Source organism: Drosophila simulans, chromosome 3R, assembly GCF_016746395.2.
Source record: "Drosophila simulans strain w501 chromosome 3R, Prin_Dsim_3.1, whole genome shotgun sequence".
NCBI classification, from domain to species: domain Eukaryota; kingdom Metazoa; phylum Arthropoda; class Insecta; order Diptera; family Drosophilidae; genus Drosophila; species Drosophila simulans.
The window spans coordinates 11,297,122-11,360,042 of record NC_052523.2 but is presented as its reverse complement, the minus strand read 5'-3'; the positions used below and the strand labels follow the sequence as shown (position 1 = coordinate 11,360,042).

Below are 62,921 nucleotides of genomic sequence, written 5' to 3'. Positions count from 1 at the left end.
AAAGTTGAAATGTAAAAAAGATATGTTGGCCATTTTCGGAAAATTTATTATGCTTGAATAGGTTAATAGCCGCTAGACTAAAAAAATAAAGCCAAAACTGCTCCAAAAACATCTTTCAATCTAGTTAAAAAAATAAAAGCTTCTAAAGACATTGTTAAACGATGGGGAAAGTAGAATTTTGGCCACGTATCAATATTTCATCATTCCGATTTTGTCACTTCCCATTATTAAGTCGGTTTCTATCAGCTCCTGTCCAGGATCACGAACCATCCGGTGGTGACCCAGTTTTTCACCGTGCTGCATAAGCCATAAATACACGAGATGATTAATTGAATATTGAACACATCGGCGAGTCGCACACACACACCAATACCCGCACACTTCTGCGGGAAATCCCCTCCGTAAACCATACAAATGTCGATATGCTCGTTTACGTAAGTACATATATGTGGATTTGTGGTGGTATGGTGGTAACAAACGCAGAAATATACGCTTTGAGTGTAGATTTTAGATACAAGTACAACTTGCAGGTAAGGGTGAACGTGTGTGTACACACGATTTGTATTTGATAAGGTGGCAATGTTTGTGTAACCATTAAAATCGAATTACTTTGGCAAACTGTTTGCCAGCCACTGCTCCAAAAATCCATTAAGATGAAAGCCTCAATAAACTAAGACCTCAAACTTAATTCCAAAGCCGATTTAATGAGAATTCACTCGAAATAATACAGTCGGAACATAGTAAATAACTGGCTAATGAAGGTGTCAATAAACTAATTAGGCGTTTAACGAACGGCAGTCCAATTAAATGATGTGTAATCAATTATTATTTACGGTTTTAACGCAATATAATATATCAATTAATCAATTAAATGATGTATCTATACTATTTATTTAAGCCTAAATGTTTGGTTTACATTTGTAAAAAGCATGTGAAAAGTTAGTCAATAAAGCATTATTATTTGCCAATCTTTTGTATTTATAACTATACAAATTGTATGCATTTTAAAATCTGTATGCAAAGCAAAACCATATTCTTTTATTTTAATACCTTTTACCAGTTGTCCTTCATTATTTAATTATTTTTTATCACTAAGCTAAGCTATATCACTAAGCTGACCTCCTGAAAATTTCATTCACGAGCTGTTTTTTTTTTAAGTAAATAAGCCCGGAATATATTTTATCTTATTTTATATATTTATTTATATATAAGCTACAGTGCTGAAGAGAGCAACCTTTCCCATCACTGCTTTTTGGCCACTTGTCGACGGCACTGCCACCTGTTACTGTCATCCAGGTGGGTTGACTCTAGTGGTCCTCGTGGCGGTGTTTAAACAAAAGGCACAGTCCTCCATGTTCAATTTAATTTCTCTGAATAGTTGGCCCTTTTGTGTGTGCGCTTGTGTGTGTGTGTTTGCGTGGGCATGTGAGCAGCGAAACAGCAACAGTCGAAAGACATTTAAATGGCAATGACAGTTTCACTGTGGCGGCCCAGAAAAGGACAAAAGCGAGGCTTGATTGGCAAGGAGCTGGCGGGGATGGCGGGGGAGGCCGGCATGCAAAGTCCAACAGTTTTATCGACTTCACGAGTGCCACACCAACGTACACACACAGCCACACATAAACACACACTCAACCACATACACACACGCTCGCTAAGACGCCTTCCGGCATTGCTGACAAAAGCGCTCATTTCAGGTGGCGTAGGTGCAAATGGAAAAAATAAAACGGAAAATTGAAAATGTCATAAAGTTACGGGAAAAACACAGGAAAATATGTTTATTTGTACATATATATGCATTTAAAATATGAGGGACAGCTTTTAATATCCTTAAACTGAGACGTAGGCTTCATTCTGAAAGATTTCCATTAATGGGAACATGTATCATACTTTAATTCATGTGACATAAATGTCAGAGTTTTCTTATTTTTGTGCTTATTATTAGGATTTTTTTTCTGTGCATGCGTGTATCCGCGAACCTACTAACCGGCTGACTGACAGCCAAGCAGGCAGACAGGACTAAGGACATGCGATATGGCAGCAGGGCATCAATTGTGCCATGCTGACGCTGCTTAGAAGATGAGAATCCTTCGGATCCCGTCCACCAATATCCTGCATCCCCATGATGGATGCATCGCATGTGCACAACTGACGCCCGACTGCGTGCAGTGAAAATGTAATTAAGCATTTGTTGCTGCCACCTGGCTCGTCTTAAATTCTTGTTGCACAGTGTAGGGCTACCAAATAGAAATTGCACAGAAGTCTTATATTTCCAATTTAAACAGCCTCTAAATAACATTGCTAAGCTTTCAGCTCGCTTTTAAATTCTAAATTTCTCGAGTTTTATAATAGTATATTTTGTTTAATAAATTGGTTACTATTTTTAACTACATTGACCACAGTTGTAGATTCGTTATACCTCACAGCACGTTTTCCCATTGAAGGCATCAGAAACTAAATTGGAAGAAAAAGAGATGCACCTACGTGCAGGCTGGTGACGTTGTGTATGGCTCTTTTTTTTAATTTACACTTGCTGAATTTTTAATGATGCATGTGCCGACGTTGCGTATACGTAATGTGCAAAGGATCTGGATACGTATTATCCACCTCTGCACACAAACACATTCACATAAACCAGCCAGGGGCTAAGGATAAGGATGCCTCTTGTGAAGCAGGCCCCAATACCGAATTCCAAATGCGCCGGGATGCCAGGCAACGACTATTTTTAGAAGGGAAAATCCATTGAGACCGACAGACAAAGGAGAGAGCTTCCGGAATACGCAGCTCGATCCTGGTAATTGAATTTGACTTAGACCGACGACAATCAATATTGAGACAAGGATGCCACAGGAAGACCGTGATGTCTCATCCGGCTAATGGCAGTGTGTCGTTCTCGTTTGGTTTCGTACGGATAGATGAGAGATTAATATGCACATTGCACATACGCCACGTTGACCAAGCATAAAACGTTCGAACTGCAACGCAGCGACACGTCATGAATAACCAAAAACAGGACGACAGCAACAAACAGCATCTGCCATTCAATATTTCACTGTCATTATCAAACAACTCGGTGGAGAGGTCACAATCTGTGCAAACAGTAGACAGTCCAGGGTCAAAGTCAACTTCCCCGAATGCGGAGCGCACAAAAGGGAAGCCAGGACATGTCGAAGGATACTGCTAGACTGTCTGTCACATCAAAGATAAATATGCAACAGTCTGCCAACGGGGAGAACAAACAAAGAATCGGGATTCTAGGACTTTCGAGCTGGCACACACTCTAAGGTCTTCCCCTGTCACCGAATGTGGGGCAATGTGAAAAATATTAAATAAAATACAGAGATCCTCTTTCAATAGATTCCCGACTGAGCACATAATAAATCCCATTATATTTGTCATCTTAAATAAACAGTCTTGATAACTTATGCTAGACTTACCTATTTAAAGTGAAAAGCAACGAGTGAAAGGCTCTAGTTTGCCTATCAATCTAAGTTTTAAAACGCAAGATTTATTGCTCAATTGGATTTCAATGTCAGATAATATATTTAAATGCTTATCCTGTTTACCCCAAATTCATGGCACATTTTTCTTCATTTTTTTGGCAACACTTTTGTGCTAAAACCATTTCACAGGGCTGACTAAGTGGCTCATTGGCCGGGTCGACACCAGAATCGAGCGCACACATAGCGCAATCAATGTCAAAGTGTCGCATAAGCGAATACACAAAAAGTCCGTGGAACACCAGATAGATATGAGCTGTCGTGGAGGAGTGAGTAGTCCTAGCCCCGTGTCCCAGAAACGCCTCTTTGCCCTTCTTAGAGGTGGGGGTGGTGGCATATATTACTATAAAATAAGCGTTAAGCATGGCTACAGGGGGCGGGAAAGTGGGGAAAAGTCTTGTTACACCCCCAGTACCTATGTACGTATGAACATTAAGCGTCTAACTTGCTGGTGTCAAGTGCTTGTCGACAAGGTTGTCTCTCTGGTTCACAACATTGACTACTCCTTGGAGGGACCAAAGGCAGCTGGAAAATGGGCTTGCCGGGGGAAAGGCCAGGCAAACTCTGTGACAAGTGAGAAGTCATTTGTTTTTCGGCACAGATGGCTCAAGCCCAAGGATTACCACTGGCAGTTAAGCCTCTTATGCTTATAAAACTGTGGTCATAATAATCTTATTAAGTCATGACAACATTGACTCAATGTAATGTGTAGACGATGCTTCATCGGCAATATGTTTCCCATTTAAGTAAATGTATCTATATAAATTCATCTATATAAGAATACACATTTTCAAGAATAATATTCGCTACAAGCACACACTTGAACTTAGTTTCAGGATACGTCGAGTTGTGCAACTTGGAACAAGAAAATATAATGCTTATTAAAACTTTGGTTGATAGTTAGTCATTTCGCTGCTTTCTACAGCTGACAAGTTTGCTAGTCTAGTCTCAACAGCTATGGCAATAATTACATAAAATCGCTTATAAATTATTCCGTGAATAATATAGTTCGTCGGGCAAGTTTTTGGGACTACCAAATTCAGACCAAGATCAAATTTAGAACATCGATTTTGTGTCAATGAACTGCTGAGCTAAGTCCAAAAACCTAACCGCAACCGATTTTTACGTTTAAGTAAAATGGAGGCGGAAACGTAGTTTGCGGTGGCCACTTGCGTGACTGGGTATGCACCAATCCCATGACCCACATGCACTCATTAATTATTAAATCACTTATATACGGGCTTAAGCAGGGAACCAAAATCATCTAAGAGCAAATCCACAGCGACAACAAATCGATGGCAATTCACATACGAATTACGGCCATAAATATTTAAGTAGTGCAACTGCTTCCGGCAATTTCCATTTCGAATTTGGCTGCGGTTTCGTTTGAGTCACAGTGAAAACACATACTACTATACCTAATTGAATTTTATTAATTAAACTTTTTATTTTGACTTTAAGAAAATCCCTCGTCGTGAAAGAAAAATCCCATAAAAATTGTTTATGTTGCCAAGATTAGAGCCTCCCACAGAGAAATGTTTCACAAAGTAAAGCCCAAACCACTTAGCATATATGAAATTCATCAGAAGTGAGAAGAAAAAATGCGCATATATATAAAGCCGGGAACGGGCGACTCTACACGGTCAGAAGATGCGTTGAGTGAGAAGGGGGTGAGTTTTCCTCAACCCCCAACATTTATTATTGGGTATGTGGCTGTGTGTGTGTGTGTGTGTGTCCGCAAGAGTGCACCGCTGTGTTTGTGCGGCGGCTTTTGCGGCACACGCGTCGTATGATTTATTTAAAATATAAAGAACAAACCCAACACAGCTGAAAGTAAAGGAGTATTTACAAAAGCAACAGAAGAATGAGGTCAAAAGGCGAACAAATGAGCGGATGCAAGGGGTTAAGTTGCTGAGAATTACTCTTATTGTTTTAAAGAAAATCCAAGGCAAAAATCCAAATCAGCAGTTAAGTTCAAAGTGTTTGGGTCAAATGCAAAGGCTATTTCAATAAAATGTTTGAATTTGAATACCCAATTAAACGACAGATGTCAGTCAAACTAATTATATCAAATGGCCTACATGCAGTCAGCAATTTACAAGTTATTTTATTACAACAGATATTTTAATTTTAATTAAACATAACTTGGACATGAATGAAAAGCAGCTCTTAATACGGAGCTATTAAAATGACAGCAACAGTTGATATGGACAACAATTACTAGCGAGGCATTAAAATTGTAATTACAAATTAATGTTGCGAAATGGACTCGATTTAAATTACAGTCCTTTGAAAAAGTTGTACCATAAAATGAAATGCAACAAACAGGGCCAACTGGCTTTACGACGACTGACATTTTCCGGGAACTCTTTATGCATTAGGTTGGCGCAAAGGGCAACCAGCCAACCAGTTAATGGTCCAACCAGACGACCTGCATCTCCGGCTGCCCCGCTCCGCCGCTCCAAAGGACATGTGCGGGCCAATCGATGGAAACATAACCAAATCGCATTAATTACGCTCCAACAATTGTTGCGCCACAAAGCTTAAACGGCGATTAAGGGCAACTCGTTCGTGGGACGAGCGGCTGACAAGGACGTTTCATGGGGGATTGGGGGTTGGTTTTCCGTGGGGTTCAATGGGCACTAACTTTTGCTGCTCCTGGCCGAGATTCACTGCAAGCTTTCGCCTGTCCAGTCCATCTCCGCCAATTTGTTTATCCCTGTTTGTTTGCTAGTGCGCCTCTGCTGGCGCTTAAACAATTTCCGGCATCGAAACCATTTGTTGCTACATGCAACGTTTAATTAAATGAAGAGATGTGTGCCTTTGCTCGTTTGTATGCTTCTTAGCTTCAACATCCAGAATCTCATTGAACCCACAAGTGCACTGGGAAATCAAGTGCTCAAACAGTGATCAACTCTAATGAATAAATAGAGATATTTATATTTTAAATCAGAAGAAAATCAGTTTGCAGCCTTTGTACCTCATCATATATGACGCAAACTAGGATTTGGCAATTTCGCTCAGTGTACGACTACAAGCTACAAAGACAGCAGCAACTTGGACTGCAGCCACCATTGATTTGAGTCTATATTTGCTCATTTCAGCTGGCGAGGAGGCTACATTAGCATAATTATGACGGTGCGAGAGGAAGGTCTCCATCAGCCCCACATAGAAAATTACGTATCCGTGCTGTTTATTGGAGCGAAATCGTCGAGCGTGGGAGCAGTGTTCAGATTCACGCCATAATTGGTATTAAATTAAATGGGGTCAATGTCATGCAAATTTTAGCCAGCTTTCTGGCACAATGGTTTAATCAGAATTGTTATAAAGACTTTGTTGTTAGCTACCAATCCATTTTTAAACGGAAGACATCTCTGAAACTCAATCAATAAAGCGCAGGATGGCTATAAAAATAGTTTCAAGCCAATCCTATCCTATTCAACTATGGTTAGCAGACAGTTGGTCTGAATGCGACTGCTGTGGCATTCAGTTTGTACACTAAAATATATTTTAAATCGTAGTTGGGTACTGAGAATCCGATGCTAGTTGATTTTCTTGCCGTGCACCAACATCGTAGCGAGTCATTAACGTGGCCAAATATTTGTATATGCAGGGATGTGTGGGCGTGTTTCACTTGGCTGGCATTGGTGTGAATCTGCCGAAGCGTGGCCAGCTGCCACTTTTGGGCCCAGTTCGCCAAAAGGTCAAAGGCAACTGCCTGCTCAGCACCTCCTTATGACCAAGATGAATGTGTAGTGTGCTGTGCGCTCCCAAAAATTATTTGCCCTGAATTTGAGCGAGCAAATATTGAATTGAAGAAGCCACAAATGCACACGTCTCCCAGCTTGTTTGAATTTCACCGGGCTAACACGATGACAGATGGCACGGTTTGAGTTCAGCATAGTCTGGCATCTGCCCAGAGTGCTCCATGTTGTTTCCGATGAGGTTTGCATTTAATATGGGTCTTATAACAATAGCCACTGTTGGCATAGCCAGCTGGTGGTAGGTGTATTAAGAGCATTGCTAAGAACAATAAAAAACAAAAGGCCATTTTGTGTGGGTATTACTTGTGAAAACAAGGGTTACACTACAATCCACATGGAATCAACACAAAAAGTGTTGCTTATTTCTAAGCTGTTTTCAGAAGGTATGAATACAATATTTCCTAGGTTCGCAGCTTTCTGACTATAGCATACAACTTTTCTTACCTATTTTCCCAGAATTGATTACGAATCGAATCGTTTTCTTTTCTCTTACCTACTTAGGCATCAATCATCTGTCTCAATTTATCATCCTATAGCGCTTAAAGTTTTAATAACCGGAATTGCCGGGGGCAGATGGTTGTCCCCATGTCCTGTCCCCGGTAAAATCACCTCCCCCTGGACTCATTAGCCAGCTCTGCTGGCACTTTATCCTCTCGACTGCATCAAATTATTCCCAGGCAGCAATTTTAGGTGCTATCCTCAGTTGGATGTGTGTATATGGATACAGGCATGCAAAGTTTTATGCCCGCCAGCGTTGTCATTACCAGAAGGACTTGCCACGATACAATGAGTTTTCTTTTCTTCGTCCTTTATTTATTTTCTTTCTTTTTTTTTTTTTTGGTTTTCCTGTTGTTTGCGGCCCTAAAAGTTTTTTGTAAAATTTCAATTTTGGTGTGTCGGTATGCCAGCCAGCACCCCTCGTCCTGCGAACTCATAAATCAAAATGTCTGCGCAAACAAAAGCCCCAAAAATGCCCCTAAAAAGAATCTGGTAGAAATCCGCCCGAAATGTCAGATTGTCAGTCAGCCAGCCAGCGAGTGGCCACCATATGGGTTGACTATAGTATATCCATCATGGTCCAATCAATTAAATTTGCTCAATCCGAAAGCATTATCCAACAACCAGTTGCATGCCAGGATATTCAAGCGATTAAGCAAACATAAAAGGACCCCTGAAAATCGACCACAAAGTGCATGCAAACCCTTTAGAAAAAATAAAATAAAATGACGATTTTTCACAGGAAGAGAGAAGCTTTCAAGCTGTGCTGGGTAAAAATTCGTTGACTTGTTGCCTGGCCAAACAAATTTGCACACAATTTAGGAGATTCCTGGGGATACGGGCGGCATCAATCTTTGAATGTCACTGAGCACGAAGAGGGGACACTAACGATGGGAAAAGTATCCCATTCCCCTCCCCGAGAAGCGACTCATTTAGGAAGATATCCTCCAGACTCGGAGGGGAAAACGGTGTCGTCATAAATCCATGTCAGTTTAAAAAATGCACACGCCAAGCGACGACAGCTCTTTAAAAAGTCGTTTAGCCAGCAAATAAATTTGCGAAACTGCAAATTTGATGAATGTTGGCGGTCCACAGAAGAAACCAAAGCAAAAACTTGCAGGGAGAAGTTAAACCCATGGTATTTGCTCAAAAATTCCAGGTTTTCATTTTTCAAATATCATTCAGAAAGATTAAATTACATTTAAATTCGTCATCTCACTCTGAATTATGCCGTTCTGGAATTAGTTCGTTGTCCCAATCGCTTTGCATTTTAGGGGCCAAAGTTGAAATAGAAAATTGATAACCAAATAAAATCCGCCTTTTTGCCAAATGGGTTACGTGTTACATTTCATTGGTGAACGTGTAATGCTAGCAGAATATTTTATGATTCGGTAATATTAAATATTAATTAGGGACCGAACACGAAACGACCATTTAATGGAAAATTTGGCAGCCATCATTACGCCAAAATGGATGGGGAAATGAATTTATTTGTGCCAAACTAACATAATCACATTTGCGGCAGCGAAAAAGGCCGCAATCATCCTGGCAGGACTCCTTTGTCCAACTGGGACTGGGCCGGGACCGATGACTCTCGGCCCAAGACTGGCTTTGTCATCTGCCCATCACACACTCGTACTCGTGATGGGCCTGCTGCAATAAAAATGGAAATTCACTACGATGCCTCCGCAGAATGCTCACTTGAGTGGCGCGAAGCCGCCAGCCACTAATGATTAAATCGATATCTCTATCTGGGTCTGTTCATCTGGGCCGACGCACAGCTGTCGGATCCTATTGGCCTGTCACTCCTAAGGACTCTCGGTGCAATTGGGACAATAACACGCACAGGCGATCAAATGTCTTTCGATTGCCCATAGCAAATGGTGAATATTAAAAAATCCGAAATGCGCCAAAACTAAATTTTAATTTAATACAATGCACAAAAAAACTAACAGCAAAGTCAACAAAATGCCCACCGAAATATTAATGCGTTTGACAGCCAAACTTCGAGCATGTAAAATGCAAAAATTGTTGAAATTTTAATGCAACCCGCAAAGCGTTTTGCCAGAACCCAATTTGCACTTCGCAATGTGAAAAATGTCACGTCAAGCCGGGCGACATTGTGACAATTTGATTATTTCATGTCAAAGTGAACACACATTTTTCTTCTTCTTTTATGCATATTATATTACACAAACAAGGCCAAAAGAGAAGAGCAGCCACAACAAACAGCGACAAACAAACAGTTGACTTGGCTGGCTTTAAAAAATTGTTTGCTTTGCGGCCAAAATCTCGATGAAAGCGTTGTTTCATTTGCATGGCGGGCAACGCGGCGTATACGCAATTTTTGCCTGCTTAATGCATGGCGAAGTCTAGCTAAAGTCGCCTGGCATAAATTTAAAAACACTGGCAGGCATTCCTTTGATTGTGGGACCTTCCTCGTGTATTTCGACGCAAACACATACATATTCCAGCGGCGGAAATTAAAAAGATACGGCCTAAAAATACAAACATCGAGTTTAATAAGCAAGCTGCGGTGCTAACTACATTCGTATAAAGTTTACATCGTATAACTCTGGCAAGAGTTTTCGAAGTCGATGCTTCCATTTTAATCTAATTTAATGCTCTTTCTACTTGCACCGCACAACACCCGGACATAAACTCATGCGGTGGTTTATTTTTAAACTTTTAGTTTCACCATCGCCGTGGCCGTAAAAGTTTCGCCTTTGCCGTTTATGTTGCACGTGTAATTAACACTAAAATAAATTTCCAAATGGAATCTCTGGCCAGGAGGAATATATTTTATTTTATTTTTTTTTACTTTACGCCCGACGTTGACTATCAAATGGTTCGCCGGAGTCTGTCAACTTATTGCAAGCCCCCAGCTCCGGAGTGCTCCGTTTCGGTGGGAATGCGGTTTTGGTCCTGGCATCTATGGCTGCGTTTTTAGCGAGGAGCAGGATTGTAGCATAAAGCAGAGACTGCCAGTCAGCCAGTCAGTCCCTTTCCCAGGTGGGAATTAATAAAACCAACCGAGTTCCATTCCCGTGAAATGTGTATTCAGGCTCGCTGCTACTGGTAATGCGGTGGCACCAGAGCAGCAGGGAAATTCATTCGGCTAGTGTGACTTCATTTGTAGGCCCGCAGTTGAGGTCCTGTGTGTCTGGGCTACAGAGTAATTAGGGCTTAATTAACGTGAAAATCGATTGCGCTGCAAACGAACTGAGTTTCACATATTTTCGGCGAGCATTTTGGGCTCGGCCCAGGCTGTTTTGCATGGGCGTGTCTAGGCGAGCAGATTAATCACTAGTGAGTGCAAATTGTAATTAAAATAAATCAGCCATTAAAGCACAACTGCCAACAAAGGCAGGACCAAAGGATCTGCCAAATTTGATTCGCCCAAGGCGCATTTGTGTAGCTTCTCATCTGTATTGGATATTGGCAAACTTTGCCAATGATATCAGATAATTCCAATTTTCAATTAGACTGAATGCTGCAGAAATAATACCTTTGTCAGGCAATTACTCACGGCGTTTGTTGAATTTCACTCGGAATTCGATGTGGATAACATACGATTTCCATTTGAAATGGAAACATCATTAGGCAAATTTTGTGGGAAAGTCTTTAATGAAGCTTGAAGATTTTTAATATTTATTTTGCCCTATAATATTGATATGCCTTCAGATGGAAGCTCAACATTCCATTCATTATTTTTGCTATATTGAATGTGTGTTTTAATTCCAGATTGAATGCCGAAATAAATTGAATTCTCTAAACTGCTTGCAGTTATATGAAAATTCGTGTTGGAAATACAACATTTCATAACAATAATAGTGCGAAACGAAAATAATTTACATTTGCATCGCCGACCGAAGGATAATAGTTGAAATTCTACGAATTATCCTTTTGCAAGAATTTATTAAATCAGGGATTATTACAAGAAATTTCCAAAAGGTACTTGCTCAAAATGGACAGCCTGGAATAATGAAGAAATCAAACCAACTGAATAATTCATGGAACACACAACAGCCGAATGGAACTGAGAGGAAACAAATTTAAAAGGCTTCCATTTCTGGCTAATAAAAACTGCCCCAACAGCTGATGGCTTTCCCAAGTCACAGGAATGTCAGAAAATCTTAATGAGATTTCCAACTGCAAGGAGACCACAGTTCCCATGACTTGCTTTTCGGGTTGAGCACAAAAATGTCCTTTTTGAGTCACGCAAATTTAAAACGATGAATTAAAGCTGACTGTAAGAAGGCTCAATTTAAGAGGCAAATGATTAAGGAAATCTTTAACTTCACTTTTTCGAATAAGAGGAGTGCAAAAAAGGTTTACATTTAACTTTTCTGAGTCCCGAGGGAACTGCACTTCCTCGAATGTAAATAATGCAAATATCCGTAAACGAGGAGCAATATAAATAAAACAAACACAATGGGAACCATTTGCCGCAAGACTGAGTCGGTGAAAAATAACATGGGGCAGACAGGATCTGAAACTCATCGGGCGATTTTAATCATAACAGTCAAACACACAGCGAAAAGTATATAAATAGTTACACAGGGAAAAAAGCCTTTTTCAAATAAGAAGAGTGGATGGTTTATTTTTGTTTAGGCGCTTTAATATATAAAGTTCTTTACTTTGATTCACATATTTACAAACATTTTAGCCAGGGGCTCAACATTTAATAAATTCGCGTTAAATAAGTTAGAAATATTGGTGAATTATTCAGCGCGTTTCAAAATTAATAATACATTATATTACGTTTTTAAAATCCGCAAGACATTATTCATATTATTCACTGACTCATTCCGACACAGTCACATTTGAGAAAGCAATACTTGACCGCTTATATTATTCATGAATGAACACAAGAGATTTGCAGGACAATGGTCAAATATGTGATCAATCATTTATGACCAAAGTGAAGCAAAATAATTTTTCCGAGTTTCTCGTTGTGTGAAAGGGATGCCAGCGTAGCATAAATGCAAATGGCAAGGACAAAAGGCAAGAAATGATTATGATTATGGTCGTAAATTCATATACCCTGAGCCACATGAATATTAAGTGCGTGAAGGCAACAAACTTTTCCAATGAAAATGTGCAGACAATTAAAACTTTTCACTTGCCTCCTCCTGGCGCGCCCACTAAAGTGGGGCTTTTTTCGTTAGGATGGTTGAGGGGGGCCTGAAACTAGCGCGCTAATTGTTTCCTAAGTGATGCCAAAGAACGGAATTAACATATCAGCCGTGCGTGCGTATTAGGGAGCCAAGGGAGCGAAAAGGAGCAGGTCCTTTCTGGGTGACTTGAGCGACTCAAAATGCCGGCGCGTCTACAAAAACCGAACCGAGGCAATTTCAAGAGCCGAGCGTTTGCGAGCGAACCGAGCACGGCAAAGGACAACTGCGTTATGAGCAAACAGGACTGCCAGGACATTTGGGAATGCCACAATTCGCACAACTCGGCCACTCGGCTCCACTTCGGCTAACACGCACACACACACACACACACAAACTGGCTGTGCGTGGCGTGTGTTTGTGTGCGGCAACTGTTGCTCTTTTTTCAAGTTTATTGGCTCACAAGTGTCAAGGGAAGTACGTATTAATGGCAACGTGTTGCAAGGAGCAGTGGCAGCAACAGCTAGCGAAAAGCGTAGTAGATTTGGCAGTTGGCAGTGCGTGAAATAGTAGTAGACTACAAGACTTTAAGGCAGTGGCTAGAAGCCTGACCAGAAAGGAGCGAAACTGAAACTGACTGAACTCAAATATCTGCAACGAAAAGTAAATTTAATATCCTTACAAATTCAAAATACTATGTCTTCATCTAACAGAAATAATTAAATATTACTTAGAGCACGCCATCGGAATAACACTTTGTTTTTAGGGCAGTATTCTAGCTCAATGCTGATGAGAATTTACTGTCATCATCACCATAAGAATTTGAAGTATGATGATAAAAGCCCCCCATGGTCTTCATAATCCTCACAGGTATTTCGTTTAATATTCCATTTTGGGTTCCGCTCCCCCTTGAATCGTAAATCGATAAGCTTTCACCAGGACTTCAAGTAAGGTTGTTGAGCGGTGCGAAATTACTTGTGAAATTGCATAACGCAATGATCAACAAGTCTGGAAACGCCACAGGTTCTCAAATATATAACGTCCCATATAGGAATTATCCCCGCAATAAACGAAGACCAAGGACCTCTTCCACACAGCTACAAGCACCCGCAAACCCGCAGCAAAATTCATGTATGCACGTGCTGGTGACCACGACTGCGGCTTTTCGTTCAACTACAGCTGTCTGCCGTCTGTTGACCCACTGTGATTGGCCCTGCTGGAGCAGGAGGTGCTGGGTGCTGCTCTAAGGGGTGGCTGGTGGGTAGTGGGTGGTGGGTGGAGGGTGGTGCCCCCGGGTGGCTCGTAAAATGCGAACAGATGAATTAAAGTAGCGCTCGGCCATGGGGCCACAGATAGGTGCAGATGTTTTGTGGCGCTGTGAATGCAAATGGTGGAGCGGCACAGTAAAAAATAATGTCTACAATGGTAACTTTACTAATATATATAATACTAATAGTATAACATACTACCATACAAAATGGCCAAGAAAATAATATTTTACTGTAAGCACTTTGAATATACCAACTAAGTTAATTTGGCATATTGACAATAGGTTTTCTCCTATCGAAATATCTTAGTTCTATATAGTTATAAAGTTTACAGTGGGGTACCTAGTATCCTTATCTTGGTATTTAGACTTCCATTTATTTCGCAGTGCCCCTTTGGAAGCTGGCAAAAAAAAAAACGTAGCATACTCCCGGGGGCACAGTGTGTCTGCCTGTGTTAACGTCTGTGTGGGCTGCTTTCTTTTGGGGTCCTTCTGTGTGTGGTTTCCAGCGCACTTTGCAACTCAATAAGTTGTAATTTTCTTGCTGTTTTATGCGCCAGAACAGCGCAACGAACCCAACAACACGGGCAGCCAGCGAATGACATCTAGTACGCGCGAATGCGCAACGGAAATTGAAGATGAAAGCCAAGCAGATAGCAGACACAAAACACTAAACATTGAACACCTTGAAGGATGCGCTGCGTCCCCCTTCAATTCCATCGATTGCAGATTGCTCGTTAGCTCGGAAAATCGAAAAATTGTGCAAGCCCAGCATAATTGAAACGCGATCTTGAGGGCTTGCCAATCAAACATCCCTAGCTGGCAAACGGTCCAGACAATTAGTCAACTAAATGTGGCTAACGTGGCCCAAACGGGTAATGCCCCCAAACATACCAGTTAGCAGCTTTAATGGCAGCCATAAAAGATGCATTGCACTTTCGGTGGAATCTCGTTTATTTGCATTTCAAGACACTTGTAACCACAGCACGTGGATGACCGAAAAAAACGCCAACAACTAGCACACGTTTGCCACAAACGAAACAATTCAGTTAGTTCAGTCACAGAAAAAAACGCTCGAGCCGAAAACGTGGGAAAACGCAGTGAAGAACGCGCGCGTTGTTCTCGCGCCAACAACAATCCAGGCACTGGCCAAAAACGGCAGCAGCAACAGCTCCACGGGCAATAAAAGCACCAGAAGGTCCTGGGCGGCCGAAATGGGCTCACTCACACACTCTCACCCAGGGACAGGGCTCTGCTGAGCGGCTACACTGGAAAAATGGTCTCATTGTTATGATAAAGCAAAAATAAAGGAGTAAACTGTTATGCTTCTTCTAGACCTAAGATCTTATTAACAAATAGTAACAACTCATTCATTATTATATTTTTTACCTTAGCATGATGAACATATACAAATATTTATTTATTAAGTATACGACGAGGTGGATCAGGAGGATTAATCATTAATTAAATAATTAAAAGCCTTTACATAATAGATTGAAGCCATAGCTTTTGCAATATCTTGTATCCTTTCATTCACAAAATCAAGTTCCAGTTTTTTACCGTGTACATCTCCGCTCCATTGACTCAAATTCCACAACAACAACAGCTTTCAGGTGGAGCGCTCGCAGTGGGGAAAGCAACAACAACTTTGTCCGGGGACTGCGAAGGGTGAGAGCGGAATCTTAACTGTTGCTCCGCCGTGAGAGAGGGGAGAGAGAGCACTTCCACTTCCAGTGTTGCCGTGCTGCATCCGCTCTTCCGCTCTCTTGCTGTCTCTCGTGCGGAACTGTTGCTCCTCAGCTTTACGCACAAAGCTTTCTCGTGGCATAGTTTTTCGGGCTGAAAGGAGCGCGAAGCTTTTGCGTGGGCGTTTGTTTATATTTTCCTCCTGACCGAGCATGTGTTTTGGCTCACACACATTACCCGCACACACACATACACACAAACTCGCACACTTTGTGGACCCAACACTCTGACACATTAAATTCTCCGTGTGGCGGCACTTGAAGCCGAGTTATTCTCCCTTTTTCCTTCCTTATTTCATTTTTTTTGTTTGGCCGTCTGAAAAATGACGTTGCTTGACCTTAGGAGCGTCTATTTACGACTGTGTGAGTGAGAGTGTGTGTGTGTGTGTTGAGGATGTGCCAGTGTGTGTGCGAGTGTCTTTTGTTATTCTAGGCCACAACGAATGAGTTAATTTCACGTTGGGCCCCCGAAATTGTTACCCATTTTTCACGTCCTTTTGTTGCACAAACGTAGGTCCGAAAAGAGTCGTAAAAAATATCCTGACATACTTGTCACGGAAAATCTTTACAGATTTTGCTTGAAACCATTACTTGTCAATGTTTTTCAAGTGCCAAAGAAATCCCGAATTAAAGAGATTACTTTCTGTGTTCCCATAATTCATAGGACGACTTATTAGCCCAAATTTGCATATTTCTGGCAGCAAAGCAAGCAAACACAAAGTCGCAAAACAAAGAAGAGCACGAATTGAAGATGAATGCGAATCAAAACGCAGAAGAAAAACAAAAAACAATTAATTAGATGGATCCTCGTTGTATTGTGCCACCAAATTCAATTAAACGTGCAGCAAACATAATAAATTGAACACAGAGACAAATTTATTTGGCGGCAAGCAATTGTTGAACTTTAAACGAATCCTTCGGGAGCCCGATGGACATTTTGTCATCGTCCAACGCCGCCGTTAAAGCGCTGCAAAATGCCAAACAAATTAAATTGTAATTAATCATTAGGAAACACCACCCACCAACACCAACCCCCGCCTTTGCCCAGCACGTGCTGAACGACCTATGACAACGTTGCACGGCAGTAAAATGTCTGCCAATTAATTACAAAACGCATGAGGGGCCAGATAAGAGCGACAGCCATTAAGGAAAGCGCCATCCAGCGGAGACAAACAAAAAGAGCTGCGGAAAAACATGAATTGGGGCACATGGGCAATTAACACGACGCGGTGTGTAACTTTCCCATCTGTGCTGGTGTGTGAATTAATTGATTTCATTTTTTTTTACACAGCCTCTTGTGTTCGCTGCGGGTTAACAAAAAAGGAAGCTGTAAGTGCAGTTACAAATTTAAATTATGTTTGCACAGATTTCACGGTGTTTTAACGATTCTCAAGGATACTTTCATATGCATACACTCTTAAAATTCGAAACGAACTTTCCTTACTAGAGAATTTATTACATACTCAAATATTAATTCACTCCCAAGGATTCTGTCCAATATCCTTGTACTTATGTCCAAATAGATTCCCAATTTCAGCTAAATATTTTGAAAGCTCATTACGCGCACACACGTCAAGCGGGGAAACCCCCTTCTTTTGGCCGAAATTGATTCCTTGGCGTTCGCCGTCAGCTTTGGGCAACATTCTGTGTAATTGTCATGCTCGTTAGCGACATCTGACCCAATTACGAAGAACTGTGTACTTCCATTGGCTTTTCACAATTTTCGCCCTAATTGAATTGTCTAGTTTTGTTTATTTGTTCGTTTTCACTTGGCCGTGAGTGGGGATTCCTAATTGATATTAATTAGAAATGTGCCGATATTAATAGGTTTAGTTCTTATCAACTATACACATTTCTGCTTCGAATCAAAATATTATGGATATACATGCATTTGATTATAACTTTTGGGTATTAAATTGGATTAAAAATTCTTGAATTGGCATTGCCTTTGCAACTTATGCATTTTGCCGCTCACCAGATTCGGAAATTGGCTTATTTCAATATGTATTACACATCCCACGCGAACTGGCAAACAAACAAACAAACAAACGAGCAAACCCACAAAACAATGAAAACAAGCAAGCAGATCATTTTCTGGCACTTGCGTACTCACTACATGCACTGCAAAAAATCTTCTAGTCAATGTGTAAAAACAAATGAAAAAACAAAATGAACTTAGTAGTTTCAGCAAGAAAGCAAGTTATCAAGTCTTAAAATCATTTCATATCCAAACGCTTTGGGAAAATAATTGGAAAACGAACCCATTTCGAGAAATTTTTTCAAATCCAATCGTTTGTATTTGTTTGTGACATATTATATAATACTCAATTATATTTCTGCCAGTGTTGCGACTGCTGGCTAAATTTAACTGTAGTCGTAATGTGTCGACACTGAGGGTGTTGCGTTCTGGCCGCCAACTGCCTTTGGATTTCCCAGGCCAGCAACAAATGTGGCGGCGGATGCTGTCGGCATTTGAATTTTCGGGGGCCCAAAGTGCGCAGAAAAGTGGGGGCGGGGTGGTCTTGGAGTTTGGTGGATGGAAGGAAGGGGATACACGTTCGTGCGTTTTGTTACTTGCTGTACACTCCCGACACCATTATTTCTTTCATTTACTCGATTTTCGTGCTTTTCATCCTTTATTGTTGTTTGCTCGAGTGCCGTTATCATTTGTCGGTTTATTTTGCGCCATATGTGGCCTGGGATAACTCTCCACGATTTTCCCCATTGCCAGCTTTTCCAGCTTTCCCTGCTTTCACTCCTTTCGGCCTCCTTTTTTCCCTTTCAGAAGTGGGCGCAGTTTATGCGCTCTGCTCCAGTGGGAGGCCCCAGGCAAGGTAAACCTCTCAGGCTATCACCATCGATGGAAAAAATAACTAAGCTAACTTCACGTAACTCGGCACTCTTGAAAATTGTTAAAAAGTTAGAGAAATGTGTATGGAAGAATATCAATATTAAGATAGTTATTGTTCAGCCCAATAAACTGCATGAAAATCTTGTCAGCACTTAATTTCCTTACTGTGGATCATTATATATTATATTTCTTAATAACAAAGACACTAAACTTATTAGATTTTAGTGATCGAAGAATTCTTGCAGTGTACACGTTTGGGCTCATATGTGCAATTTGGAATTGTGTGGGTTTTTATAATAACTCAAACCTGTGCGAGCATTTGACCTTTAGCTGGTGTTCCTTTTGTGGGCTGACTTAGTTTTTTGATTAACTTTGGGCCACCTGAGAAGATTAGCCCAAAAATAAAGCGAAATAATACGAATATATAATATAAATTGAATTTGGCGGTTATGCCCGGCGTTGCCAGATAGGGCTGCAACAGCTGAAGTCAGCTGTCTTTTGTTTACATCGCGTATCCCTTTTGTTGTCATTTTCCTGCGCCGGTGAAAAACGCACGTTTTTCCTCATTTTCACCGACATAAACAAAAGCTATTTATAAACGATCGGCCAAATCGGAGAGGCAGCCTAAGTGCGGCAACAGAATTCTTTGTCTTCCGAATCCGAATGCGTGCAGTGCGGTCTTCGTTCATGTGGATGTTGGCCAAAAACAAGACGGCGGCCAATTAAAGCAGCAGCAGAAGAGGAAGCACACGATTTATTGGGCAATTGTGGCCAAGAATCCCAAAGGGGCCACTGCACGCTTGTAAACAAACGGGTAAGCCAGATAGAAAGCTATTTGTGCCAGGAACACTTCACACATATCTCGTATCTTGCACATCTTCTAGATGATTGCTTGCAATCGGATGGGATCTGAATGCATAGAAGCACCGATGGGATAACCACGTAGGAGGACCACATTATCAAACCATCATGATTTATGCCATCATTTAGAAGGCATCAACTGATCGGCGCGGGTATTATCTAAATTGAATGAATCACACGGAAACACTAAGATAAACCAATTGCCAAGAATCCGAATGGGGTCAACAGTAGGTGTGTAAACAACCGGATCCGATTAACTTGTTGCAGTAGGTGAGCGAAATAGACTAGAACCCGGAACAGGACTCGTTTTCTCTACTACTGACAATTTAATTAATGCTTACACGTTTTCAGAGGCGGCCACAATTAATTTGCACAACAATGGACTGATGCGAACAGTTGTTAGCCGATGTCTGCCAAAAAAAAAATAAGTACAGCACAAGGAAGGGCAGCCGCAGCAAGAACAACAATCGCCAGAGCAGCAGCAACAATTGCAAGAAGTGCAGCAAGTATTGCAAGTGCAACACCAACAACTGCAACAATTGCCAGAGGAACAGCAGCGACAGCAGCAACAACAGCAGCAGCATGCCGCTGTGCCAGCCCGGCCATATCAACATTTCGGCTAGAATTGAGCAAATTGCCAGTGCGGCTATCGCTGCGTATACGTAATATTAAAAATAGGCTAACGCCCGCCCAGGCTGCAGGATGAACAAGCGCAGCGTCATCATCGCGGGAATCGTGGCCAGCCTGTTGGGCTTGGCGCTCGGTGCCAACTTCTACTTTATGTACTACCTCAGCGCCGAGGAGGGTCATCTGGCCAGCGTCCGGGCGCTGGAGAACATGATACGGCACAAGATGCGCCACCTGAAACCCAACTACCTCAATCGCAATCCGCGCTTCTTCATGTTCCGCAACAAGCTGCTTAAAAACTACAAAGCGGCGCCATACGAGAACGCCAGTGTCCTCTGGGACATTGCGAACTGGGTAAGTCGATGGATCTCAGCGGGTCTGCCAGAATTGCTATGCTCGTGATTTATGTTTGGCTGCTTATGCAAACAAAAGAAGGAAATGAATTTTTAATAGGGGAAAACATTCTATATTATAATATGCAGCTAAGTATATTCACTAACCATTCAATGCCTTTTAGTGGCCCCACGAAAACGAGGTCTATCCCTTATACGATTCATCGATGGGCCAGCTTTTAGAAACACTGCGCCGCGAACCTATCACCCGGGTGAGCAACCTGGGTCGGGGCACGCAACTAAAGCTCCTGGTCCGCCTCTCCCAGCAGCAGAAGGTGATCTTTAAGCCGCAATGGTATCCGCGGGACGAGGTCATCGATGGCATGGTGTACAGTGGCAAGGATCGCCACACGGCTGAAGTATATGCCTTCTATCTCGGCGCCGTGCTCGACTTTCGATGGACGCCCATCGTTGTGGGTCGAGTGGTGAACCTCAAGAAGGAGATATATGCCAAAGGCGATCCGGAGCTCCAGCAAACCATAAACATCGAAACGGACGAGGATGGCAGGGAGAAGTACTGCCTGTTCGGGAAGTGTCACTACTGCAACGAGGAGGAAACCGTTTGTGGCGATGAGCGGCACAACATTGAAGGTGTGCTCATCTATATTGTTCCGGGTACGTTGGCTAAGCGGCGATCACCGTGGCAACGCACCTACAAGGATGACAAGCGGGCGCCCTGGGAGGACGATATGACCTACTGCAAGTGAGTTTCGCACTTCAACTTCACACTATAGACTTCTAGTTCAAAATATATTACTTTTCAGATCGTTAAAAAATAAAATGGAGACCATTCGCCTGCTGGACCTTATAGATGCGGCTATTTTCGATTACCTAATCCAAAATGGGGATCGCCATCACTATGAGACGCGGGAAGAGCGCGTGGTGCTCATTGACAATGGAAAAGCCTTCGGAAACCCGAACAAGGATCACTTGGACATCTTGGCGCCACTCTACCAATGCTGCCTGTAAGCCTTCGACCAATTACCAAATATCTATAACTATTTATTTACTATTTGCCTTACAGTCTGCGAAAATCCACGTGGGATCGGCTGCAAGTCTTTTCCGGTGGCGTACTCACGGAAATTATCGATCGGCTATCCAAGCAGGATGCTCTCTATCCCCTCATTACGGATAAGCACAAAAAAGGAGTGGAGCGACGACTTCTGGTGGTCTATGCTGTTGTGGAGCACTGCATGGACATCGAGGGCGACAAAATGTTCAAAACTCTGTAGTTCCAGCTCGAGATTAGGGCTAAAAGCCAGCACTAGAGCTACAGGGACTCACTTTCCACATCCTACTTAAGCTAAAGTTAGATAGAGAAATTATCGTATTATTTTAGTCCATGTTTTCCTCCTGTATTTCTCCCAACGTTTTAAACTATTTAAATGCCCACAACAGGTTTAACCTGTTTTAAATTAAGGTTTTTTGTCGTGTCTTGTATTGGTTTGAATGATATGTTTTCGAAAAATTGAGATGCCATCCATTTAAGAAGTTTGAAATTACCATGACATTTCCCACGACTATCAATTATTATTTGGTTTTCCCATATTTTTTCATTGAATATCTCTTAAAACTATTCTTAAAAGTTGAACTACAAACCGATCCTTAATAGCATATCCGATAGTCTAGTTTTATGAATAGTTACGGTTGTTATTTAATAGGTGATATTTTAGAAAATTGCAAGGCTCAGAAATGATAGTTTTGTAACTTGAAGAGAATTTATAAACAATCAAAAATAAACACATGTTTAATTTATCATCAGCTTCATCAATCCGTTTTCGTGTTGCTCGCATTTTTCCTATTGAATCCACATATATACCAGTTATATATATTTTACAGACTTCGTCACGATTGCAGTTTATTTTTTGCCCTCTTTCCTTACATTACTAAATGTAAAAAGCTTGTTGAACTGCTTGTTGTTGCGATTGTTGGGACGGTTCTAAAAAAAAACAAGCGTAATAAATGTTTAGTGGAGACATCGTTTCAGTAAAAGCTAAGCCAGCTTTTTAATACTCGCCAAAGTAGGGGAATAAAACCAAAAACATAGCACTCACCTTGCCGCGAATTTGTTGCTTAATTTCTGTGCCCCGTGCCCTTTGCGCTCCTCCCTTGAATTGCCGGAAGTCCACGTTCTTGTAGTCAAAGTTACCTGTACCCTGGTGCTGCGGAACCTGCTGACTGGAGCTCTGCGGGTGGTTTCCTCGATTCTTGGCCTTGAATCCGCGCTGGAACTGATTCTTCTTCTGCTTGCGATTGTTATGTGCCGGCGATGGTTTCGGTGGCTCTGTGGCTTGTCTTTCGATAGGAACCTCCACGACCTCGTCATCGCTTTCGCCTGTAGCCTGCTGAACTTTTTCGACTGGTTCGATCTTCACCGGCGGTTTGGTTTGTGTGCTCTCAGCTGTGCGAGGTCGCTTGCTAGCGGTCGGCTGCTGATCCGGATCTGTTTTCACGTTCGCTTGTGGGTGCTTGCGCTTCAATTGTTCCTTCAGCGGAACGGAGTACATGTCATCATCCTCCTTCCCGATGGCGTTTGCCTCCAGCTTAATGTTTTGCTCCACAGTTGGGGCCGCTGGACACAATTGCCTCTTTTGCAACTCGCTTCGCTCTCTGGCCAACTGATCGGCCTTCAGCTGCACCATCAGCGGCAGGATGGCGAGGTAACGTTTGTAGGGCATACGCAGTGTCTGGCTCTCTTTGCGAAGATAGGCCCAGCGCTGCTCCTCTTCTGGTGTCGGCTTGGACTGCTTTTCGAACAGAGCCATGGCTGGTGCCGCTAAGGTCAAATCTACTTTGGCAACCTCCTCCTTTTTGGCCACCTCCAGTTTTCCTGTAGTTGAACTACGTTTTAACAGCGTTGGCAGGTCGTCGCGAATCTCCTCCACATGCGAAAAATCATGCGGACAGTAGAGCTTGCTGCTAAAGTCTTTGGTCGAGGGAGGCAACGATGCCTGTGTACTGCTGCGGGCTTCCAGGATAGGCTAAAATCGTAATTAAAATCATGAATATTAAACATTAGATACATTAGATACCACCCCAGCAGTTAGTAACATTAAACCTATTTTAGTAGACATGCGGTTGTGAAATGAATCGGACTATAAGGTGAATTCAGAACATGTTCTTCATTTCAATGTTAGTTACAATTAATTGGTAATGAAAAATTTTCGGTATAGGCGCCAACGTTGATCGAGTTGCAAGCGCTGCTTGAAAGCGTCACGAAACTCACTTTGACCAGCGGCTGATCGCGCGCCTTGAGGACAATCTGGTGAAGCGTGTGCAGCTGTTGGCGCACCAACGGCGGAATGGGATTGCAGCAGGCGAGGATTCCCTGCATCTCCCTTGGAAGACTCTCAGCGATTTGCAGCATCATGTGATTGGGCAGCACATAGCCGTAACTCTCGTCCTCTGACCGCGCCGTAGCATCGCGCCACTCGAAGATCCCGCGAAGTGCGTACAGTTGCCGATTGTCGAAAGAGCGCTTCGTTTTTCGTACTAAATCCAAATGAGATTCTGGTCCGATGTGAGGCTTATTGTACCGCTTCTTGCAGACATCCGTGCTCTGTTGATAGACACTGCCCAGCAGTCCCGGTTCGGCCTGCTGCTGCAGCAGATCGTTGGTCATCCGTTCGTAAACGTATATCAAAAAGTGGGTATCCTGACGAGCGTAGTCCACCAGCTGCTGGGGGAGCGGCCTCATCCGCCAATCGGCCAGTTGCAGGCTCTTGTCCACATCCAAGTCCAAATAGTGCTTAAGCAAATATGCCAACGATAACCTGGCCATGTTCAAGGCTTTGGCAGCCCGATGTGTGTCGAACATGTTGACGATATACAACGATAAGTCGCGCTGCAGCCACTCAATGTCCAAATCGGCGCCGTGCAGGATCTTCAGCTTCTTGGGATCGGTGAGTACCAAATTTAGTATATGCATATCATCGCGTAGGATCAGGGTATCAAAAATATAGTCCTTGCTGCGAGTAGACATCTGGACCAGGCAAGTGATGCCCATGAAGGTGCGATACGAGTGGTGCTCCACATCTATGGCGATCTGGGGCGCTTGCCTAAGTTCCTCCAATGCCTGCTTCAGTTTTTCCACCGTGTCAACCACCATTAGTTCGGTTTCTGCCATCAGCGCTGGTAGCACTGGCTTTTGTTTTTGGAGCTGCTCCGTCGGAGGCTCAAACTTAAGCAGCTCAAACTCGTAGGGATGCAAATAGGATTGGACATTGCCGGCATCATCGTATTCGGGCAGCAGGGCCAGCGGTTTAAGAGAATTAGGTTTCTCCTTGAGTCTTGGGACAAACGGATTCTGGGCACTGTTATCCACCGGCTCCCTAAATTGCGTCTGCGGTCGAATGATGTTCTTGGCGGTGAAGAGACGAGTGGAAACCATGTTGCGTTGGGGTGTTCCTGTCGTTCTGTTCCAGCTGCCGGCCTTTGGAGTTCCTTGGGTTTTTTGAGCAGCTACTGCGGGTTCTATGGATGTGGAGCTGGTCATCACGTCCACCTGGGCCTCTACGACCTGTTGGGTATTTCTTCGCAGACCAGCTTTAATGTCCAGATTGGTCGTAATGCGCTCAAACAGTAAGTCGTTGCACTCCTGCACCATCTCAAACTGCTCTTCCATTTGGCGTCTGTTTAAAGAATAAAGATCGATTATTATTTACAGATACAGAAACCAACTGTGATTTCAATGGCTGAAAATCATTTTCAACATTTCGAAAAGTGGTTGTAAAACTCAAGGCTTAGTCAGATGTCATCGGTAGAAGCTTACTTTTTGATGTCGCCCTTGATGTCCTTGGAGTGCAGCACGTTCCCGATGAGCGCCACCACCCGTTGGGTCAGGTCTTCAATAACACGTGCGTAGCCCGGATAGCTCAGGTAAAGAGCGCGTGCTGTTCCTTGTGGGAAAGCATTGGCGGCTTTTGTGGCGGCGATTGCACTCTTGAACCCTTTCTGGAATGTCAGAGCAGAAAACGTAGGGATTGCATTGAAATATACTTATGTACATTGGCTGAATTGCTACCCACGTTTGTGAATGCCTCTATATCTTCTGAAGCGGAATTCTGCGTCGGCTGGTCTGCTTGGGCCGACTCCTCTTTGGCCTCCTGGTGAACTCTTTTCGGGGCTCGCGGCATGTCTGTTTAGTGTTTCCTTGTCGAATGTCTCGTGTTATTTTCGTACAAATTTTTTGTCGTTTTACAGATTGTGGAAAATGTGCGTGTTTTCTCTTCTTCCTTTTTGAGAATAACAACAGCTTGAATTTGGAGTTTGTCAACACTACCGGCGGCGAAATTTGATCACTATATAGCACTAAAACGGTGCTGACCGCAATCGAATTAAATCGATGTGATGGTGTATTTTACAAATGTTAGCCAAATTTGGAATGATGATATTTTGTTATGTTAAACCGTACACAGAACCTCCTTTGATGAACAATACTTTACAAATACTTTTAAGAAGCGAAATATTATTATTATATTGAACCATGGAGAATAGGTTTGGCCTGTAAAATTATTATTTGCTTTGTTAAATATTTGGTCTTTTCTAGCTATTATTCTTAAACAGCTGATGTAAACACTTCGCAACACTACCAAGAGAGCTAACATTTAAAAATAAATTACGAAATAATCTTTTATTGCAGTATTGGTGGTAAAGGCTTTACATTCAAGTTAGAGAGCGAAGTGCTTTTGTTTTTTCAAGAAGGCGCCAAATTGTTCAAGTGAAAAACCGAACAAAATTTCCAGCCAGCTGATTGCCAGTGTGTACACACTCCGTAGCCGGCGAAAAGCGAAGAGCTCGAGCGAGAAGCATCAACTCCATCCAATAGAAGCGGAGTAACGTGCTAAAAAAAAGTAATTATAAAGCCTAAGTTTAGTCCAATTAGGAGGTAAATCACGCACAAGATGCTGGACTTATACAGACGCACGGTGGCGCGGTTTCCGCTGGGCAGTGTCAGCTATATGTTCGCCTACGGATCCGCCGTCAAACAGCAGGAAGGCTATGGAAAAGTGGGCAATGGAAAGATCCTGCGTCCACCGCCGGGAACCGTTGTAGATCTGGTCTTTTGCGTTCGTGATGCACAGGGCTTCCATGCGGAGAATCTGCACCGTCATCCGGATCACTATTCCGCCCTTAGGCACCTGGGACCGAACTTTGTGGCCAAGTATCAGGAGCGTTTGGGTGCGGGTGTCTATTGCAACACTTTGGTGCCGCTGCCGGATGTGGGCATTACCATAAAGTACGGCGTGGTGTCGCAGGAAGAGCTGCTGGATGATCTGCTTGACTGGCGGCATCTTTACCTGGCTGGAAGGCTGCACAAACCAGTGACGAATCTGGTCAATCCTTCTGATAATCCTCCCCTAAAGGCTGCGCTGGACAGGAATCTTGTATCCGCTCTGCAAGTTGCTCTGCTACTTTTACCAGAGAAGTTCACTGCCTACGGACTTTTCCACACCATCGCCGGGCTGAGTTACAAGGGCGATTTCCGTATGATTTTCGGGGAAAACAAACAGAAAGTGCACAATATAGTTAGTCCGCAAATCAATGATTTCTTCGCCCTATACCAACCCTCCTTGGGTCAACTTTCCGACTATGTGGCGGTCAACATGAAGGGCCAGGAACCAGGGAGCCGGAAACCAGCCATAATCTTCGAGCAGGACAAATCCTCATCGGCCACGTGCCAGCACCTGCGACAGTTGCCCCGAGAGCTTCAGAAGCGACTGCAGCGAAATGCAGCCTGTCGTGGCGACTACACCCAGGTGGTGAACCACCTATCCATGGCCTCCCAGCTTCCGGAGGTGCTGCAGGCATCCGTCAACGACATTGTGTGGCGCAGCAGTGTCACGCAATCGATCAAAAATATTCCCAGTGCTGGCCTTCTCAAGTCCCTGGCCTATAGCTATCGCAAGGCTCAAAAGACATTCGCTGTTTAGGTTTATTTTCGGGTTAATCCCCTGGCTGCCAATCTACCGACTAAGTTGTCCCATCCAGCTGCATTTTGTTAAATATTCTTAAGCTTGAAAGTTGTTAACTGCAATATATGTTTAGCCCAAGCCAAAGACCTGAGTTTTCTTGGGGATTCTCAGAAGGATGTTATTTGATCGTAACAAGAGAGTATCCTTGATCCTTGTTATCTCTTTCCACATCCAATGGACCTTCTTAAAACCTCAAGGAATATCTTGGTTTACTTATTATTTCATTAATTGTATTTGCAGATCATGTCCAGCGACGACAATAGTAGTGATAGCAATTCGTCCAGCGACGAAAAGCAAAGGAAACGAAAGCTTAAGAAGCACAGCAAAGATGAGGACAAGTCCAAGAAGAAGAAATCAAAGAAGCACAAGAAGCGTCGCCACAAGGAGAAGAAACGTAGAAAGCTGGAGGAGGAGAAACTTGTGCCTTACACGCAACCTCCACATTTGTTGAATGCATCTCCGCCAGATGTGGCTACAAACAACGAAGACTCATTTGGTCCCGCTCTACCGCCGCATTTAAGGAAGCCCCAGCAGCCGGAACTCCCTGAGCAAAGCCAACCAGCACCACAACCGCAGACCATGATAGGACCTGTCTTGCCCAGCAATTTGGCCCGGGAAAAGTCTCCTACTAAGGAAGCGGAAGCTGAGGACGATGATGACCTAGCTGGCACCTTTGGGCCACTGCCAAATGCCAGTCAAGTGCCTCTGGAGGAACGTGCCTTGGCCCTTAAGTTGGCAGCTCTGGAGGGCGGCGGATTGGGTACATCAACAGACCAAGATGTTCGCGAAGAGTGGATGCTTGAGCTGCCGGATGTGGGACTAAAGAGCGGCCTTGCTGCCCTGAGCAATATGAAGCGTACTTTCTATCAGGGAAAAGAGCGCCCCGACTTTAGCGATCGATCATCCTGGACGAAGACCCCGCAGAGTGAAGCGGATGCTGCTGCATCGGGCCCCAAGTCGCTCAGTTCGAAGGAACTCGAGCAAATGGCACAGGTCAAGTACGAACAGCAGCGGGATGACGAGCAGGAGAGCATGGCCAAGAAGCACAAAAAGAAGCACAAGCGGGAGGAGTCCCTAGTGGAGCTGCATCAAAAAAAGCTTAGGAAAGAGCAGAGAGAAAAGGTACGAATATGAATATTCCATAAAATCATATTGCTCATAAAATATTTTGATAATTTACAGGAAAAGGAACTGGCTGCATCGGGTTCCAAGCCAGAACGTAGACCCTTTAGCAGGGATGTGGACTTGAAGCTTAACAAGATCGACAAGAATCAAACCAAGCAGATTGTGGACAAGGCCAAGATATTGAACACCAAGTTCTCCAGGGGTCAAGCTAAGTATCTGTAGGTTAAATGAACAATAAAAAGCAGGGCGATCCGTACCGCATGTTAATCTTAAGCAATTTTTTAATTTAATTTAGACAAAATAATAGGTAAATGACATTTTTGCTTAGTCACCTAGCTTAAACCTTCGTTTAATTGGCATAAATACATTGGTAATATGAGTACAAACACACGATTGGGCAATACAAGCTAATGATGAATGATTATGAAGCTCTTCTAACGCTGAGGCGGTGGTTTCGGTTTCGGAATCTTGGACAGCAGCATCTGAATCTCGTCCTTTTCCTTCCAGTCCTTCCACAACTCGTACAGATTGACAATGGCGCGCACTATCTCCTGGACCTTGTCTAAATCAACATTCAGTTCTGCGAACCACTGCTTTGTGGCGTCCTTTTGCAGGATGACGCAGGCGATCTGCAGGCAGGCGATAGCGATCTAAAAAAAATAGGTTCTTCAGAGGCAAGGAAGCTGTAGAAATTATCAGGATCACAAACCTGGTAAGGAGGATACAGCAGACAGACATCGGTGCGCAGGGAATCGTTTACGATGCGCCAGCTCAGGGTGAGCAACTGGTCCTCCTGGCCCATGTCCTGAACCAGCTGCAGCAGCGGTCTGTACGGCTGGTAGACAATCAAGCAGCAATCCAGGTTCTCCAGCAGGTAAAACTCGCACTCCAGGATGTGATTGGTGCGGTAGGGGAACTCCTGAGCGTACGCATAGCTGAACTTTGTTTTAATGGCCGACTGGCAGATCGAGATCAGCCGTGAATTGGAAATGACACCGAACTCCTCCACCTTCGAGGCCAGCAGGATGCAAGTGGGTGCCAGCAGCAGAGGATCGATGTTCTTCAGGGAGTTCCTCGCATAGAATCGCTTGAAGTACACCGTTGCCGTGGCGATGACCTGTTGCCTCAGCTTTAGCTGCTCGCCCAGCACCTGGATCACATTGGCGAAGAAAATAAACACCTTTTGGTATTCATCTTCGTTGAGGGCCAACAAATCGTGCTGACGCTCCCGAAGCAGATCAGGCTTGTCCAAAATCCACTGCTGCGAGTGCGAACTCTGCCAGAAATTGCCCGCCATTCCGTAACTAGTAGGCCGAGCTGCTTAGGTCGGCCAAGATTTTTGTGTTAGCTATCCAAATTAGGTGTTTTTTTTAAATAAAAAGCCGGAAAACCAAGAAAACCGAAAAAATTGTGTTGCCGTTTCAGACAGTGTGTGCACACCTGAGCTATTTTCCACAAACAGCTGACTGGCCGCAGCCAACTTTGCGCAGCGCAGTACATTGGTGTGTGTGTGTGTGAATTTTTCATCAGCGCCGCGGCCACAGACGAAAAAGTCTTAAATATTTTTTAGTAATAGGCTATTGAACGAATTAATAAAACGATGGCGTTGCGAGTTCTTGGCGTGACGCAGAATATGCGCTCCTTCATGCGGGGCGTTGACATGATCAAGGTAAGTCCAGCCAGCCATCAAATGATTACGCGTCCCAGGATTTAAATTACGTAATTGTAAATGATTGTGTTTTTGGTTGCAATTATGGTTTATTTCTGTACGAAAAGGGATAAACAACATCTTGTTGGTCAGTTAATCAAGAGCCATCAAGTTTTTCCAACAAATTGTTGGGAAAACTTTGGAAAAACCACTACAAGCACTTTGAGGTTATGTTCGTGTTTTACTTAACTTTGGGCTATAGTTTTCCCCATTTTCCCGAACTTACAGCGCTACAAGTCGGCTGCCACCCTACAGAAGACTCTGCTGAACATACCCGCCACCCAGGTGACCAAGCTGGACAACGGTCTCCGCGTGGCTAGCGAGGATTCCGGTGCCTCCACCGCCACCGTGGGACTGTGGATCGATGCGGGCTCGCGCTCCGAGAACGAGAAGAACAACGGAGTTGCCCACTTCCTGGAGCACATGGCCTTCAAGGTTGGCTCACTAGCTTGAGGCTTTAAATGCGTATAATACCTCCTGTCTGCCACTTTTAGGGTACCGCCAAGCGCTCGCAAACGGATTTGGAGCTGGAGGTTGAGAACCTGGGCGCCCACTTGAACGCCTACACCTCCAGGGAGCAGACCGTCTTCTACGCCAAGTGTTTGTCCAAGGATGTGCCCAAGGCCGTCGAGATCCTGGCCGACATCATCCAGAACTCCAAACTGGGTGAGGCTGAGATCGCCCGCGAGCGTTCGGTGATTCTGCGCGAGATGCAGGAAGTGGAGAGCAACCTGCAGGAGGTGGTCTTCGATCACCTGCACGCCACCGCCTATCAGGGTACTCCCCTGGGCCAGACCATCCTGGGACCCACCAAGAACATTCAGTAAGTATATTCAGGTCTCATAACAAATGTTCTGTCTCTAATTAAAATCTTCATTTTTTAGGTCTATTGGCAAGGCCGATCTAACCGACTACATCCAGACCCACTACAAGGCTTCGCGCATCGTTCTGGCCGCTGCTGGCGGCGTCAAGCACGATGATCTGGTCAAGCTTGCCTGCAGCAGCTTGGGTGGCCTGGAGGCCAGTGTGCTGCCCGCGGAGGTGACTCCCTGCCGCTTCACCGGCTCCGAGGTGCGTGTGCGCGACGATTCCCTGCCCCTGGCCCATGTCGCCATCGCCGTCGAAGGCTGCGGCTGGACCGACCAGGACAACATCCCCCTGATGGTGGCCAACACCTTGGTGGGTGCTTGGGATCGTTCTCAGGGCGGTGGCGCCAACAACGCCTCCAACCTGGCCCGTGCCAGCGCTGAGGATAGTAAGTGTGCACCTTTAAGACGACCAGGATATGGAGATTATTAACCATTATTCCCCTACAGACCTTTGCCACAGCTTCCAGTCGTTCAACACATGCTACAAGGACACCGGACTCTGGGGCATTTACTTCGTGTGCGACCCTCTGCAGTGCGAGGTAAGAAGAATCAATGATTCGACAGAAATCTCTCCAGAGAAAGCAAATTTTATGTAAACAAACCCAATCCCCAGGACATGCTCTTCAACGTGCAGACCGAATGGATGCGTCTGTGCACCATGGTTACCGAGGCTGAGGTCGAGCGCGCCAAGAACCTTCTGAAGACCAACATGCTCCTGCAGCTCGACGGCACCACACCCATCTGCGAGGACATTGGCCGCCAGATCCTGTGCTACAACCGCCGCATCCCTCTGCACGAGCTGGAGCAGCGCATCGATGCCGTGAGTGTGGGCAATGTGCGCGACGTCGCAATGAAGTACATCTACGATCGGTGCCCAGCCGTCGCTGCCGTGGGTCCGGTTGAGAACCTGCCCGACTACAACAGAATCCGCTCCTCCATGTACTGGTTGAGGGTTTAAGAGGTTCCGCCCCGCTGTTGTTGGACATTGTAGTTTAATTCAAAAGAAAATTTCGCCCCCAGAGGATCAGTAAACCGATAATACTAAAAGTTATATAAGTTTCTCTTGCCTTTATTGATGTGAATAGTTAATGGGTATACCACTGAGTCCCTGTTGCAACTTTGCGGGCTCCGTCTGCCCAAGGGCAGGATCCAATCCCTGCCAGGTGCGATCCTCGAAGGAGAGCCCGGTATCCGTCGTCATGAGAGCCATTTTGGCTTGTGTAGCCAGAGCAAGCGAGGCGGGATCTCCAGCTGTTTCCAGGGAATCGTTGACCACTCCTCGTAGCCTTCCACTCACCAAGCTGACGTCGTTCTCTGGTATATCTGCCGCATCAAAAGGCAGGAAGCTGCGTCCTTCCGGCAGAAGTTGCTTGAAATCCGTCACATATGCTTCGGGGTATCTCATGTGCCAGGCGGGATTCAGGGCCATCTCCGCCTCGAAGACAGAGACAATGGGCTTATAGTACTCTTTGGAGTCGTACATATTATTGAACGGGCAACCGATCAGGACAAAGCAATCGATTTCCAGGAAGTTAGCCAGTTTGGCTGGGTTAATCCTGCCCACGGAAATAAGCTGTGTCTTAATTCCTCTGCCCTTTGCCATTGTTTGCAGTCGCGTCACCACATCTAAGTAACCTTCAGCCGAAAGAGTGGCCACAATGAGTCCCAGTGTTTGTGCATCCTTGCACTTTTCGATGTGGAAGTAGCGACGCCGGATGAACTGAGCCGTTAGGGGATTCTTTGAGCTAAAACTGTCAGAGGATCCATCGTAGATGTGCCATTGCACGGCAGCTGGAGCAGTTAGGGATAGATTAGCGAATCGCTGGTTATCGGCGCCTATGAAAATGCAAATCCTCTCCAGGTTCGTGGTCTCCTTTGTTGTCGTTGATTCTGCCTCGATGGGCGGAAAAAGTTCCAGCAGCAGTTCCTTGGGCTCCAGTACCTCGGACAGCTGCTTCTTTAGCTGTTCCCCGTACACATGCTGGTAGCCAATGTCCAGGTACACGCACACCTGGCGATCTTTGCTCTCCGCGCGCAGACCTTGCAGCTTGCCCAGGAGAACATTCACATCCAGCGGCAACTCTGGATAAAGGTAAAGTACCGGCAAGCGGGAGGCCCTACTGCGACATGCGTTTCCGAAGTGAATCACACTGTCAGCGTCCACATGGGCAGCCGCAATCTCGTCCACGCAGCAGCTTCCGTATGTGGTGTCTGCCAGGATGAAAACCTTCACGTCCTCCGTCGCAAGCAACTCCTTCAGGCCCACACTAATCGCATTGCTGTGGGGCAGATAGTCGTCCGGAAATTGGAGGCAAACCTAGAAGGATACGCTTTAGACGTTTGTTCCAAAAGCGTAACCGATATACACACCCTTTTGTAACCACTTTTGCTAATCCAATCTACGCTCGATCGCCGGTGGTTTTCGTTCCAGATCTGTTCCAAGGTCACCGGCTGCTCCACTTCTGCCTGACGCTCCAGGGCGGCTGTGTCCGAGCTCGAGAAAGCCGATGCTGATGTTTCGGACGAGGTCATTTCAAATCACTTTCTATTCAAGATTCCTTTGTCCAGTGAAAAAGTATCAAATGCATGCAGCAAAATAAACAAAGTCAAGATAGCAACGGATGCATTAGACTGGATTAGAAATTGAAACGGACAAAAAGAAACGAATTACAATTTTGTATACACTCACAAAGAGTATATTGGTTGAATTAGAGAACTGATATATGTAATAAATAATTATAAAAATTAAAATGCAAAATGCCCACGTCGCTATTGGTCCGATTTAAATTCTAGAACCTAATTTAAATTATCTGTTAGTAAATATAAAATATAAGAATCAGAATTGTTAATTTTAATTAAAACCAGTTTCAGTTTAATTTAATCAGTTTAATGAAATAAAAATTAGAATGTCTGATAAAATCTAGTTTCGTTTAAAACATTATTGTTTATTCCTAAAATATACAATTAACATGTAAACTATTTAATTCAATTTACAATGAACATACTTGAACAAAAATAACTCCCGAATGCATATGTGAGTTATTTAAAAATTATATTAAGTAATGCAAAAACCTGATATTCAAGAATATAATAAACTCGTTGACCTTAGTAGAGATTTATATATTAAAAGTCAACGATTTTGCAAATGATAATTTCTTTAAAAAAGTGTATCACGTGATCAGTGTTCATGCTAATTTGGTTGGAGCACAGACTTATCGAAGACTCAACCCCGAACACTGTGTGACCACAAAAGTTCGCTTTCTCGTTTGAATTAATTTCTGTTGAGGCGCAATAAACAATTTAAAAATTCAAAAAGGCTATAAACATAAGTCCTATAATTATTCCCGATAAACTTAAAAGCTTACTGAAGAAGACATTGAGGTACCCCCTCTTTTGACCAACGTCCAGTCACTGATCTTGACCCAAATTTAAGTTTCAAGCGACTACCAACACTTGTTGCTTTCTCCATTTCACCTACCAACATTTCACCAAACCATATTAGCAGTCCAAAAATATGAAAAACCGAAAACTTCGCTGCATCGTGACCAATTGCTATAATAGTGGTCAACAGGATAGTAGCTCCATGTACAAGTTCCCTATAAATCCGGTTGTCCGGCAGAAGTGGATGGACAATATTGCGGACATAAAAGATATTAACTTGTTCAATAGTCGGGTGTGTAGGCGGCACTTTGAGACACAATGTTTTGGCAAGACCAAAGTGTTTTCCTGGGCAGTTCCCACGCTCTTCTTGAGTAAGTGTATCGGAGCAGCCTCCTAGTTAGCTTCCTAAACCAGTTTACTTTATGTTTTAGATACTAAAGAGGTAGTGCACCAGGTCAGTAAGCCAAGCAAGAACACTTTCGTCCGCAGGTGCAGCGTCAGGAACTGCTCTTCACGATCGCCTTCAGAACGACTGCACTTCTTTCCCTCGAATCCCGAAATGCGCAAGGAATGGATGGAAATATGTCGGCTTACGTTGGACAACAAGTGGCTGTTCATTTGCGGCAGACACTTTCGCCAGACTTATCTGCCAAACAACAAGGGAAACCTTAGAAAAGACGCCATTCCAGAGTTCCACTTAGGAACGGAGGAGGAGGATCCCCTCGGAAAGACCGTCAAAAGTATGAAATCATGTGCTAATAGAAGTAATATCAGTTTCAAAAGCGAGGATTCTGGCATCGACGAGGAAAGCTTCAGGGAGAGTAAGCCTCATAATCCATGCGCCAATTGCCTTGATCTTCAACAGCAATTGGCAGCTGCTCATTTTCGCATTCAGCAGCTGGAGGAAAGAAGGCGAGAGGAGACAACAGACAGTGATGATGAGGAAGAGGAGGAGCACATATTCATGCTAATGAAGTAGACTACTATCTGCATCCCTTAAAGTACATTTATTTTAGTGCATATCCAGTTCGAGTTCAATCAGTCGCTTGTTCGTGTCGTTGGGCAGGCGATACGGCATAGTGGCTGCCATGTTGGACAGGGCTTTGGCCCGCTGCCGGAGTTTCTGCATCTGGCTAAGTTCCAGCGAGCTGCCCGTTCCTGTCTTCAGCTGCTTGTACTGCCGCTGGGTGATCTCCATGGCGGCCACAATAACGTCGGGCAGGACCTTGATTACCTCGCCGCTAAGTCGCTTCACATTGGCCAGAACCACATCCACATCGTCCGACGTGTTGGGCATCAATTGGGTTTGTTCGAGCAGATCCAACGCTGCATTCAATTTTCCCTCATGATAGAAGTTGAAGAAGATAAGCAGATCCTGCAGCAGCACAAAGCTGTTCTTCATTTTGGGTTCCACATCGATGCTGTCGCTGGCCAGCAGCTGGTTGAATCTTTGAGCCTCTAGGCCAAGGCGTTCCCTTAACGATCCACCTAGCGTGGGCAGGTGCACCACATGGGCCAGCAGAATGCAGATGTGCTTCAAGGCCAGATTGTACTTGCCCGCCAATTCGTACAGCCGCGCCGACATCTCAAAGTTACCCAGCGCAGCTAGTTCGTCGGCCACCTGACCGGCCATGGTGCGCGTGTCGAACTCCGGGCATTCGAACTGGCGGAAGAGTCCACTAAAAACACAAGAGACTAGACTTTAGACTGACTAAAATAAAAGTAACATTGCCTAATCACCTGTTAAAATCGTTTTGGTCACTCGACTGCCGCTTGCCGAATATCAGATCGAAAATGGTGGTATCAAAGACTCCGCTGTCCACCACAAGATCGCACACACAGGCCATAAACATGTTCCGGCCCTTGGGATCCTTCAGACAGCGCAGTGTGTAGTAGTAATGCAGCGCCTCCGAGGTGTCCGTCCGCTCGAATCGCTGCACATACTGTCGGATAAGCCGGGTTAGGTTCAAGCGTCTCAGTGGCTGTGGATCTATAATGTCGATCGAAAGCAGGGGCTGCGACACACTGCGCGCACTGCCTAGAAGTCCTAGCTCAAACAGCGCTATGGCCATGTGAACTGCATGTGCGCGATTGTCGTCCTGACGCGCCAGGAACTCGATGGCGGCTTCAAACTGGCCGGTTAATGCAAGGGTCTCGAAGTAGAGATACGGCTGCTGCCTAGCATTGAAGTACTTTTCCCCATACTGTTCCAAAATCATTGACTGCAGTTTACCATAGTTGTCGGCGTCACCGGGCTGTATCATGGCCAGCCGCATCCAAAGGAAGTCGTCTATGGTCTTGGCCACTTCTCCGTGTACTTCGTTGACATCGCAGCCCAAAAGGATGCAGTAAACAGCCTTCTTATAGGCATCGGTGGAGTTACGTATTTTGTTGGCGTACTGCAGTCGCAGTTGGTTTTCTATTTTGGAATTGGTTTCGCCCGCATTGCGATCTGCAACGAGCTGGGCAAACTCATCGTGGCTACTGCCGGCTTCGCGCAGGAACTCAACGGCCACCTTGGTCGATCCGCAGCGCAATCCGTAGTAAACCAGCGGCCATAAGGGTCTTTCGCCGACGGTGTCCACAAGACCGATGGTCTGCTGTGCTCTAAACCGCTGGTTTACATAGGCCAGAACCAACTGATAGCTGTTGCCGGCATAGGATCCACCGGTTTGGGAGCACATGAACACACGATAGCGCCGTTCTAGATACGATTTTGCATGGGTAACAAACTCCGGTCTTTGCTGTCGGCTCTTGATGGGGTCACTGCGCAGCGGCTCGCTGATTTGGGTGACGCAAGCCAGCAGGGTCCACATGTCCGTAAGCCGGCTATCTCCGAAGCTCTGGGACAGATGAGCGAACTTTTGGACGAGATTGGGCCGGAGGCTGCTCTTAAGAAGCAGTTCATTGTAATGCCGCAACTCTTGCGCATACACGAGTTCCAGCGGATCGAGGCAGGAACGTGGCTGACAATGCGGATTTACGATGGTGGGTTCCGGCAGCCGTTGTAGGTCAATAAAGTTCTGTGAGGGCGCAATTAAGGCGTCCAGCAGGCGGGTCTTCTCCTCGTTCCATACTTTGTTCATACTGGCCCACCTCTGCTTGTTCGCAGAGTCTTTGATCTGCGAGTATCGGAGAAGTCAACAATGTTTTGGCTATCTGGTACCTTACCCACATTCTTTTTCGTGTCCTCGATTACCGAGAGAATTGAATTCTCGCGTTCGTTCTTGAGGAATGTGCGCACATCCGTATCCATCTTTACGTCCAGCGGCTCGAATGTTTTCCGGGCACTCAGCGCCTCCAGCTTCTGGTTCAGCTTGGGCAGGTCCACGCCCTTGGAGCCCAGCAGTATGTGACTAGCGAAGAAGGTTTATATTGACAATGGTTCACTTTAATTCAGGTTTGTTTACTCACGCCTGGATCTCTTTGCTGCCGGTTTGGGTGACCCGGGAATGAAGCTCCGTGGTGGCCTGCAGGACCTGCTGAAGCGTCCGCTCCACGACGGGCAGCTCACACTCTGCCTTCGCGTCATTGTTCAGGTTCTGGGCGCGCTGCAGCAGAGTGTTCAGGTCCATTTTTGCAAATAAATAAAGTTAAGTCCAAATGCAGCCGCAAGATCAGTGTGACCAGATGTTGGCGCCACAACTGTGTTATAGATGACAGTATCGATCGAACGCGTGTGCAAATAATTCCTAGTGTTGTATAATAGATTAATAATGAATTTAAGGAACATAAAGCTAAATAAATTTCAGATATTTTCCTTTTAAGCACATTAGAATATTTGCTTTAATTCATATATTTTTTTAAAGTAATTAGTTATAAAGGTAGTTTTCAGTTTTTCCCTCTTCAATATAGTTGCCAATAGTTTTGCCGATAGTGCGACCTGTTGGCTACACTTGCCATCTCTAAAAACGTGATAAACACGCTCGTTTTGTTTTTAAAGTTGAATCCACTTGTCTGCTCTCAAAATATGGCTCTTTTGACTGAGAAGCGTGTTAAAAAGACACCTGCTCCTGCGAGCGACAGCTCTCCTGAGGAATCCGAGTCTGAGGGCAGCCAGAATTCGGCCGGCGAGGCGAAGGGCAACGCCGGCTGGGCGGATTCCATTCTGAAGGTTCTGAAGACCACCAAGCCGAAGACCCAGAAAAAAACCGTGCTAGCTCGAGCCAAAAAAAGCCAGGCGGCTGTGCGATTCCAGAAAGCCGCCACCAACAAAAAGCCAGGATTCGATTTTGAGATCGAGAAAGCTGATGTCAATGAGGAGGTCGAAGACGACGACGACGACGATGAAGACGAGAAGCCGCAGGCCTCTGCTTTGGATGCCACGCTAACTAAACAGCAGCGCAAAAATGTGCCCCTCCAGCTGCGTGTGAAGCCCAGTTTCCAGGACATGGAGCGTGAACGAACGCTCCGCAAAGTGGCCACTCGTGGAGTGGTGCAGTTCTTCAATGCCGTGCGCATCCAGCAGAAGGATCTGCAGCAGCAGCTGGAGGAAGCGGGTCCGCTGGACAGTCGACAGGATGCAGTGCTAAACAACATCAACAAGCGAAAGTTCCTGGACGTCCTAATGAGCGGGAAGCGCTCCAAATCCACACCCGTAGATAACGCTGTAAAGAAAGAGGAACAGGAAACGGATGACGACGACGATGACGAGGGCTCCAGCGGCAAAAAGAAGTCCGAATGGAGTGTGCTGCGCGAGGACTTCATGACCAACAAGAAGATCAAGCACTGGGACGAGGAAGACGACGACGAGGAGGGTCACAATGATGAAGCTGATGACAGCGACTACGATGATGGGGAGGAATAGCTTTAATTACCAAATAAATGTTAGCTTTTCAATTAAGTTGTGTTCATATAATGGTCTAATTGATGGTTTCCGCCTTGGAGGTCATGTAGATGGCCACAATCAGGCCAAACAGTCCGATAGCCGAGCCAAAAATCTCCACAATGAGGATCTTGACGAAGAGCGCCGAGTTGGCCGCATCCGCCAGGGCAGCGCCGGATCCCACGATGCCCACAGCAATGCCGCAGGCCACGTTCACCATTCCAACGCAGAGACCTGCCCCAAAAGTAGCGAATCCGGTGAACATATTGGTCGCCATGACCGTGCTGTCGGTGATCAGACGCATGCTGCTGAACTTGTTGACGTTGCCGGAAAGCAGGATGGCCGTGATCAGGCCATAGATGGCTACCGCCTCGCAGAAGATGACTGAGATCAGGTTCTTGGTCTTGATGCGAGGCGATCGCACTCCGCCGCCAGCCACACTGCTTCCAATCATGTAGATCCCACTGGCGGCGCCCAGAACGGACAGGGCGCAGGCGAGGAAGATACCCATGCCGGACCACAGGAAGGGGTTCGAGGTGTACAGGAACCAGCCGAGCCCCATGCGCTCACCCATATTGACCATCACGTTGGAGAGGATTATGCCAATCGCGCCCAAGGAGGCGGCACCCAGTACAAACAGCACAAAGAATAATCCAAAACTCATCTTAGAGATCATCTTTTAAGCGAAAAGCTTCCAGTTTACAGAATCTAAAAATCGATTTTAAGTTGGCACGGTTGAAAGAAATCTTTTCGAACTGACAGAATAATCAATGCTAATAGAACAATTAAATGATGTGTAGAAATGTATGCCAATAAAAACAAAAGGAATAAAATACATTTGTGTATTTAGTTAGAAGATGAAATGATTACATAGCAACTTATGTAGGTCGGTTATCAATTCATGGAAATGTGGAAAATCTTAACGATTCGACTTGGCCACGCGCTCCAACTCGTCCTTCTTCTTGATGGCGTAGGAGTTGGAGGATCCCTTGGCGGCGTTGATCAGCTCATCGGCCAGACACTCGGCCACCGTCTTGATGTTGCGGAAGGCAGCCTCACGTGCTCCAGTGCAGATTAACCAAATTGCCTGCAAAAAGCATTCAGTTATTAACTTTATTGTGGCTATTTCTATTTGGACTTATTATAATGGATAAAAATAACTATCTGCTAGTGTTTTTAAATTATTAAAATTTAAATTAGTATGTGTTATCTTTTATTTTAAAGTTAAGGGGAGAAGATCCAAGTGTCTATAAGAATTAAGTAGGTAACTTTCTTAACAACAAGAAGTTCCCTAAAAATTACTATTTTTAACTTCATACGACTTTATGGAATGGGAATACATTTACCTGGTTGACGCGACGCAAGGGCGACACATCGACTGCCTGGCGGCGCACAGTGCCGGCGCGTCCGATGCGCGTGGAGTCCTCGCGCGGACCGGAATTGACGATGGCGTTGACGGTGACCTGGAGCGGATTCTCCGAGGTTAGCAGATGGATAATCTCGAAAGCGTGCTTGACGATGCGGCAGGCGAGGAGCTTCTTGCCGTTGCTGCGCCCCTTCATCATCAGGCCGCAGGTGAGGCGCTCCACGATGGGGCACTGGGCCTTGCGGAATCTCTTGGCCGCATAGCGTCCGGCGGAGTGCGGCAGGTAGCGTGCGAACTTCTCCTTCACGGCAATGTAGTCCTGCAGCGAGATGTCGCTGATGGAGATGTCGTCGCAAGCCCAGCGCCCGAAAAGCTTGATTTCCGGCCACTCGGTGACCTCCTGGGCCGGCATTGTGGCCACGACATCTTCGGCCCAGCCCTCCTCCTCCTGCGGCATCACCTGGCCCGCATCCTGGCTGCTGGCATCCACCACTTCCTCGGCCATTTCGGGGCAATTAAATCAAGCTAGATCTCAAAAAGCGTGCGACTTCGCGAAGCGTACGGCGCGGAAAGAAAGAGGATGCAAAAGAAACGGTAAAAGGAGCTGTCACTTTCAAAATGGCCGCGACATACAACACTGCGCCAAAGGGCTGCCAACTTTGAGGACTATTTGGCGCGGGTTCAAATTTCAGGATTTTCTTTTTTTGTTATCTTTTATTTTCTTTAATAAAATTTATAGACTTTTACTTTTCTTATTGTCCACTGCACCGATATACTGTTAAAAACTTTATTCTTAGATTAAGAACATTATTGTTTATTTTAGCTTTGATAATTAGTTCCGTAAGACTGCTTTTTCCGAAGTCGCTGAAGACGCGAATGAAACAATAATGCGCATAATTTAAATGCACATCACCATACATTTATACTTGGATAAACAAATGCAGCAAAAGCTCGGGTTCATTTTACTGCTGACTTAACATAAGCCCAGCAGTATTTCTGCTTTCCCATTATGCACTGATACACTGAACGAAAAGTTGTTTCAAACAAGTTTAATTTGTAATTGTATATCCCTCTACCTTGTTTATTTCCTAATAGTATATCCCTCGTCCTTGTTCCAGGGCTTGTTTAATAATAGCATTCCCTCTTTTGCACCAAACTTAAAACCATTTGATAAAGGAAATTGGTGCCATATATATGTATGGATGATGTGTGTAACGCACTCATAACAATTTAGCGCGTGCTTCTGATATCTGATAAGCCATCGCCGTAGTCACACTCTCACACATATTGATAAACAAAACGTATATATTTTATTTGTTTTAATATGGAATACTTTCTCTAATAATAATAATGCGACTGTGCAACCTTCTACAACTGCTGCCTCAAACAGTAGCTTGAAATATACAAGTTTATCGTTTTGCGGTAGTAAATATAATACATTCTGAATTAGCCTTCGAAGAGCCAGCGTAGAAACAAACATAACAAACTGCTTAAAATCAAACACGGACACACACACACGATGTCTTTCGTTTGGCAAAGAAATTAAATAAACAAATCACGGTCGTTTTCACACCGTGCACACTCCACAGTCGATTGAGTGATGCTGGTGACTGCGAGCGTGCGAGGCGTGAAAACCAACTGCCAACTTAACCAACTATAATCTTAATAAGTAACTAAGTCCTAGTTTAAAGCGTTTCGGCTGATCGGATTTCGGTTTGTCGGGCGTCTCCTGCAAGCAGTAACTGCGTATAGCGAGTCGTAATTTCCAAAAAATACGCAAACACTGATGTCGTGCGTGTCTGCATGGGGATGGGGGAATGCTCTGATGACTGATTGTTGTTCTTCGTGATGATAATGGAGGGGCGAAGGCTGCAGGAGAAGAGTAAAAGTTTATTTCATGACTTGAGTTTGGCTGAGGTCGAGACTATAGCACTCGCAAAACCGATGGAATGCTGTTGCTTAGAAAATGCATTTAAGAGGATGCATAACTCATAAATGAACTTATTACTGAGCTCATCAGACGCAAAAACAAGTGCGTTACAATATTCTCTTAGACGCGAACCGAGCAATGCAACATACATGAGATAAGGGGACAGTTGCTCCACCGCGAGTGCTATTCTCTTGACCTTGGCTGTCTCTGCGATGATTCACACTTACACTGGATGGCTGGCGACGGCGCCTACTCCTTGTCGCCCATCTTGGACTTGGAGGTCATGTAGATGCCCACGATGAGGCCGAACAGACCGATGGCCGAGCCGAAGATCTCCACAATCAGGATCTTGACGAACAGCGCAGCATTGGCGGCGTCCGAGAGGGCGGCACCCGAACCCACAATGCCCACAGCGATGCCGCAGAACAGATTGACCAGGCCGACGGCCAGGCCAGCGCCGAAGATGAGGTAGCCGGAGAACCAGTTCGTGTTCTGGATGGCCGGCTGCGACAGGGCCGTCTCCATCGAGAACTGCTCCAGCTGTCCGGACAGAACGATGGCGGTGATCAGACCGTAGATGGCCACCGCCTCGCAGAAGATGACCGAGATCAGATTCTTGGTCTTGATGCGGGGCGCCTTCACGCCACCGCCCACGATGCTCGTGCCCGTCGTATGGATGCCCAGGGCGGCGCCCACGACGGACAGCGAGACGGAGAGTCCGATGCCCAGGCAGGCCCACATGTACGGGTTCGAGGAGGCCAGGAACCAGCCCACGCTCACCCGCTCGCCCTTGCCCGTCATCACGAAGTACAGGGTCAGGATGGTGGCCACGGCGAGGAAGAGCCACAGGAACGTTTGGGACACCACGGTGCGTATTTGGGCCGCCATCTTGCTATTTGTTCACTGTCTGCGGATCGGGGGAGCGTTAGCACGTCCGGATTTCCAAATTTTCCAGCTGACACTCACCGAATTGCAGGCGTAATTGTATTTTCTTGGCCGACAGGTGACTGCTCCGTGCGAAAAAAGAATCCACAATCACATGACGTACATTTTCTCTATCACTCGCTATCGAATAATCACGCCACTCGATAAGTGCGATAACACAACCGTGCGCGGCGATAGTCAGCTGGCTATTTTGTAGCCAGAACGTACGCTTCTAATCAACAATGGGAAAATGGCTAGAATGATGATCAGTTGCCACTGCCAAGGGGAAATAAATCAATAGCTCTTCCCGATATTGCGATATATGAACATTAAAACATATTTGTTATTTATCTGTGTTTCTTATTTAGCTATTCATTTTGGCTGCGAAAACTTAAAAGTGCGTACTAGCTTTCTTAGCATTGGCACTCACCCTAGCAGTGAACTAACAGCATGGCCTCACACCATAAGTCAAAACGATATCGATTTAGTATCAGCAATCGATATGATTTAGCACATTAGTGCAATTTTGAATTTAAATTTAAGCGGTTACTTTTCATTTCTGCATACCCATTCAAACTTGCTTTTAAATAAATTTTTTTTAATTCAAAGTTAAATGTTTCATTTTATTAATAAAAAGTGACAGAATATCATTTATTAAATGTGTAAAATTAGCTTTCTATTTCTAAGGTTTCAATTTTTCTAAGGTTGTCAAACATCTAAAGCAAATAAATTTTAGTTTCTACGATCTAACCCCGATTTTATAAGCTTTTATGGAGTCAATAACTTGAACGACTGCATACCTTTTATGTCATTTTTATATTATTACGGACAGCGACAGTTTCAAATGTCTGCCTCTTTGCAAATGCAATTTTCTTGTAACTTTCTTGGCCCAAAAAGATTTATCAGTAGTAAATGTTTGGCTCTCAGATAGGTAATATTTTTTATTTACACTCATTAAATTTTGCCATATAAATGGCGAAGCTCTCGTTTATTTTCATTCGCCTTTGTTTTTTGTATGCATATCAGCAGTCGGAGGCCTGTTTGCAGTTCACTGGCCACCGTGGAATTGCGCCTACGCGCGGAAAACTGTCCTGTCGCCAGCGACTTTCTCAGCTCATTGACTTGGCCGGGAAAGGGCCGGGTCAGGTCAAGATTCCGCTGTGGATGGGACGCACGTTTAACAGCAACCACGTGACGGTAGCGTAATCTAGAGCCACATCATCATTAAATATTTACACTACATTATAATTTCTGTTCTTTTCGCACGCGGCGCGTGTCAGGCTTTCATACACAATTACACTTGAAAAATATTAAGACATATGATTTTAAATTTTTTTAAATAATAAATATTGTATATATAGGTAAATATTGATTAATATTTGAACACGTGCACTATTTTCAAATAACAATTGTTTTGAGCCCAACTTTTTGATTTTCATAAGATATACTCCACATATACTCCATACTTTTTTGAGTGTAAAACAAGTGAGCTAAAGGGATCCGGAGAATGAAATGTCTTACAAGAAACGGAAGAAAAAAAGTCGGAAAGGCGACACAACCGCAACATTCAATTAAACGTAATGTGTTGTTTGTTGTCCCTCGAAGGACAGGTTTGCCCCCCGCCCTTTTGGCCCCACCCTTTTCCAGAGCCCCACACTCCACACTCACGATAATAAATGTAAACTTTTCACTTGAAAAATTCACGACGCGCATAAAGAATGAATAAAATGAGATGTCTACGGATAAGCCGGAATGGTCGTGGGTCTGGGTCAAGTCAAATATCACAAGAGAAATCCATTAACCTGCGTCTTTCTTTCCCTCGACTGATTTTAGTGTGCGGCTTATCTGTTGGGGTTTTTGTTTAGAGAAGTGGAAAAGTAAGGAGAGCTTTGTGCAATGAATATTAGTTGAAATTATAGACAAAAATTACTAATTTTAATTTGTTTAAACCCCTTTGGTGACCAGCTAGTATGGAAGCAATTTGTCAAGTTTAAGGCCTGCCACACTTATGTTCCACTTGACTGCGGAAAAAACCACAACAATGAGGCATATGCAAGGGCACACCTTTTGTTCACCTGCCACTATGGTGCACCAGTGGCAACAGAGCTTAGTTTTCTATGGACCGGAAGTTGGCCGGGCATATAAAAGGCCTTCCGCTGCTTTCCGGTGCAATGTTGCATTTGAAGCGTGCCCCAGACATGAGCACCCAACAATGTGCAACATCCACTGTTGCAGAAGCGTCTGAAGTAGTCCTGGGCACAATGAACTTGTAAGGAGTGCTAACTTCCTACCGCTGGACTGAGACATATGGAAGGCTAATTTGGAGAGGCATTCAGGAAAATGTTTGGTCACCAAAGCGACTTGAGTTAAAAGATTTGCAAATGTAAGGGTTATGTATGTGGGAATTAAATTAAAAGTGGATATCTAATATTCCATGAAAACAGTTTAATAGAATTTACCATATTCAGAGAGTGAACTAGCACTTGGCCAGGTGTTGGTCAGGATAAAGGGAAAAGGACCTGCTTCAGAGTGGTCCATCCTGTGTGGGCGTGGACGAAGACAAGGGGCTGTTGAGAATTGATTTCCTGTTCGGGCATTTAGGCCGATTTGCTGACCATTGGGCAAAGTTCAAAGGGAGGCCAGGTGGAGAGTGGGTGGCAGATGCAGCAGCAGATCAAACGGCCAAGGGACTTGGAGCTTCAGTGGCTGTCTTGGGATAAAGCGGGTCCGTCGGAGGTCAAGTTGGCCCCATCTCCGTCATATCCGGCCTTAATCTTATTTATTTGTTTGGATTTTCCGGAAAGCCGAAGCCGAAAACGAATGTAATCTGTTTTAACTGCTGGATTTTTATTTATTTTTTTTGTTTCGAATGGCCTTTAACTGCTTGTATGAATGAGCAAACTCAATTGCTTTTATTTTATTTGCTCTAAGTGGCCGTCTGGCATTAATTTAATGTATTGAAATGTAATGTAATGGTCAGTCCGTAACTTATGCAAATGAATTCAGTGAAATTTGCCAGTCCGATTGATTTTTCCACTCTTTATATTTATTTGTTGCTGTTTTTACACGTGGCAAGTGCGGTTCGCTAATGAAATGCAGTTCATTGTATATATCGAGTTATAGCCATTTATCGATGGACTGACTGGCTGAAAGGGCACTTCATAAAGTGTTTTTAAGCATATGTTGGATATGTGGGTATATTCTCATTTTCCACTTGTGTATGTGCAAATAATGCAATCAACATCTGTGAATTTGTTCGCAAATGAATATGTTTTTACTTGTGCTAAATTGCAGTATCCTGGTAATTTAACTTACCTTATGGCTAATCAGGAAGTCCATAATTTTGGAACAACCAACCGACTGGCACTGGCAATTTGCAATAAAACACTGTCAAAAATATTATGTACACTTTTGTGGGCCCATCTGCGCTTTGCTCTTCATTTATTTCATTAACTACAAAGGAGATGAATACAGGTTCAGCTAACTCGGCTGAACAAAAAAGCAGCCACAGGCACTTGGCCAAAAAGTGACAAATTGTTTCAATTCAACAAAAGGCAAAGGAGTCGCGACAGCGAAATGAGTAAGATGGCAAAGGCACAAAAAACAATAAAGCCAGCACAATAATGGCCTAGACCGAAGATAAAAGGGGTGAAGGAGGCAGCAGTTCGCAGGGAGCCGAGCTTTATAACCCTTTTTTACTCTCGTCCTCCGCAGTTGGCACACTGAAAAGTATTGGAGCAAGAAACCAAAGGAAGCATAGTGGAAATATGAACTTCAAACTGAAGTAATCGGATGGTACCATAGATTTTTGGGGGAATAAGAACTTAGATCATTTATAATAAATCTATTTTATAATACAAGAGTTTTTATATCCGACTGTAATATTTCTTGCATGTTTAATATGTTTATGTTTAATACTGTCATCAAATGTCGTACGTTTATTTTCAGTGCAGCGCTTTTTTTTCGTAGAATCCTTTTCAGTTGTTTTGCAGTTCGGGCTTCTTTGTGTCATTAGCCGCCGTGTCCGTGTCCCCGTCCGTATTCGTGTCCTTTTTATCTGTTGTACATGACATTTTGGCCTTTCTCATAAGTCTTGGACAGGCGAGCAGAGAGCCGGACAAAAGGTAGTGTCGCCCCAAGAATGATGACGGCAATTTGCGGCTGATCCTGTCCACTTCCTTTTATTCGCCAGCATACATAATTATCTTAATTTTATCTAAAAACAGGAACTGAATTTCTGTCGGTTTTTTTTTTATTGATTTCGAATTGCATCGTCATCGTCGTTTGCCAATGCTGTTTTGGACACGCTCTGTTTTTTATTTAAGGAATGCACTGTAATTCTGAAATCCAAAAGTAAATGAAAGTAAATAAATATAGAAAGAAATCTGTATAAATTTATAAAAAAAAATTGATCATTTAAGAAGGTTTTAGTGTTAAATAGTAAAGCTCGAATATCTATATGTCTTCCCAATGTTTTAGCAATCCTTTCAAGGATTCAGACTGCCATGTCCGCATGCAAATTCCCAGCGAGTGATAAAAATTGACTACCTGCCCCGGAATAGAAATGCAGTTTGGCAAGGCAAATATTTCAGCGTAAGTAAACTACATTAGCAACTGGGGAAATGGAAGGGGCGTGCGGGGGGTGTTGGTCCAAAAACGAGTGGCAGTATGGGGATGAGCTAGTTGGCCCTTGGTGTGTTTGCCCGTGCGTCAGGTGCAGTTCAACCAGGTTCAGTTTGGCTGCATCCTTGGCTCCCCAGGTGCCGCACTCGCCCCATTACCAAGTCCCAAGTTCTCTACATTACCCATCCGCCCTGTGAGCCGTATTTGTATCCGTGCGGTTGACAGCTCAGCGGAGGAGGAAGGCTGGCCAGAAATATAAAATCGTTTTGCTACAGGGCCAAGTTGAAAATGATAGAAACGTTAATCAGATGTTTATGCATAAGCGATACATGACCCAACTGGAAATTGCACTAGTAAGTGAAGTCAAACAGTGAATACTTTAAATATTTCAGTTGGGTACTTGAACTTTGTGCAGCAGGTATCTGAAAGATTTGTGTGTGGATGCAATGAATCAATGTGTTCCTTGTAACTTGTTCCTGTTTGAGGTGTCTGGGTTTCATGGTAAGTCAAAAAAGGGTTCTTGTCATTTTCAAAGTGTTTTAATCAATCTTTAATAAGCAGCGACCACCATGAAAGTGTCCTTCGTTCGCCAGTCAAACATTTGTCTAAAATGCGGATTTACAAGTTAAATATTGACTGAAGCCAGCTAGTCAAGTCCCGAGTTAGTGAGACAGATTGCCATCGAAATATGGAGTCGAGAGCAGTGACAAACAAATGCGATTAAAACTTTGGCCAAAGACAAACAAACAAAAGTTTTAAAGACTTCTGGGCCGCAGCAAAGCAGCCGAGCAACAAATTAATGAAATAGTTTTGATGACTTTTGGCCCACCCCCTCCTCCACCCTAAAATCATCTTCAGCCCAAAATTCCATTTCCCCACACTCACAAGCACACACACACATACGTATAACTGTATATCACATGTGCAATGAGCGCAGTTCTGTGGGCAATTAATCGAAAGTGTTTGCTGCATAAATCAAGGCGACTTATCCGTGCCGCCGAAAGTATGCAAAGTTATTTGCCAACCAGGAATGCGGCATGCGCCGTAAGTTATGCCAACTATGCCACAAGGAGCACTTCTCCTGATTGTCTACGTGTGTGTGTGTTTGTGCGGGGTGTCTATGGCGCATAGCAGTGCGTGTGTGTGTGTGCGTGTTTGGTGGGGTAATCAGGCAGCAAGTAGGTCAGCGGCAATCAAAGCCAGAGATCCCACGAAATGGAAATCAAATTGTATTGTGGCCGTGTCTGCGTTTCGTTTCCTTTCTCTTCTCTTCGGTTGGTGTTACAAGAAATTATTTCTGTCTTCCAAGCCACTGAATAGAATGCATTTATTACTATCTTAAAATAAGTGATACAAATATATTCACAAAGTCATTGATTTGTAATCAAAACGTTTCCGTGTCTGCTTTTAATTTTCCTTGGAAAGTCCAAAACAAAACTGTTTGCTTTTAATCATTTTACTTTCTTGAGATTTCCGGATTTGGCTAAATACATTAATACACGTAATCCATAACTTTTCTATTCAATTAGGGGATATTTAAGTACCACTTGCAGACAATGTTGTTATGGAAATTCCCAAACTCCGATCTGGTTTTCCCATCCCATGAACTCATTTCCCGCTTCCTCCAATCTCAAGGCCTATTTTCCAACAAATTGCCTCCATTCCAAGGAATGTGTATTACCAAGTTTAACCCTAATAACATTTGCTTTTTATAGCCGGGCCATCCCTGGCAACATAACACGCCCTAATGCCAATTCAATTTGACTGCTTCTAATTACTATAAAATATCGCGGATGTTTAGCATTAATGAGGTCAGTGCGATGGGAGGTTAAACCAAGTGCCGCTCCTTCAACCTGCCACCACCCACCAAGAAGTTCAAGTACAAGTTTTAATTGAAATTTAAGCACTTAATTTGCCCAAAAGCGGAGAAAGGAGAAACTCATTGATTGGAGGCTTTTTGCAGGGCAGCCGATAGAGTTTCGTCCTGTATAAATAGGTTTCCACTGAGGTGGTGACCCCGAAATTGATGTTGTCGTGCAATAATTTACACCGGCCATTTCTCTCCGTCTTCTTATTTATGTGCCGCAGATGTCACATGTTCCTTTGTTACTTTTGGTCAGCGCAATTTGGCCAAAAAAGGGGTTGCCAGCAGTGTTGGCAAATTAAAAGTGATTTAAAGATTAATAAATATGCATAAAAAGGGGTTGTAGTATAACAATATTAGTCATTCGAATCTAAGTTATATTATCAGTGTTTTTAGGGAATTTACTTGTCATTTATATTTGGCTGCACTATTTCGGTTTCTGGGCGTGTTCCTTTTCGAATTGGTAGCCCTGCGTGAAATATGGCGCAAGTTCATGAGGTGGCGACATCAAAATGATGATGATGCCTGCGAGTCTGGCGGCGGTGACAACATTGTCGACGTCTATTGCAATCAAGAATTTATGTTTTCAGCTCGCAGTTTGTCTTCGCAAAGGAAGGTGGTTCTTGGCCCGCGGGACTCTTAGCCATCCGGGTCTTGAGCTCTCCGGTTCCGGCAGAAAGGAGGTTAGGGATTGGGCTTGGGCTCTGGGTTTTTGAATGCCTTCGGTTCGAGTTGGCCCGCTCGCTTGGTTAAACGCAATTTAGCTGCATTGCTCAAATTTCCGCTCCACTATCGCGTTACCTTCTTCCACATCTCACTCTCATTTTGGCTTTCATCTCCCCATTTTCCCATTTTCTACTATATGTATGTATCTGAGTTGGCTGCCGTGACTTGTTAGCCGAGATGGCACGAAGTTGGCCATAATATTTGAGTTGGGTTAGCTGGAATTTGTGGGTCAGGTTATCGTTTGCTCACTTGATGCTTGGGCAACATCTTTTCGATGAAGGCTTATTATAAATTGGAGTGACATGTGTGGGTGCTATAAAAAGCTGTGAAAATTCGAGGAATAAAAAATTTTAGAAAACAGAAAACCCTACTATTGGAACATAAAAAGTGGGGTACTTTTCTTCAGAGTATTAAGATAACTCATGTGTTCCGCGTTCATGTGATTGTATACTATTTTTTTTGGGCCAAAATCAATTAGGAGTAACCCCGGGCATCTCGGAATCATTCCAAGGTGGCCAGCAGGTTATGCAGTGGGTTTGGAGCGAAAGTGAACATCATTTGACTGGCAACCCGGGAAAATTTATGTTGGGGAGTCCAACACAAAAGGGCGGACAGTCCGTTCTTGTAAAGTGCAGTGAGTGAAGGAAGGACGGACTCCCACTTGGCCAAGACGGCAACACCTCCGTGGGATCTGCGTACTGCGTGGGCTGTCTGGCGATAAGAGGCACTTGTCTTGGCCGTAATGGATTATTCGACATTTTTCACGTGTGTGTCTGCCTGCCCTGCGGTTAACGCTCAACGCATTCCAAGTCCTACACGTGGCAAATATTAATTTACTCACCATTTTTCGGGGCACCCTTGGCTTAAATAAGCGGCTTCAGTCTATTTACGGCGACTCCCAACTATGTATGTATGTATATTGCTGGGGCACATTTTCAACCGGCGATAGTCATGTCAGCTGCCTATAAATAACCCCAGCCTGACATCAAATAATCATGAAGGTGTCAGCTTTGACTACATTTAGAAACGACACGCCCATATCTTGTGTAAAATATGAGCGTACGGGGAGAAGTTCCTGGCTTAAATGTGGCTTTTTAGGGAGGCTAAGGCTTTAAGGCCTAATTTCAAAAGGTTAGGCACGTTTATTTATAAGTTAAGGAATTCATTCATTCATATTATGATGTAATACTCGTATTATTGGTAAGTAGCACAGCGATATATATGTACATATATTGACTATATATCTAGGACAAGTCAGACTCAGCAGTTTCATCATGCCCCCGATGATCCTCAGTCCACAGGATTTTTCCCACCCAATGGCAACTTTCTGCTCGGCTTCTTTTGTTTGTGTTTGAGCTAACCGAAAAAGCGAAAAGAATTTTGCGATTTCCATGCACGTTTTGCATAGCAAAAGGCGAAGCGAAAAACAACAGAACCCAAAATGGAAAATTGTGTGGGGAAAAGCGGCAGGCGACAAGCGAGTGCAAAAGAAGCTGAAAATAAAACATCAATTTTTATGCGACAATTTATTGCGTTTCCTCCGCTTTTTGCCCAACAACCACCCCAACCCACCCCCTCGCAGCTTTTGCCGAGTGGCGAGCGTGTCGGGCACGTGTTCTTTGTATTTTGGGCATACCTTTGGGCGTCTGATTACATAACAGAAAATGTCAATGTTTGTCAGCCGGCAGCTATTAGATTAGACAAGGTGGTTACTCGGGATCCCGGGCCCTGTTTCCCTTATTTCTAAAATGCTATCCATGCACCGGGTAAAAAAGGTCTCACCTATTTATTAGTTTTATTGCAAATTTTACAAAAAGTCTTAAAGTTCCGTGTCATAATTTAAATTTTGCCCTTTGAAAATGAAGCATTTTATCTTTATTTAGTTTCTTTTTCAACATAAGCATTTTTATGTTATTTTTTCCAGTGTAGAGTGGTCGCTGTGAGGCGTAAGGCAGATGACAGCTTAGATGCGGCCGTGTTGACTGTGTGCGAATTGTCTGCTAATCTTTACAAATTTGAGGTGCGCATTTGTTTACGAGCTCGCGATGGCAGCTTCCGTTCCATGACTTCTGGCTAAGCTTAGGCTTTTCCGTTGGCCAGAAAAGTACTGAGCTCAGTGAAGCATTGTGCCAGAAATGTGGCCAATAAATGAAGTATACGCCTCGTGGCCGCAGGTGCTTTAACCACTAAAAAGCGAACGGTACGAACAAAATTGTAAGCTTAAACGTGAGCTGCATTTACTTTAGAATTAGACAGAGTTTTTTTGCATGCAAAAATATTTAATAGAATAAAACAAATTTTCGTTTCCTAAGCTAAGAAAAATTAAACTTGCAATGTGAAGCATTTTTGACTTTCACAAAGTTTTATCATCAGAAATTCTCATTTATCCAGGTTATAATCTTGATTTTGTGTTGGATATTCTGAAGAGAATCTGAAAGCCATTTATCTCAACATTAATGACATTTTTTGGAGCTAACAATATTTGGATTGGAAAATAAAGGATATAACAAAACTTGCATATTTCATCTTGTCGCTTGAAAATACGGAAATAATAGAGAAGTTGTACAAAGAAAACGATTTCATAGAGAAGAATTTCATTTGAAATAAACTTTCTCCCATTGGCCTCAAATTTTAAAATCTATTTAAATGTAAATTCGAATTTTCATACCAATTCTTTTAAGTTTGTTTGGGGATATAATAAATTTTAATAAACCGATTGCTGTTTCTACAGTCAGTTATTTTCCATACATCTCACGCTCGTCTTATTCATTTTCTGATTTTCATAATTGTGTGTTTGCCATTTAATCCTGTTGTTCGATCAATGAAGCCTGATTGCAGCCCTTAAACTGCAAGCCTCCACCCAATTGAACCATTCAACCGTGCCTTCAACCCGTTCGCAATGCATTGCTATCGTTTTCAGGCAATCCGTGACGCAACCCGGCCATCCGGCAATCCGACAATCCGGCAATCCGACAATCCATTTCCAAGCAGTTAGCACTCGGGCGCATTAGCAGCCACCCATGGCCGCCCTTCAATGCCGTTTCAAATCGGCAAACAAAGCCCGTGGCAAATGGTAAATGAGCGCACCAGACGTGTCTCAGCAATCAGCCAAAGATCGGATTTGGACGCCCCATCAGATATGCAATTAATTTGGCCATCAACACACCACAAGTCGCATTCAAGCCGAAAATTTAATAACGCTTGTAATTGGGATTGTAAGATGGCTGATTTTTTTACTCCAACTTAGCTTAAAGATGCGGATTCCACACTGTGAAATATTTAATATGAAATGTCTGTGTGGAAGGTGCACAAATCTTTGCCACATTTTCTGGCTGATTAAACTCTGTAAAATATTTTGCACTCATTCCTGGACGCAAAATTCCACAGCGGCACGCAGCAGTGAAAATGCCAGAGATTCAGCTCACCCTTTCCTTTTGTTCATTATTAATTTTCTTTGATAGCCAAATTTCTGCGGGTGACCGAGGCTATAAAAAATAATGATTGCAACTTCCTGGCCAAAACGGAAGGGCAAAATTCCAGGCTGCAGGCGCCAATAAATTAAGCTTTATGCGTGGCTAATAGAAAAGAAAAAAAAGAAATGGCCACCTGAGTGCGGCGCACATATGCAAATTGTTGTGGCACTTGCACACACACACACTGGCATTCAAGAATACATAAATTACGTGCTTAAGCAACAAAGGGAGAATGGCAGAAAAAGTTGCATAAAAATGTGTAAAAAATACACTATTTTTAAAACGATTTGCATTGCATGAAAGGAACGCATAAAATGGAGCTAGCAACGGGCTCTATATGCTCTATATTGAAATAAAAATGGGGAAATTGTGAAATGCAAGGAGGCACATGCCAGCTGCGTCGGTGTGCGACTTTTTAGCATAAACTTGAAGATCTGTGCGACGACAGGGCGTATGCGTAATGCAAGTGGTTGCACAAAGGTTGCCCATATCCTTGTTACTGAGGGCACTTTCCGTCCTGACTTTCTGCCAGCCAACCTTTCGGCTTTATGAGGTGAGCCGTAAAATATGAAACGCTTTTGAGCAGATGCCTTTAAAATGGCAAAGGCTAACAATGGAAAAATCTGATTAAGAGTGAAGTTTATGCGCAATGGAGTGGTTGGAAAAATCAAGGCTCTTTTACAATGTACAATGTGCAATTTTCAGTGCTCATTGCAATGGAAATATTACAAGAACTACGAATCTGTTTTACAATATGTATACCCTTTAATTTACTTGCTGTCTCAAATCTCATTTCAATTTTATATTTATAGGATATTATTTGAAGACATTCTAATTGAAGTACTTTCGAATTTAAAGGACACACTCTTAGGCTGTCATTTTTAATTTTAATTGGACTCCATTTAACGCAATTTGGTTGAACAAGACTTGTTGGCAGCTTGATTGAAATCAGCTTTTTAAATTGTAGTAAACACGTTTGAATTGAGGCTAACGGAATGCACGTGCAAATGAAGAGCAATGCAATTTGATGAAGTGTGGCAAAGAAATTAAAGTAATAGTTTTACCAAATTAAAAAGGATTTTAGCTTGTGTGTTTTACACTTGCTCGCCTCTTAAATGGCTTAAGTAATTTTTGATGACTACTTAAGAAGTAACATTGTTTGCACTAGAATGTTTTTGTTGTTGGTAATCCCAAAGGTAAAGGGAAACTCCAGTGCGTTTGCTGTGTGGTCTGTTTTGGCCAACTTCTTGGACGTCTTAGAGTAGTTGCCATGCAGCTTGCTTTGTCATGTGTCCAATTGCATCAGCCAGCCGGGTTGAATATCCTGTCAGCCGCTGCGAGGTGCCACATCAATCAGGATGCAAGTGCTCCAACTGAAAGGGAAGAAAGACTGAAGGAACAGCTGCTGACATTGTCTATTTGCCGGATTGCATTTTTCAGCAAACTTAATTAATTCTCCGGCTCAAGACGTAGAGTTCGTAATAACAGCTATCATAATGGTAATGGTAATGGGTCATGATGAGACAGCAGGCAGGCAGTAGCTCATTGAATTGGCAGGGCCATAAATTGCATCGACCGCTTGATTTATGGCCAACAGCCATGTGCAAGCCGCCCAAGGCCTCCTCCTAATTTGGCACTTAAATGCAGGGACGTGCGTGGGCCGCCTACTCACGGGTTGACTTATGTCCAAGTTTGCTCGATTCCACTCTCCCAACCCTTCACTCTTTCCACCGTATTCCCGATTTTCCCAGCTTTTCCCGCTTTTGCCGGGTAGGCATATGCACACGTCCTCGCTAGCGATTCCCATCACGCGCCGCAAAATGGTGTTACGTGTTTGCCGCCTCGGATACTCCGGTGACTGGAGTCCTCCGCATCATCGCCATCTTGCAACTCCCGTGCGAATTAAGTGAGTCAGAGATGGTCCTCTGCTCAAAAAAGCCATCTTAATTTCCATCTGGCTTAAGAAAAGTTTACAAACTAGTTGCAATAAAGAGGCCATTTAAGTAGCTAAGCATATGCCATTTTTGGTAATTTCTATAAAGTTAGTTTACATATTTAAAGATGCTTTTAATATATATTAATAGAACTAATGAAAGTTAAATTTAGTTTAAATAATTTTCCTTTCACTACAAAATAAAATGGTTTCGCAGTGGCAGAACATTTTCATTAAATACTAGCTAGCTACTTCATCATCGCTGGAGGGCTGTTGTCAGTTCCCGCTGCCCCTTTGCTTGCCCCCTTCAAACGGCGCCTCTGTGCTGCTGGCATATTCAATAATTGGCGCCCCTGGTTATGGGGGCTTCCGTGGTGGGGGATGGGAGTGGGCGATGGTGGGGCTGCTCATAGTTTGACGTGCCGCCGGAAAGGATGCTGCATTAAATTCCGCGCGTTTCACATCAGCGCAGGCTCTGCAAATTACTGCGAAAATTGATTCACAGGCGGGTGGTGGCGGGAAAACGGAGAAAAAGAGCACATCAGCTAACGAAAAAATCATTGATAGTTATGCCTGTGTGGTTTTTTCACACGTTTACTGCGATTTTTTATGTGGGCGCAGCTGGTGAATTTGTGCATTTTGCACTCGTTAAAATAGATGCAGTTTTGTTTTTAGATATACTAGTTGGCTTTAAGCGCTTTTTAGATTAATAATAGCGCTTTATGATAAATTTCACAGCCCTATACTTATTAATTATAAATTACTGCCTATATCGACCATTGATTATGATATTATCAATTATGAACTATTTTTTAATGGATTATCGAGATGGTAACATAAATTATTATGTTTAAAATCCTTTTGAAAATAGATGTAATAACTAAGTAAATATGAATTATGCAGATTTTACCCGGTGCTACATATCTAATGACACATTCAAAGTACTATTCTATAAGGTATGAACATAATTGAGTGAAAATGTAAATTTATTTGGTACTTTTTCATGCTGTTTTACCATTCAAATATTTATAACAAGCCGGCACAATTTTGTGCTATTGCTATTTAACACATAAATATATTATCTTTTTTTTTTATTATTGAACAATCATTCAAGCTGCGTATTCAATTGGCATCTGACTAAATTTAGAAAATTCTTTTTCCGATTCCATTGAGCTTCGTGAGCGTTACTTGCACCTTAATGAACTGCCAATTGCGCGTTGTTCAATGCTCACTACTCCACCAATTGGATTGGAACTTTGCCCCTCCCCCTTCCCCCATTTTCGCTCTTATTTTCACTGTTTTTTTGCATTCACTCTAATTGAATTGTTCGCCGGTGCAATTTAATTTCTGCGCAAAAGCAAAAACAAAAGGCAAAGACATGCACTCTGGGGAAAAAGGTTAAGAACGCCGGTAGATGGCCAAAGGGTAGGTAGGGTGGGTAGGGGGGTGAAGAGGATCCAACCGGTTTGCAAATGGTTGCAAGGTCACATGGGGAGTGGGGGCGTGGCAGGGGCTGTGGCGGTTGCAGAAGTAACAAGTGTTTTTCGGCTGCCGGCAACAAGGAAACGACAATGAGAAAAACGTGAAAGGTAACAGATGCGTAAAATAATCGCTCTCCAACAAAATGAAACAGTGGCGCGCCAAGAATTTCCAAAAGGGTTTCTAGTTTTCGAATTTTATTTGTGGCTATACCTATCGATCTATAAAAGTAAGAGATCATACGATCTACTTTTAATCTTAAGTTTCGTAAATCCCTTATTTAATTGACTGCAAAAGGGCATTAAGGGGCTTTAATTTGATTGAGAAAACTAGAAACAAACAAATAGCAAGACCGGCATGTATATTATTTTACGATACCCATAAATGTTTACTTTCATTAACGTAAATATTACCAGACTGCTCCCCATCGAATCATCGGTCTTCTTCTCGCACAACAGCCACCGCCTTTGATTTTCATTCTCGAGCAGTTTTTATACACCGGGTAGAAAAAATAGTTCTGGTTTTTGAAGATATTTATATAATATATAAATATATATATGGATCCAAACAGTCTGCTATATATTTTATTATTATAAGAAATTAATGAATATATTTTTTAAAGATATTTTGCCGAAGAAAGTGTTAAGTCAATATGTTCGCTTACTGTATGCTAAGAATATAATGTTTCTTAGGTTTTCTATAAATTTAGAACATTTTTAATACTTTCATGTAAACTACACGTTTTTCCGCTGGTGTAGCCGAAGGGTTTAGAGAACGAAGACGAAAGAAATAACAGTGCGAAACAAAACCAAACAAAACAAAACAAAGTGAATGCCGAAAGAAGAGGCTAATTAAAGAGATCGAAGGCACAGAACGCTGTTCGAATTGAATGCCATATCAGTCCAAATCGAATCGTTGCCGCGAACGCAGCTCTCTTCAAAAGCGGAAAAAATATCAAAAAATATATGTATATAGTTCAACCGATCGATCGGGCGAGAAAAACGACATTGACATTCAAGCGGGCGCGCTAATTGATCCATTGGAAGCCCCCTTAACGCCCGGGTCAAGTGCTCTCAATTGGAAGTGTCAGGTGGCAGCATGGGGCATCTGCTCCCCGTTCCCAACCCCCTTCCGATCCCCATCTCGATCACAGTTCCGCTGTTATTGCTGTTTTTGGGCGCCGCAGCGCCGGTTTTGGCCAGATCCGATGACCAAACCGCCTGCGGATCGCTGGAGATAAATGAGATTGCGGACCTGCGGAAGCTGCAGAACTGTACGCATGTGGTGGGTCACGTTCGACTGGCCTATGTGGATCTGACGGATGTATCCGGCAATTATAGCACGGATTCGCTGGCCAGCAATGTGACCGAGATCAGTGACTACCTAATGGTGTATCGCTGCACGGGTCTGATCAGCCTGCAGGCGATATTCCCACGGCTGCGTATCATTCGTGGTCAGGAGCTCCTCTTCGATCAGTACTCCGTGGTGGTCTACGAGAATCGCAATCTCCGGGAGCTCGGCCTGGTGGAGCTGTTGCGCATCCAGAGCGGCTTCATTCGCGTCGAATCGAATCCCTTGCTGTGCTTCGTGGAAACCGTCGATTGGATGTATTTGATGGGCAATGCCACTCGGCATCACTTTTCCCTCAAAGTGAGTGAAGATATCTTTGGGAATATGTTCCTTAATATTAGGCAAATATTGGATAAATAACTTTCTTATTACCCACAGCACAACAGACCGCAAAGTCAGTGTCCCTTGTGTGGCAGCCTGTCAGCGGACTTCGAGTTCATCAGGAACTCCTCGGAGCGCTGCTGGAACGTGAATACGACACAACTTCGCCCCCAACCGCCCAGACTGAAAGACTGCCCCATTGCATGTGGCCTAAATGGATGTGATAGTGCGGGCAAGTGTTGTGATCACAACTGTGTAACTGGTTGCTATTCCCAAAACTGCTCCCTGTGTGCAAACTACCAGGGAAGAATGGGATGTGTCAATCAGTGTGTCGCCAGCTATGAAATAAACAAGAGGAGGTGCATAAGTCACAGGGAGTGCCGGGAATTGGGAAGGATTCCCCTCATACGCGGCTATCAGTGTGTGAAAAAGTGTCCGGGAAACCAGAAAGAGATTCTGGACGCCAAAGGCATCATCCACTGCCAGGTGGAGTGCAACGGCGATTTTCACGTGAAGAGCGCTGCCGACCTGGAAGTTTTACAGGACTGTGTGACCATCAATGGTTCACTTACCATCGAACTCACCAATATTAAAGGTGTGTTTCATATCATAGAAGATTTATCTAAAATTCACTTATATAATTCATTTTCCAGAGAAAATAGTCGATGCCTTGGAAAATGCTTTGGCGAGTGTTAAAGAGATCACTGGGTATCTGAAGGTCATACACTCTGCGCAGCTGATGTCGCTCACATTTCTGCAGAATTTGGATGCCATAAGAGGGGATAAGCTGGTGGAAAACAAGTTAGTTTAAGGGGCAAAAATTGTATTGAAATTCTAATATTATTATTTTTCTCATTTCAAGATACGCCCTGTACGTGGTGAATAACTACCATTTGGAGCACATTTGGCCACCCAATCACCTGGTGATCATTCAGCGCGGTACACTATTCTTTCACCTGAATCCCCGCCTGTGCTACGAGAAAATCCATCAGCTACAGGGCTCCCTGAAAAGCGGCGAAAATATATCTGTGGCAGATGTATCCCCCAATTCGAACGGCGAGCGCGTGATTTGTGGCGACGCGGTACGCTCCCTCAATCCCAAAGTGGAGGACCTAAATTCCACTGCGGTACGCATCATTCTGGACTACATGGACTGGGAGGGCATGGAAACGCTAATAGGATATTCGTATCACTACAAGGAAGCCCCGGTGCAAAACGTGACCATGTACGATGGTCGGCATGGTTGCGGTCATGACAAGTGGGTGTGGACTCCTCGCCCTCACCAAGTTTACCTACAGTGATTCTGTTTATAATTTTGCAGCTGGCTGATGGACGTTGTGCCCAACCAGAGTCGACGTCATGTGATAAGCGGTCTGAAGCCCTACACACAGTATGCGTATTTTGTGAAGACCCTCACCAGAACCGAATATCATATTCAGATAGATGCCTACTCGAAAATCGGCTACTTCCAGACGCTGCCCGATAGGCCAAGTCCTGTGCTCCGAATATATGGCAACTCGGAAATCAGTTCTCAGATTGTGAGTAGTTTTTAAAATATATCTCTCAGCTCTAAAACTTTTTCCTTTTCAGCTTCTCCACTGGTGGCCACCGAGTCGTCCGAATGGAGTCATAAAAAATTATTTTGTAACCGCCGAAAATATCAATGTTACCCAGGAGGCAAAGGACAAAAATTATGTGAATATTGAACTGGAAAATGCTAAAGACATCGATTGTGAGTGCGCTGGTGTACTGCCCTACTATTCAGGTCCTCAGCCGGATGACGAGGATTACTACAACAAAGAGCAAATCACCTACGAGGATGCGTTGCCCAATCTCATTTATGTTTCGTAAGTTAGGAAAATATGGTATTCTTTGAAGATTCAATAGAAATAATATAATATTATACCATCTATAGGCGCAATCACGACTATCGCAGAAAGGAGTTCGAAAAAGTGATTAACTATGAGCACCTGCTGTCCATTAGGAAGGATGATGAGCCCACCAGACCGCCCACAACCACTCCGGCTCCCACAAATGCAACCTTGGCTAAGGAGAGATTGGCTGCAATTAACTACGAGAATTATCGCCTAAATAGCGAGAAGAAGCAGCGCGATCTCCAGGACTTGGACCAGCAGAAGTACACCATCCGACATGCCTTGCCCAAGTGCCAAAACTCCCACGCATCCGTGGTCCAACAAGTGGAGGAAAAATGCATGGCTGAGGAGCCCTTGAGTGGCTACGAACTGCCGGGAAACCAGCACTTTTACCGCCTCTCCCAGTTGGAGCCGGAAACCCATTACCGGATCACCATACGGGCTTGCGTCGAGGGCGTGGTCAACGGGTGCTCAACTCCGGCGGAGGCTGTGATCAAGACTGCCAGCATCCAACTGGAGCGGTTCATCAAGGGTGTTTAGCAGAGATCCCTAAATCACAGACTTTCTGTATCCGCTGACAAGTGATAAATGCTAGACCCATATGAGGATATAGGCGTGTTGAAAACTGATGATGATGAAAGTGGAAACTCCACTTGTTTAACATTTACTATATCTTTATTTAGTGTTCTTGAAAACTTGACAAAGAGAGACCGTTAGACCTCTTATTTTCCAAAACTATATTTGTGGTAGTTTTGCTATTTAGAAATTATTTAATAAGTTATTACAATATGTTTTTCATATTTTTCGGTTTTTAACATTGACTATTGTTAAAATGTTTAAGTACAATCCGTGTCATATGGGCCCAACTATGTATTGTAAGTCAAGTGACTGTAGTTCCTCCAAATGTATTGTAAATGTGTAAATGCCAAACAAATCCTCGACAAGCGACCAAATGCTTTCATCAAACCATGCTAATTTGACTTATCAGCTTATCAGACTTAGCCGCACGTCCTTGCAATGTGTGCCAGAGCCAGAAACCGTTCAAAGGGAAAAACCCTCACTGACAGCAGTGATTCCTGAGATCCTCAACTTGGCCCGAAAAGCGGTTACCTTTCTCTCGAGATTGGCCATGGCATAAGCCTAGGCGAAACTAACAACAGCAGGCTGCCTGGAACTTCCAACGCATGCCACTTAATATGCAAATATGCCGCAAAAGAGCTTTAAACTTTAAAACACTGACAAAAACTAGAACTAATCCCCACCATCGAAAACTGGGCGGAAAAGGACTAGGTCGAGACGATGCTTTTGCTTTCGGAGTGGAGTGGAGTCAAGTCGAGTACGTGTCATGTGTCGCCTTGTTTGTGGCCAAGTTTTCGGCGCAGCTGGAAAAGTTCCATGAAAACGTGTCCCACTCAATGGGGAAAAGCGGTTCGTGATTGACGCAGGACTAAGTATGAGCGGCGAGGGGTGAGCGGGATGCGGGGAGCTAAGGACGCTCAGAGTGCCTGCAGAGGAAAAGGATTTCAATTCTGCCGCTGACACTGACGCGCAATT

At 43.9% G+C, this 62,921-nt stretch overlaps 14 protein-coding genes across 14 annotated transcripts; 7 read left to right on the top strand and 7 right to left on the bottom strand.

Annotated features, from left to right (window-relative positions):
• The first annotated feature begins 19,228 nt into the window (after positions 1 to 19,228).
• Positions 19,229 to 22,393, top strand: LOC6728050 (glycosaminoglycan xylosylkinase homolog). The gene is made up of 6 exons (XM_016175333.3): positions 19,229 to 19,556; positions 19,627 to 19,873; positions 19,955 to 20,584; positions 20,748 to 21,325; positions 21,387 to 21,587; positions 21,647 to 22,393. Exons 3-6 carry the CDS (start codon positions 20,306 to 20,308, stop codon positions 21,852 to 21,854), a joined length of 1,266 nt encoding a protein of 421 aa, XP_016034659.1. The 5' UTR covers positions 19,229 to 19,556; positions 19,627 to 19,873; positions 19,955 to 20,305; the 3' UTR covers positions 21,855 to 22,393.
• Positions 22,249 to 26,043, bottom strand: LOC6728049 (exosome component 10). Its single transcript, XM_016176710.3, has 5 exons — positions 25,650 to 26,043; positions 25,394 to 25,575; positions 23,849 to 25,253; positions 22,677 to 23,603; positions 22,249 to 22,561 (listed from the first exon to the last, which is right to left on the bottom strand). The coding sequence occupies exons 1-5, from the start codon at positions 25,755 to 25,757 to the stop codon at positions 22,481 to 22,483; spliced, it is 2,703 nt and encodes a 900-aa protein (XP_016034657.1). The 5' UTR covers positions 25,758 to 26,043; the 3' UTR covers positions 22,249 to 22,480.
• A 159-nt stretch (positions 26,044 to 26,202) lies between these two features.
• Positions 26,203 to 28,994, top strand: LOC6728047 (GPALPP motifs-containing protein 1). Its single transcript, XM_044923453.1, has 3 exons — positions 26,203 to 26,473; positions 27,837 to 28,718; positions 28,779 to 28,994. The coding sequence occupies exons 2-3, from the start codon at positions 27,840 to 27,842 to the stop codon at positions 28,941 to 28,943; spliced, it is 1,044 nt and encodes a 347-aa protein (XP_044779388.1). The 5' UTR covers positions 26,203 to 26,473; positions 27,837 to 27,839; the 3' UTR covers positions 28,944 to 28,994.
• On the top strand, positions 26,516 to 27,680 carry LOC6728048 (phosphatidate cytidylyltransferase, mitochondrial). The gene has a single exon (XM_002103364.3). The coding sequence runs from the start codon at positions 26,526 to 26,528 to the stop codon at positions 27,552 to 27,554; it is 1,029 nt and encodes a 342-aa protein (XP_002103400.1). The 5' UTR covers positions 26,516 to 26,525; the 3' UTR covers positions 27,555 to 27,680.
• On the bottom strand, positions 28,985 to 30,018 carry LOC6728046 (cyclin-C). Its single transcript, XM_002103362.4, has 2 exons — positions 29,431 to 30,018; positions 28,985 to 29,371 (listed from the first exon to the last, which is right to left on the bottom strand). The coding sequence occupies exons 1-2, from the start codon at positions 30,016 to 30,018 to the stop codon at positions 29,156 to 29,158; spliced, it is 804 nt and encodes a 267-aa protein (XP_002103398.2). The 3' UTR covers positions 28,985 to 29,155.
• A 63-nt stretch (positions 30,019 to 30,081) lies between these two features.
• On the top strand, positions 30,082 to 32,349 carry LOC6728045 (mitochondrial-processing peptidase subunit beta). Its single transcript, XM_002103361.3, has 6 exons — positions 30,082 to 30,390; positions 30,658 to 30,864; positions 30,924 to 31,252; positions 31,314 to 31,684; positions 31,746 to 31,837; positions 31,912 to 32,349. The coding sequence occupies exons 1-6, from the start codon at positions 30,322 to 30,324 to the stop codon at positions 32,254 to 32,256; spliced, it is 1,413 nt and encodes a 470-aa protein (XP_002103397.1). The 5' UTR covers positions 30,082 to 30,321; the 3' UTR covers positions 32,257 to 32,349.
• A 2-nt stretch (positions 32,350 to 32,351) lies between these two features.
• Positions 32,352 to 33,930, bottom strand: LOC6728044 (2-(3-amino-3-carboxypropyl)histidine synthase subunit 2). The gene is made up of 2 exons (XM_002103360.4): positions 33,669 to 33,930; positions 32,352 to 33,615 (listed from the first exon to the last, which is right to left on the bottom strand). The coding sequence occupies exons 1-2, from the start codon at positions 33,828 to 33,830 to the stop codon at positions 32,368 to 32,370; spliced, it is 1,410 nt and encodes a 469-aa protein (XP_002103396.1). The 5' UTR covers positions 33,831 to 33,930; the 3' UTR covers positions 32,352 to 32,367.
• Positions 33,931 to 34,718: 788 nt separating this feature from the next.
• Positions 34,719 to 36,415, top strand: LOC6728043. Its single transcript, XM_002103359.4, has 2 exons — positions 34,719 to 35,050; positions 35,111 to 36,415. Exons 1-2 carry the CDS (start codon positions 34,813 to 34,815, stop codon positions 35,656 to 35,658), a joined length of 786 nt encoding a protein of 261 aa, XP_002103395.1. The 5' UTR covers positions 34,719 to 34,812; the 3' UTR covers positions 35,659 to 36,415.
• On the bottom strand, positions 35,668 to 38,364 carry LOC6728042 (nuclear pore complex protein Nup93-1). Its single transcript, XM_002103358.3, has 4 exons — positions 38,094 to 38,364; positions 37,855 to 38,035; positions 36,420 to 37,801; positions 35,668 to 36,358 (listed from the first exon to the last, which is right to left on the bottom strand). The coding sequence occupies exons 1-4, from the start codon at positions 38,252 to 38,254 to the stop codon at positions 35,692 to 35,694; spliced, it is 2,391 nt and encodes a 796-aa protein (XP_002103394.1). The 5' UTR covers positions 38,255 to 38,364; the 3' UTR covers positions 35,668 to 35,691.
• Positions 38,365 to 38,534: 170 nt separating this feature from the next.
• On the top strand, positions 38,535 to 39,522 carry LOC6728041 (RRP15-like protein). Its single transcript, XM_002103357.4, has one exon. It carries the CDS (start codon positions 38,650 to 38,652, stop codon positions 39,484 to 39,486), a length of 837 nt encoding a protein of 278 aa, XP_002103393.1. The 5' UTR covers positions 38,535 to 38,649; the 3' UTR covers positions 39,487 to 39,522.
• LOC6728040 (V-type proton ATPase 21 kDa proteolipid subunit) lies at positions 39,471 to 40,227 on the bottom strand. The gene has a single exon (XM_002103356.4). It carries the CDS (start codon positions 40,178 to 40,180, stop codon positions 39,542 to 39,544), a length of 639 nt encoding a protein of 212 aa, XP_002103392.2. The 5' UTR covers positions 40,181 to 40,227; the 3' UTR covers positions 39,471 to 39,541.
• A 105-nt stretch (positions 40,228 to 40,332) lies between these two features.
• LOC6728039 (40S ribosomal protein S5b) lies at positions 40,333 to 41,487 on the bottom strand. Its single transcript, XM_002103355.4, has 2 exons — positions 40,851 to 41,487; positions 40,333 to 40,591 (listed from the first exon to the last, which is right to left on the bottom strand). The coding sequence occupies exons 1-2, from the start codon at positions 41,373 to 41,375 to the stop codon at positions 40,424 to 40,426; spliced, it is 693 nt and encodes a 230-aa protein (XP_002103391.1). The 5' UTR covers positions 41,376 to 41,487; the 3' UTR covers positions 40,333 to 40,423.
• A 1,540-nt stretch (positions 41,488 to 43,027) lies between these two features.
• LOC6728038 (V-type proton ATPase 21 kDa proteolipid subunit) lies at positions 43,028 to 43,925 on the bottom strand. Its single transcript, XM_016176709.3, has 2 exons — positions 43,767 to 43,925; positions 43,028 to 43,707 (listed from the first exon to the last, which is right to left on the bottom strand). The coding sequence occupies exon 2, from the start codon at positions 43,686 to 43,688 to the stop codon at positions 43,050 to 43,052; it is 639 nt and encodes a 212-aa protein (XP_016034655.1). The 5' UTR covers positions 43,689 to 43,707; positions 43,767 to 43,925; the 3' UTR covers positions 43,028 to 43,049.
• A 14,758-nt stretch (positions 43,926 to 58,683) lies between these two features.
• Positions 58,684 to 62,333, top strand: LOC6728037 (insulin-like growth factor 1 receptor). The gene is made up of 7 exons (XM_016175335.3): positions 58,684 to 59,472; positions 59,551 to 60,088; positions 60,147 to 60,294; positions 60,356 to 60,751; positions 60,815 to 61,031; positions 61,084 to 61,340; positions 61,409 to 62,333. The coding sequence occupies exons 1-7, from the start codon at positions 58,921 to 58,923 to the stop codon at positions 61,905 to 61,907; spliced, it is 2,607 nt and encodes an 868-aa protein (XP_016034654.1). The 5' UTR covers positions 58,684 to 58,920; the 3' UTR covers positions 61,908 to 62,333.
• Positions 62,334 to 62,921: the final 588 nt, after the last annotated feature.

Coding starts and splice junctions, on each gene's coding strand:
- LOC6728042 (XM_002103358.3), bottom strand. CDS start 38,254: ATGGACCTGAACACTCTGCTGCAGCGCGCCCAGAACCTGAACAATGAC. Junction 38,036..38,093: donor GGCAGCAAAGAGATCCAGGC/GTGAGTAAACAA, acceptor CTTCTTCGCTAG/TCACATACTGCTGGGCTCCA. Junction 36,359..36,419: donor GACCAAAACGATTTTAACAG/GTGATTAGGCAA, acceptor TTGTGTTTTTAG/TGGACTCTTCCGCCAGTTCG.
- LOC6728049 (XM_016176710.3), bottom strand. CDS start 25,757: ATGCCGCGAGCCCCGAAAAGAGTTCACCAGGAGGCCAAAGAGGAGTCG. Junction 25,576..25,649: donor ATATAGAGGCATTCACAAAC/GTGGGTAGCAAT, acceptor CTGACATTCCAG/AAAGGGTTCAAGAGTGCAAT. Junction 23,604..23,848: donor GCGATCAGCCGCTGGTCAAA/GTGAGTTTCGTG, acceptor TTACGATTTTAG/CCTATCCTGGAAGCCCGCAG.
- LOC6728050 (XM_016175333.3), top strand. CDS start 20,306: ATGAACAAGCGCAGCGTCATCATCGCGGGAATCGTGGCCAGCCTGTTG. Junction 21,326..21,386: donor GACGATATGACCTACTGCAA/GTGAGTTTCGCA, acceptor ATTACTTTTCAG/ATCGTTAAAAAATAAAATGG. Junction 21,588..21,646: donor CCACTCTACCAATGCTGCCT/GTAAGCCTTCGA, acceptor TTTGCCTTACAG/TCTGCGAAAATCCACGTGGG.
- LOC6728045 (XM_002103361.3), top strand. CDS start 30,322: ATGGCGTTGCGAGTTCTTGGCGTGACGCAGAATATGCGCTCCTTCATG. Junction 30,391..30,657: donor GGGGCGTTGACATGATCAAG/GTAAGTCCAGCC, acceptor CCGAACTTACAG/CGCTACAAGTCGGCTGCCAC. Junction 31,838..31,911: donor GCGACCCTCTGCAGTGCGAG/GTAAGAAGAATC, acceptor CCCAATCCCCAG/GACATGCTCTTCAACGTGCA.
- LOC6728038 (XM_016176709.3), bottom strand. CDS start 43,688: ATGGCGGCCCAAATACGCACCGTGGTGTCCCAAACGTTCCTGTGGCTC.
- LOC6728037 (XM_016175335.3), top strand. CDS start 58,921: ATGGGGCATCTGCTCCCCGTTCCCAACCCCCTTCCGATCCCCATCTCG. Junction 59,473..59,550: donor GGCATCACTTTTCCCTCAAA/GTGAGTGAAGAT, acceptor TATTACCCACAG/CACAACAGACCGCAAAGTCA. Junction 60,089..60,146: donor CGAACTCACCAATATTAAAG/GTGTGTTTCATA, acceptor TTCATTTTCCAG/AGAAAATAGTCGATGCCTTG.
- LOC6728047 (XM_044923453.1), top strand. CDS start 27,840: ATGTCCAGCGACGACAATAGTAGTGATAGCAATTCGTCCAGCGACGAA. Junction 28,719..28,778: donor GGAAAGAGCAGAGAGAAAAG/GTACGAATATGA, acceptor GATAATTTACAG/GAAAAGGAACTGGCTGCATC.
- LOC6728040 (XM_002103356.4), bottom strand. CDS start 40,180: ATGATCTCTAAGATGAGTTTTGGATTATTCTTTGTGCTGTTTGTACTG.
- LOC6728048 (XM_002103364.3), top strand. CDS start 26,526: ATGCTGGACTTATACAGACGCACGGTGGCGCGGTTTCCGCTGGGCAGT.
- LOC6728046 (XM_002103362.4), bottom strand. CDS start 30,018: ATGGCGGGCAATTTCTGGCAGAGTTCGCACTCGCAGCAGTGGATTTTG. Junction 29,372..29,430: donor TGCTGTATCCTCCTTACCAG/GTTTGTGATCCT, acceptor TATTTTTTTTAG/ATCGCTATCGCCTGCCTGCA.
- LOC6728039 (XM_002103355.4), bottom strand. CDS start 41,375: ATGGCCGAGGAAGTGGTGGATGCCAGCAGCCAGGATGCGGGCCAGGTG. Junction 40,592..40,850: donor CCTTGCGTCGCGTCAACCAG/GTAAATGTATTC, acceptor TGCTTTTTGCAG/GCAATTTGGTTAATCTGCAC.
- LOC6728041 (XM_002103357.4), top strand. CDS start 38,650: ATGGCTCTTTTGACTGAGAAGCGTGTTAAAAAGACACCTGCTCCTGCG.
- LOC6728043 (XM_002103359.4), top strand. CDS start 34,813: ATGAAAAACCGAAAACTTCGCTGCATCGTGACCAATTGCTATAATAGT. Junction 35,051..35,110: donor AGTTCCCACGCTCTTCTTGA/GTAAGTGTATCG, acceptor TTTATGTTTTAG/ATACTAAAGAGGTAGTGCAC.
- LOC6728044 (XM_002103360.4), bottom strand. CDS start 33,830: ATGACCTCGTCCGAAACATCAGCATCGGCTTTCTCGAGCTCGGACACA. Junction 33,616..33,668: donor GCAAAAGTGGTTACAAAAGG/GTGTGTATATCG, acceptor GTATCCTTCTAG/GTTTGCCTCCAATTTCCGGA.